General features: G+C 45.8%; 1 protein-coding gene across 1 annotated transcript; it reads right to left on the bottom strand.

The window, feature by feature from the left end:
- Positions 1-33,597: 33,597 nt before the first annotated feature.
- Positions 33,598-50,101, bottom strand: LOC149435430 (histamine H3 receptor-like). Its single transcript, XM_089662664.1, has 3 exons — positions 49,664-50,101; positions 45,608-45,774; positions 33,598-40,091 (listed from the first exon to the last, which is right to left on the bottom strand). Exons 1-3 carry the CDS (start codon positions 49,917-49,919, stop codon positions 39,201-39,203), a joined length of 1,314 nt encoding a protein of 437 aa, XP_089518790.1. The 5' UTR covers positions 49,920-50,101; the 3' UTR covers positions 33,598-39,200.
- Between the last annotated feature and the right edge of the window lie 21,988 nt (positions 50,102-72,089).

Genomic DNA, 72,089 nt, shown 5'->3' with positions numbered 1-72,089 from the left:
AGTGCCCCGTCATTGGTGTCGGTGGGAGGAATAGTGCCCCGTCATTGGTATCGGTGGGAGGGATAGTGTCCCGTCATTGGTGTCGGTGGGAGGAATAGTGCCCCGTCATTGGTGTCGGTGGGAGGAATAGTGCCCCATCATTGGTGTCGGTGGGAGGAATAGTGCCCCATCATTGGTATCGGTGGGAGGGATAGTGTCCCATCATTGGTGTCGGTGGGAGGGATAGTGCCCCATCATTGGTGTCGGTGGGAGGGATAGTGCCCCATCATTGGTGTCGGTGGGAGGGATAGTGCCCCATCATTGGTGTCAGTGGCAGGAACGATGCCTTAAGGCCAGATAAAGGCAAGCAAAGGGCCGCAGTTTGGAGACCGCTGGTTTATGCTGATTTTTCTTCTGGCGGAATGTCTTCAGGATAATATTTTAGCTTAAGAACATTCCACCAAAATGCAAACTACCAAAAAACCCCAAAAAACCATTCTGCTTGTGATTGGCCGGGATGCAGCACACCTGTACCTGAGATCCGTCTTCTCCTCCTCCACCAGCGCCTCCTCCATTCACAGAACTCTGAGGAATCTTTTGTGAAGATTACCTTATTACCAACCTGACAAATGTTCCAGCAGTTGTGATTTCCAGGCGCAGCCAATAACTCGGCGAGCATTTCTCCGCATTGTCAGATGAGATTGTATGTGTCAGTGTGAGCGCTGAGCACCCTCCATGCTATTGTTCTCTGTACTCGGCACAGCCGGTGAGATGCAAAGCCGAGGCTGATCTGTGATAAGCAATTTATACCGTACATTAGTCATGAGCTGAGAACTTGTGCGGCTCTTGTTTCATCTCCTGTTGTCATCGACATTTGGAGGACGCGGGTTCAATACGGATGTTTCACAAAAGCAGCTCAGGGAAAGCTAAAGGAGAACTTGCGGCAAATCTAAATCACACAAATGTATGGAGCTCAGGAATCAGCCAAGCCGAAGTCTGACCGCCTTCAGCTATGTACTGCAGAGGGCGGCCCGTGCAGGCCCAGCTACGTACTGGTGGATTGATGCCTATGTCAGTGCGCGAGCACTTTGCGGTTTTATTTTTTTTTTTTACCACATATGCTTTTGATCCGTTTTTGCATTTTACTTTGTGCTTTTGTCGCATTTTGCGTTTTTTTTAACGGCATTTGATTCGTTTTTGCATTTCATGTGAACGTGTCCCATAGGAAGCCATCTTCGATGGACTGCAGTGCGTTTCTGCAAAAAAGCACGAAAAATCGCAGTGGTGTGAACCAGGCCTTACACATTCCTCTGATATCCGCAAACGCCAAAATTAAAGCAAATGTGTGATGTGCGTTTCCGTGGAAACACGGCAGCCTGGAGTACGTATACGAACGACTTAATCAGGAGTTTTGTCTCTGCCGCTGAGAGGTAAACAGTAATTTGCGTTGTCGCCGGGCTCAGGATGTGAGATGCAGCGCGGAGTGGAATGTCTTTTTTTTTTTTTTTTAATATCGTGTGTCACTTTACGGGCTTCGGCTCTCTGCGGATTAGTGTGAACGGATTTATAGAGCGCTCCACCCATTACCAGTGATAGCGGCTGGATGACCTAAAGGGGTCGTTCACTTATTGATCCGTGATCGATCAAAGTACCAATTCAAATATATAACAATGTATCAAATATGAGATTGTTTGGAGATACAATGTATCACATTTGTTTATCCATTTTTACATTTCACTTCGCATTTTTACACAAGTTTTTGACGCGTTTTGCGTTTTGTTTCCCCGCATTTGTTTTTTATGCGTTTTTGCATTTCACTTCGCATTTTTACATGTGAGTTTTTGCCGCGTTTTGTGTTTTTTTTTTCCCCCCTTTGCTTATCGGTTTTTGCATTTCACTTTATGTTTTTGACACGCTTAGCGTTTTTTTTTCCCGCATTTGCTTTTTATCCATTTTTTACATTTCACTTCGCATTTTTACACAAGTTTTTGACGCGTTTTGCGTTTTGTTTCCCCGCATTTGTTTTTTATGCGTTTTTGCATTTCACTTCGCATTTTTACATGTGAGTTTTTGCCGCGTTTTGTGTTTTTTTTTTCCCCCCTTTGCTTATCGGTTTTTGCATTTCACTTTATGTTTTTGACACGCTTAGCGTTTTTTTTTCCCGCATTTGCTTTTTATCCATTTTTTACATTTCACTTCGCATTTTTACACAAGTTTTTGACGCGTTTTGCGTTTTGTTTCCCCGCATTTGTTTTTTATGCGTTTTTGCATTTCACTTCGCATTTTTACATGTGAGTTTTTGCCACGTTTTGTGTTTTTTTTTTTCCCCCCTTTGCTTATCGGTTTTTGCATTTCACTTTATGTTTTTGACACGCTTAGCGGTTTTTTTTCCCGCATTTGCTTTTTATCCATTTTTTACATTTCACTTCGCATTTTTACAAGAGTTTTTTCCGCATTTTGCGTTTTTTTTTTTTCCCCGCATTTGCTTATCCGTTTTTGCATTTCGCTTTGCGTTTTTGACACGCTTAGCGTTTTTTTCCCCCCATTTGCTTTTTATCAGTTTTTGAATTTCACTTCGCATTTTTGACACGTTTTGCTTTTTTTTTTAAACCACACATGCTTTTGATTCGTCTTTGCATTTCACAGTGTGTTATTGTTGCATTTTGCTTTGTTTTTTTTATTGCATTTGCTTTGATTTGTTTATGCATTTCACTTCGCATTTTTACACGTGCGTTTTTGCCGCATTTTGAGTTTTTTTTCCCTGAATTTGCTTTTTATCCATTTTTGCATTTCACTTTGCATTTTTACATGTGAGGTTTTTTTTTTTAATGTCGTGTGTCACTTTACGGGCTTCGGCTCTCTGCGGATTAGTGTGAACGGTTTTATAAAGCGCTCCACCCATTACCAGTGATGGCAGCTGTATGACCTAAAGGGGTCGTTCACTTATTGATCCGTGATCGATCGAAGTACCAATTCAAATATATAACAATGTATCAAATATGAGATTGCTTGGAGATGCAATGTATCACATTTGTTTTTTATCCATTTTTACATTTCACGTCGCATTTTTACACGAGTTTTTGCCGCATTTTGCGTTTTTCCCCGCATTTGCTTATCCGTTTCTGCATTTCAAGTTACTTTTTTTACAGTCTTAGAGGTTTTTTTACCCCGCATTTCTTTTTTATCCATTTTTTTTAATTTCTCATTTTTACATGAGTTTTTGCCGCGTTTTGCATTTTTTCCCCACATTTGCTTATCTGTTTTTCCATTTCACTTCGCATTTTTGACACGCTTTGCTTTTTTTTTTAACCACACATGCTTTTGATTCGTCTTTGCATTTCACAGTGTGTTATTGTCGCATTTTGCGTTATTTTTTGTATCGCATTTGCTTTTGATTTGTTTATGCATTTCACCTTGCATTTTTACACCTGCATTTTTGCCGCATTTTGAGTTTTTTCCCCGCATTTGCTTTTTATCCGTTTTTGTATTTCTCTTCGCATTTTTACATGAGTTTTGTTCTTTGTTTTTTTTGTTTTTTTTTAATATCATGTGTCACTTTACGGGCTTGGGCTGCCTGCTGATTAGTGTGAGCCAGGGGTGGACTGACAACTTATGGGGCCCCCGGGCAACAGGGGATCATGGGGCCCCTGTGTCCTTGCCTAAACTCAAAAAAGCCTATGAAAAAGGTACCAGGGGCATCTCATGGGGCCCCCTACTGACCCCAGGCCCTCGGTCAGTGCCCGAGTTTCCAAATGGTCAGTCTGCCCCTGGTGTGAACGTATTTATAGAGTGTTCCACCCATTACCAGTGATAGCAGCTGGATGACCTAAAGGGGTCGTTCACTTATTGATCCGTGATTGATCGAAGTACCAATTCAAATATATAACAATGTATCAAATATGAGATTGCTTGGAGATACAATGTATCAGAAATGACAGAAAGCAATCATTTAATTGATTTGCATTTTGATTGCATGCTAGGTTCACACTAATGCGGTGCGGTACATCGCATGCGATTCACACTGGAACCGCACCGCATTCCTGTGCCAATCGCGTGCGATTTGTGTGCGGTGTGATTACAGCCGTACATTTTGTATGACTCCAATTCCACCGCATCTGCACCAAAAACACGCAGGACCCTTTTTTGAGTCCGCACTAGAATCGGATCGCATGGGTATTCACACCTATGCGATCTGATTCTGCGCATCGCACCACGTTTTGTGGACTGATTTCGGGGTGTTGTTATCATACACACCCGCAGCGGTTCGTATGAATGGGGTGCGATTCTAATGCTGTGCAGAATTCACACAGAAAACGCTGCAAATTCTGCACCGCACCAGCATCACATTTACCTGCCTAGGAACACCCACTACGCCAGATGGTCACCCATCCATCAAGAGCCAGCCCACTGCTTGCATCAGGGCTAAGGGCTCTAGAGAACAGGAGGAGTACTGAGGAAAGATGCAGGGATGTTTTCAGGAAGCTATGTACAGCACCCTGCCTGCCCTACCCACAAGCCACGATCTGCCTGCATTGCATAGAGAAGAGCAGAGACCCAATAATGATGTCACTGAATCTAAAAGAAGGCATGTAAGGAAAAGGGAAAGGTTTTATTCAAAAATGTCATTAAACACGGTGATGAGGGGGAAAAGGTTCAACCAGGGAAAGCCGATTAAACGTCAGATGTAAGACTGGTATAGGTATTTGTTGTCGGATCCCGGTTGTCAGCGCTCCTCCGCAGGACTCCTCTCACCCTTCTCTCATTTTGTTATTTTCTGATCAGAGTTGACAATTTTGGTGCTAATTTAAGCTGCGCAATTTAGTGTCATTTCCAGGCGGCGGGTTCACGTCTTGATTTCTCTTGTGTATGAGACATTGAGCCTGAAAATAGGAGGCAGATTACACCCTGACAACGCGCTCTACGCAGCTCTGCAACCCGTGTCATGAATGGGGGAGAGATGAACATGCAACAGTTTATCATCCAGCGGGAAGCAGATCTGTGCTGCCGGAGGTCGCGGTTTGTCTGCGGATTGTCGGCTTTCCAGCTACATATCACACTATATATATATTTATACACCGCTCAAAACAAATTAAAGGAACACTTTGTAATCAGAGTCTGGCATCAAGTCAATGACACTCCTGGGTTATTGATCTGGTCAGGTAAGTAGCAGAGGGGGTTGTTCATCAGTTTCAGCTGCTTTGGTGTTAATGAAATTAACAACAGGTGCACTAGATGGGCAACAATGAGACCACCCCCAAAACAGAAATGGTTTTACAGGTGGAGGCCACTGACATTTTTTCCCTACTCATCTTTCCTGACTGTTTTTTACTAGTTTTGCATTTGGCTAGGGTCAGTGTCACTACTGGTAGCATGAGGCCATACCTGGACCCTACAGAGGTTGCACAGGCAGTCCAACTCCTCCAGGATGGCACATCAATACGTACCATTACCAGAAGGTTTGCTGTGTCTCCCAGCACAGTCGCAAGAGCATGGAGGAGATTCCAGGAGACAAGAGCATGGAGGAGATTCCAGGAGACAAGAGCATGGAGGAGATTCTAGGAGACAGGCATTTCCTCTAGAAGAGCTGGACAGGGCCGTAGAAGGTCCTTAACCCATCACCAGGACTAGTATCTGCTCCTTTGTTCAAGGAGGAACAGGATGAGCCCTACAAAATGACCTCCAACAGGCCACTGGTGTGAATGTCTCTGACCAAACAATCAGAAACAGACTTCATGAGGGTGGCCTGAGGGCCCGACGTCCTCTAGTGGGCCCTGTGCTCACTGCCCGGCACCATAGAGCTGGATTGGCATTTGCCATTGAATACCAGAAGTGTCAGGTCCACCACTTGCACCTTGTGCTTTTCACAGGTGAGAGCAGGTTCACCCTGAGCACATGTGACAGATGTGAAAGGGTCTGGAGAAGGCGTGGAGAAAGTCATGCTGAACCATGTTACAGGCAGCAGAACGATTTTGGTGGTGGGTCAGTGATGGTCTGGGGAGGCATATCCATAGGGACACACAGACCTCTACAGGCTAGACCAGCAATGGGCAAACTACGGCCCGGCAGACCTTTTAATCCGGCCCGCGGAGCGTGATACATTGGCTGTCAGGATGTGTGTAGGCGGGGCAGCGTGACGAACGTGAGGGGAGCTAGGCTCCTCTCACAGTCCGCCCTGAAGACCGGAACGGCGCGGGAACATGGCGAGAGGAATGCGCGGAGCAAAGGTAAGTGAATTGACACAGGGGGGACTTGGCTTACTACTTGGGGGGGGGAATAGTACTGTGGGGGATGAAATACTATATGAGAGATGAATTAATATGGGGGATGAATTACTATATGGGGGATTAATTACTATATGAGGGATGAATTAATATGGGGAATGAATTACTATAGGGGGGATGAATTACTATATGGGGGATTAATTACTATGCTTACTATGGGGGAATATTACTATACTTACTATGGATGACACATACACATCATTCATCTACTCTTGGTCCGGCCCCCGGGTCCAATATATGAACCCATTGCGGCCCTCAAGTCAAAATGTTTGCCCACCCCTGGGCTAGACAATGGCACCCTGACTGCCATTAGGTATCGGGATGAAATCCTTGGACCCGTTGTCAGACCCTACACTGGTGCAGTGGGTCCTGGGTTCCTCCTGGTACACGACAATGCCCGGCCTCACGTGGGGAGAGTATGCAGGCAGTGAAGGAATTGATACCATTGAATGGCCCCCACGCTCGCCTGACCTAAATCCAATAGAAAACCTCTGGGATGTCATGTTTCGGTCCATCCGACGCCGCCAGGTTGCACCTCAGACTGTCCAGGAGCTCAGTAATGCCCTGGTCCAGATCTGGGAGGAAATCCCCCAGGACACCATCCGTGGTCTCATTAGGAGCCTCCCCTGATGTTGTCAGCCATGCATACAAGCATGTGGGGGCCACACAACCTACTGAGGACCATTCTGAGTTGCTGCAATGACATTTCAACAAAATGGATTCACCTGCTACATCATTTTTTCCCTTTGATTTTCGGGTTGTCTTTGAATTCAGTCCTCTGTAGGTCGATCATTTCCATCAAACGATGGGCCATCCTTACATTCCTCACACATTATCCCGTCCATGTCAGTATAGAGATCCAGCAGGAGATTCTTCCCCATTGACATCTGATGGGTTTTCAAAGTGTTCCTTTCATTTTTTCGAGCCGTGTATATACACAAAGGGTCTTCAAAAAGATTCCGCACTTTATATATAATAGAGAGCCCTCGTGTATTTATACGTATACATAGATGTATAAATGGTGGGATATATTAGGCAGCAAGTGAATATATTGTCCCTGACTATGGTGTCTATGGTGGGGACCGACTCCTAGAAAGTCTAATATTAATCAACAATCACTCATAAGATGGCTGCCACTCCCCTTAGACAGGGTTTGGGTAGATCCTCCAGACTTTACTAAACCAAGCGGAGGGTCCAGCCATAAATTCTACACTTAGATGGTGGCGCCCTCTGCTTGGGTTTCCTGAGTCCCTGAAGTTGATCTGTTGAAAGCAGAAAAAAATGGGCATTGCAGTTTGTGGTGTATGGGGCTGGGAAGCCGCAGACTGGTCAGGGTTCCCATGCCGTCCATTGTCCACAGCCAAAAGCACCTACAAAGGGCAGGTGAGCATCAGAACTGGACCACGGAGCAATGGAAGAAGGTGGCCTGGTCTGATGAAATAGATTTTCTTTTACATTGTAAGGATGGCCGGTTGTATGTGATTTGCTTACCTGGGGAAGAGATGGTGCCAGGATGCAGTATGGGGAAAAAGGCGATCTGGCGTAGGCAGTGTGATGCTTTGGGCAATGTTCTGTTGGGACACCTTGGGTCCTGCCATTCATGTGGATGATACTTTGACACCACCTACCTAAACTTTATTGGTGACCAAGTACACCCCTTCATGGAAATGGTATTCTCTGATGGCAGTGGCCTCTTTCAGCATGATAATTCGCCCTGCCACACCGCAAAAAAAGGTTCAAGCATGGTTTAAGGAACACAACGGCGAGTTAGAGGTGTTGAATTGGCCTTCAAATTCTCCAGCTCAAATGGATCAAATTGCTGAAAAGGTTAATGCTGGTTCCGATAGAAAGGTGTTCGAACATACAGAGCAGTTTGCCACACACCGGTCAGGGTGCCCATGCTAATCCAATGTCCACAGCCAAAAGTGCTTACAATGGGCACATGAGCATCAGAACTGGACCATGGAGCAATGGAAGAAGGTGACCTGGTCTGATGAATTCAAGAATGGTTTGAGGAACGCGAGTGTTGACCTGGCCTCCAAATTCTCCAGATCTCAATTCAATCGAGCAGCTGTGGGGTGTATTGGAAAAACAAGTTTGATCCATGGAGGCCCCACCTCGCTACTTACAGGACCTGCTATTGATGGCTTGGTACCAGATACCACAGCATACCTTCAGAGGTCTAGGTCTGGTCCATGTCTGGGTGGGCCAGGGCTGTTGTGTCAGCAGAAGGGGACCTGCTCAATATTAGGAGGGTGGTCATTAAGTTATGGCTGATCGATGCAGTGCCAGGACAAGGTCAGCCAATGCCCAGGGCAAAGATGCCAAACTTCCCCCCCCTTCCCCTTCCATGATATGCAAGCTTAGGGGATCTTAGGCCCAGCAGTCACATTTACTGCCGCTGTCACTCCTGCCAGCCTTGTAACAGAAGGTGGGGATGGGGGATCCCTACAGTAAACCATTGCGCCCCTCCTGCCCACCCCTTGTGTGTGCCTGGATCGGTGTACAATTCAGTACATCTTGTATAGGCAATTCGTTTGGCTAGCGGACTGGCAACTTATGGGGCCCCCGGGCAATAAGGGATCATGGGGCCCCTGTGTCCTCGCCCACACTCAAACCACACCCAAAAAAGCCTATGAAAGGTACCAGGGGCATTTCATGGGGCCCCCTACTGACCCCGGGCCCTCAGGCAGTGCCTGAGTGCTCAAATGGTCAGTCCGCCCCTGGATTTACACCATCATCATTAGACCCCCAGCAGCACCAACATATCTCCCAGCAGCCAGCAACCTCTCCCTCAACAGTAGATCCCAAGACAACCCAGAAACAAAATATTCCCCTCCAGCAACAATAGAAAATCACACAAATACAGATCACCACCAGTGACAATAGATCCCCCAGCAGCCAGCATCAATAGATTCCCCAGCAGCCAGCGTCAATAGATTCCCCAGCAGCCAGCATCAATAGATCCCCCAGCAGCCAGCATCAATAGATCCCCCAGCAGCCAGCATCAATCGATCCTCCAGCAGCCAGCATCAATCGATCCTCCAGCACACCCATTGCCATTACATACATTCAGTGCTGGAGGTGCCGGAACTGAGTTCCCCTGCGTTCCTGCTGAAAACAATCCCTGAGAAGCGATGACGTCATTTAATCGGTCGCCCCCCTCAGAAGAAGCAATGGCTCCTCACCTCCGATGAATTTTGCGGCCATCTTTGATAACGCTCTGTCACAGGCAGCCTCCGGGAAGGATGATAATTACCGTCAGCAATTACTGAGCTCCCACTCTCTGACAGCCCAATCAACCTGCAAACATAAAGCGTTTACCTTAGTATGTTGTGCTGCATTTCAGTTCCTCCGCAATTTGTGCAAAACCGCCAAACGCCAATGACCAACGCCACGGAATTATTGTAGAAAAAAAATGTCCACATCAATTCTGAGATCTGTGCGTGTGTGGGGGGTGTTCATGTCCGCCATTGAAATCTGACCTCTGCGCTTCGCCTCCCTTGGTGTGGGAGGAATAGTGCCCCATCATTGGTGCCAGGGGGAGGAATAGTGCTCCATCATTGGTATCAGTGGGAGGAATAGTGCCCCATCATTGGTATCAGTGGGAGGAATAGTGCCCCATCATTGGTGTCAGTGGGAGGAATAATGCCCCATCATTGGTGCCAGGGGGAGGAATAATGCCCCATCATTGGTGCCAGGGGGAGGAATAGTGCCCCATCATTGGTGCCAGGGGGAGGAATAGTGCCCCATCATTGGTATCAGTGGGAGGAATAGTGCCCCATCATTGGTATCAGTGGGAGGAATAGTGCCCCATCATTGGTGTCAGTGGGAGGAATAGTGTCCCATCATTGGTGTCAATGGAAGGAATAGTGCCCCATCATTGGTGCCAGTGGGAGGAATAGTGTCCCATCACTGGTGTCAGTGGGAGGAATAGTGTCCCATCATTGGTGCCAGTGGGAGGAATAGTGCCCCATCATTGGTGTCAGTGGGAGGAATAGTGTCCCATCATTGGTGCCAGTGGGAGGAATAGTGCCCCATCATTGGTGCCAGGGGGAGGAATAGTGCCCCATCATTGGTGCCAGGGGGAGGAATAGTGCCCCATCATTGGTATCAGTGGGAGGAATAGTGCCCCATCATTGGTGTCAGTGGGAGGAATAGTGCCCCATCACTGGTGTCAGTGGGAGGAATAGTGTCCCATCATTGGTGCCAGTGGGAGGAATAGTGCCCCATCATTGGTGTCAGTGGGAGGAATAGTGTCCCATCATTGGTGCCAGAGGGAGGAGTAGTGCCCCATCATTGGTATCAGTGGGAGGAATAGTGCACCATCATTGGTGTCAGTGGGAGGACTAGTGCCCCATCATTGGTGCCAGTGGGAGGAATAGTTCCCTATCATTGGTTTCAGTGGAAGGAATAGTGCCCCATCATTGGTGTCAGTGGGAGGAATAGTGCCCCATCATCGGTGTCAGTGGGAGGAGTAGTGCCCCATCATTGGTATCAGTGTTAGGAATAGTGCCCCATCATCGGTGTCAGTGGGAGGAATAGTGTCCCATCATTGGTGTCAGTGGGAGGAATAGCGCCCCATCATTGGTGTCAGTGGGAGGAATAGTGCCCCATCATTGGTATCAGTGGGAGGAATAGTTCGCTATCATTGGTTTCAGTGGAAGGAATAGTGCCCCATCATTGGTGTCAGTGGGAGGAATAGTGCCCCATCATCGGTGTCAGTGGGAGGAGTAGTGCCCCATCATTGGTGTCAGTGGGAGGAGTAGTGTCCCATCATTGGTGTCAGTGGGAGGAATTGTGCCCCATCATTGGTGTCAGTGGGAGGAATAGTGCCCCATCATTGGTGTCAGTAGGAGGAATTGTGCCCCAGTGCTGCTGGCTTCCCTCCTCTCCTTCCCACTTCCCACTGGCTTTAAGCTGCTGCAGAGAGAGCCATACAGGGGATCGGTTCCAGTAATTGCCCCCTCCCCCGCTGCACCCATCACCCTCCCTGTGCACCATACGTTTTCTCCCTGTTGCCTAGGCCCCCCTGTGTGCCCCCACCCCTGCAGTGCTTCCGGCTTCCCTCCTCTCCTTCCCACTGGCAGCTGCCAGCACACAATAGGATCCTTCAAGATTGAGAGTCGGGGAATGGTCCGATAAATTCGCCACATTTACTAGCCCCTTCCTTTCCTGAATGAACAAAATGAGTGATCAGTACCAATCACTCGCTGTGTTCATACATGACTGAAGCATATAAAACTTGTTTTTTTTTTGGGGGGGGGGGGGATCTGTCAGGTTGGCTGTATGGGGCCCCGTGGTTTCTAACAGCAGCCCTGATAAGGCTTACCTGTAGGTACAGAGAACACCTCCTAAACTTGCACCATTTTGGAGACATTCACATGGCAGGCAGCTGGTGATGTCACTGACACATGGGCTCTGAAGGGATGGCATATCATGCCGGACCTCTAGAGTTCTGTGCCGTAGTCAAGTGACGTCATCGCGTCAGCGGCCATTCATACGACCGGAGCCCATGAACCTGGAAGGAAGACCAGGTGAAAATGGCAGCACTGGGGAGCTGTGACAGCACTGCGCTGGAGGACTCCATGTTGAAGTAAGTCTGTCATAATGTACTAGTATGCGGTGTACATTATGACCTATACCTGCAGGGGGCCCAATATTTTTTCTTTTTCTTGTGGTTTACTACTGCTTTAAGGGTTCTTGAGAGGAGTACTGGGGCGAGGTGTTGTGATGTTTTCAGTGACTATGTTTAGCATCCTGCCACCCCTCCTACCAGCTATGATCTTCCTGCATTGCACAGAGAAACACAGAGACCCAGTGATCATATCACTGAGTCTGAAAGAAGGTATGTAATGAAAAAAAAACAGGTTTTATTTCCAAACAAATAAATTATTGGCATGTTGACGAGGGGCAGGAGGAACCCAGGTAAGCAAAATACAGGCAGATTAAATTTCAGCTTTAAAGAACGACCCCTGGAACAGAAATGAGCAATGTAAAATAAGATGCTTAAATTCGATCACCCAATCACCAAAAACTCACATCAGCTTCAAAAGTCATTTCAGAAATTTTTCCTATCTGCTGCTATCATTAAAACCGCATCTGGATGTTGTTCAGGCACTTCCTGTTATAGGGTGACAACGCTCCATCCCTGTCTCCCAACTGTGCTCCCGAGTTGTCACCCTGTTACATGGACTTCCCTGGTACAAGTGGCATTTTTATCACATTACACAGGGATGGTCCATGGTTGTGGGCATCAGGAAACCCGCCCTGAGAAATACCATGCAGCCATCACTGGAGGGAATGTAGACAGGAAGAAGCTGCGGATGATCAGCAGGACGGAGATGTAACAAAGGATGAAAAAAGGTTAAAAACAATGAAGCAGAATTCAATTATTTAAGATGCACCGAGCCAGCTAAATGTCATTCAGTTATGGACTGCATCTACTTCAAGATCGCCCAACAAGTGAATGAAATTCGTTTTGAGCCATCCAGCCCTTATATAATGTAACACAATAGAACTGGAATCCAAGTTACTGTTGGCGAGTCTTGCTGCACCGCGGACACGTGTGCGGCCTGTTGCCTGTCGGGCGCAGATGTTTCCTGACCACACAATCCTCATCTTCCTGTAATTGGCGTGTTATTGTGAAGGGAGTCTGGGCTGTGCGGGCTCTCGGGGAAGGTAGATGGAAGTGAAGGACTCGGGGAGATGTACGGGGATGGGGCGATCAATATGTCATTCCAAGAAATATCTCTTCATGCCTCTGAGATCGTATCTGATGTTTCCTCTGCACTCTTCTCCAGATACGCCGTTCATCTCCTGAGCAATGCAACAATTGTGGTTTGATCATTGCTCGGCCATCCATCCATCTTTACTCATCCCATACTATCCATCTAATAATCGCTTCCATCCATCCAATGATCTCTTCCATCCATCCATCTATTCACTGATCCCTTCCATACATCCACCCCTCCGATCCATCAGTCCATCCAATGATCCCTTCCATCTGTCCATTCAGTGAAAGGCTATCCTCACCATCCACTCATTGATCCTTCCCATCCATCGATACCTTCTATCCATCCATCCCATCCAACCATTGATCCCTTCTATCCATTCATTTGTCTATCCAATTATCCCTTCCATCTATCCCATCAATCCAATAATCCCTTCCACTGATCCATCCAACAATCCCATCCATCTATTCTATCCATACGATGATCCCTTCCTTTGATCCATATGATGATCCCTTCTATCCATCCCCACCATCTATCCATTTATCCTTTCCATCCATCCCTTCCATCCACCTCATCCATCCAATGATCCCTTCCTTCCTTTCTTACTTCCATCCATCCCTTCTGTCCATACTCCCATTCATTCAGTGATCAATTCCATCTATCCATCCATCCATCCCATCCATCTATCCATTGATCCCATCCATTCAATCGTCCCATTGATCCATTCCATCCATCCAATGATCCCTTCCATCCATCCCATCCATCCAATGATCACTTCCATTGATCCATACGATGATCCCTTCCATCCATCCCCACCATCTATCCATTTATTCCTTCTATCCATCCATCTCTTCCATCCACCCCATCCATCCAATGATCCCTTTCTGCCATCCATCCCTTCTGTCCATCCTCCCATTCATCCAATGACCCCTTCCATCCATGCATTCATCCATCCAATGACCCCTTCCATCCATGCATTCATCCATCCATCCAATGATCCCTTTCATCCATCTATCCCATCCATCTATCCATTGACCCCATCCATTCCTTCATCCCATTGATCAATCCATCCATTGATCCATTCCATCCAATGATCCCTTCCATCTATCCCATCCATCCAATGATTACTTCCATTGATCCATTTGATGATCCCTTCCATCCTTCCCCACCATCTCTTCCTTCCTTCCTTCCTTCCTTCCTTCCTTCCTTCCTTCCTTCCTTCCTTCCTTCCTTCCTTCCTTCCTTCCTTCCTTCCTTCCTTCCTTCCTTCCTTCCTTCCTTCCTTCCTTCCTTCCCTTCCTTCCTTCCTTCCTTCCCTTCCTTCCCTTCCTTCCCTTCCCTCCTTCCCTCCTTCCCTCCTTCCCTTCCCTCCCTCCTTCCCTTTCCCATCCGCCCTCCTTTCCTTTCCTTCCATCCTCCCATTCATCCAATGACCCCTTCCATCCATCCAATCATCCCATTGATCCCTTCCATCCATACAATGACCATTTTTTCCACCCATCCATCCATTCAATGATGAGATAGATGATCCTTTCCATCCTTCTCATCTGTCCATCCAATGATCCCTCCCATCCATCCATCCATGATTTAATATTTATCTTGAAAAAACACTGACTCGTACAATAAACTGCATGGGCAGTTTGGCACCTTCGCCCCGGACACTAGACACCCTTGTTCCAGCAGTGTTTTCCAGGACCAGAAATGGGGTTCCAAGTATTCTCTACTTAATAATTTTCTGTCTACATTTTTTTTTGTAGAAATTCACTGGCCTTCGCTGCACGCAGTCAAATCTCTCGGAATCTCTCTTTGGCCTCACACGTCTCTTTCATTTTCTGCATCTCCCTCGGCGCTGAGCGTTGTGACCCTACAACCTCCCTCGGAGGGAGGCCGACCTCCAGCATCTTGGAGGAAATGCAATTACTTCTATAAAGAGCCCAAAGACCGAGAACTATCAACCCGAAAATGTCAGCAAACAGATTGTGGAGACGATGAAGAGCTCAGGACCCCCCAGCTCCATCTCTGTGTCGGCATGTTTATCCCTGACATTTAGGAGAGTCTGGCTGAGAGATTCAGTCCCGGCCTCCTATGACCGGTCAGCCACTCCACTGATGACTTTATTACTTACAGGGAATCCTTCGGCCAATAGTACCCTTCTCATCGCAACGCTTTACTAGAAATGGGTGTCAGAGGGCGTCTGCTATGATTATAAAGCTGAGGAATATGGGATTTTGAAGGTGCAAAAGTACAACGAAGAACATATATTAAAAATGATTACAACTTTTATTAGCCAGTATATAAAAAAATTATAAATTGACACAATACTGAGAGCTCGGCTGTATTACTACGGTTTGAAGAAGTATGACATCCCTACATGTTTCGTCCAACAAGGGCTTCCTATATAAAGTCTAATAAAAGTTGTAATTATTTTTAATATATGTTCCTTGTTGTTCTTTTGCACCTTCAGAATCCCATATTCCTCATCTTACTACTTCTAATGATAGGGATGTGGTGATATGTACGCTTTTGGTCACTCACCTGTCACGTTTTTTCAATTTGCATCTGCTACAATGTCCACCAGCCGGAACACTCCTCTCAGGCATCTCTCCAATTTAGTTTGACTTTCTAGTGACCAGAATTCGAGAGTAAGCCTTACTCAACTGCTGCCTGTCAAATAGAGAGCTCTTGTTATAGGTGGGGAGGTCAAAGCCAACCCGTCAGTTTGCTTTTTTGCATTCGGGCAAATTTGCCTTCACTTACTGGACAGGTGTAACAAAACACTTTCAAAGAAAAACGGATGTAAATGGACGGAAAACTGATGCTAATGGATGAGAAACGGACAAAAACTGATGTAAACTGATCCATTTTTGATTGGAAATTGCTGCCAATTACTGTAACCGGGGGGAGGGGGGGGGGGGGGTTGTGCAGAATAATCTGGGAAGCAGAAAGTGCAGGGTCTGGAGGATGACCAAAGGAGGGCTGGAGTCAGCTGCTGAAGTCTGCAAGGAAGGTGGAGACAACGGGGTGCTGCAGCTGCACAGAGATGTGCAGGATTTTTAGGAGGAGTTCTGTCCTCTCTGCTGCCAATTGCTGAGACCAAGGGTGGGGGGGTTGCAGAAGAATCTGGGAAGCCGAAAGTGCAGGGTCTGGAGGAGAACCAAAGGAGGGCTGGAATCAGCTTCTGAAGTCTGCAAGGAAGGTGGAGACAACGGGGTGCTACGGCTGCACAGAGATGTGCAGGATTTGTAGGAGGAGTTCTGTCCTCTCTGCTGGCAATTGCTGAGACCAAGGGTGGGGGGGTGTTGCAGAAGAATCTGGGAAGCCAAAAGTGCAGGGTCTGGAGGAGGACCAAAGGAGGGCTGGAGTCAGCTGCTGAAGTCTGTAAGGAAGGTGGAGACAAGGGAGTGCTATGGCTGCACAGAGATGTGCAGGATGTGTAGGAGGAGTTCTGTCCTCTCTGCTGCCAATTGCTGAAACCAAGGTTGGGGGGGTTGCAGAAATGAACCTCTCTGTGTCTGCATGGAGAAGAGCAGGATCTGGCAGAGGAGATCTGTCCTACTCTCTTCTGTTGACTGCTGAGACAAGGTGGGGATGAGGGAGTGCCACAGCTGCAGGAGAGGTCTGAGGGCCACATGAAATGGCTTGGAGGGCCGGATTTGTCTCTTGGACCTTGTGTTTGCTTTAAGCACTCCATCAATTCCAGATTTGGTATTTGAACATTCTGAGCAGCCAGTCCTCGGAGTCGCCCCTTTCATGCCAATTAGAAGATGAATTAGAAGTATTCACTACAATTCCCATCCTTATGATCGCAGATGAAAAGCAGACCAGTCTTTCACGACCGGTTTAGTAAGCGTCAGGCGTACGGGAGGACGTCCTTCATATCTCTTTGTTCTACCGAGCTGTTAATTATGAGATATTTCTGCTCGAGCGGGTTTCATAATTAACACCGATTCTCTATAAGTCAGGTCTACGGAGAATGTATTCAGTCATCGGCATGGAGGGATCTGGACTGACATTTCAAGATGATTCCATTCATGTGACAATTCCCAGGCAAGCCTGCTCTCCGAGGAGGAGGGACGGCAGGAGGAAAAGATTAGATATCGGCAGATCAGGAAGACGAAGGCTCATGTAGGCTTCTGAATATCAGGAAGACAAAAAAAGGAACAAACTGTTCTTATAATGATGAATAAAGGACACCTCGCTCAAATGCGACCAGTGCAAGTGCATGGGGGAGGTGAAAATCAAAACTCCAGGAGAACCAAAAAATATCTAAATCCATCCATCATATCTATTCCTCTAGAATCTCGGTGAGCTTTCTGTATTTCTTTCTGATCTGTGTAGGACTTCCTGTAATAAAGACCACTCACTTTTGCTCCCTCTCTTTGTGCAGAGTCACTGGTCTGGTCTCCGCCCCTCCTGTATTTCTGCAGTGGGTGGAGCCTGATGGGTCCCTCCCACAGCTCTATTCTCTGCACAGGCTATGTACAGCACAGTGATTATATCACAGCAACTTTTACAAGATAATATCTGGGTTTGTAAAGGCATTTGGTCCACACAAAGTAGATTTTATATCCTTCGTGGCTACTGAGGTGCTGAAACGGATAAAAATGATCTCTCTGCAACTTTGATATAAATGTAACATACGCCTCCTAACGTAGGCAGGAAAAGGGAAGGCATTACACCTTGCTCTTGCACCCCTAGACTAAAGCAGCATGTACTGTGAGTCCAGGTTCATACCCAGGGGCTGACTGACCATTTGGAAACTCGGGCACAGCCCGAGGACTCAGGATCAGTAGGGGGCCCCATGAGATGCCCCTGGTACCTTTTTCATAGGCTTTTTTGAGTTTGGGCAAGGACACAGGGGCCCCATGATCCCCTATTGCCCGGGGGTCTCATGAGTTGTCAGTCCGCCCCTGATCACACCTAAGCATTTTCCGCCGCGTTTTGCAGAAACCACAGCAGTCCATTTAACATGATTTCCTATAGGACACGTTCACATCTGCACATTTTCACCCGCTGCGGTTTTTGGAAAGGGTCAGTGACTTTTTTAAATGCAAAAAAGTTGCGTTTTTGGTTCTATAGACTTCAATGGAGACACTGCAGAAAAGCATTCCCAGTATCTATCCCGCCATTTGTAAACGCTATAACTTTCACGTAAACCGGTTGTCGGCAACCCGCGGCTCCGGAGCCGCATGCCGCTCTTTTTCACCTTTCCTGCGGCTCCGGAGCACACTGCCCACCAGGTGACAGGCAATAGGGTCGGCAAGCCGCGGCTCTTTTAATGCAGATCTTCTGTGTGCCGGGCGCCCGCTGGCAAATATTGGCTGTCAGGATGTAGGTGGGGCAGCCCGGATGTAGGCGGGGCAGCATGACGAACTCCTCTCCTCTCACAGTCCGCCCTGAAGACCAGAACGGCGCGGGAACACAGCTAGAGGAACGCGCGGAGCAAAGGTAAGTGAATTCACACAATATGGGGAATGAATTACTATGGGGGATGAATTACTATAGGGGGGATGAATTACTATAGGGGGGATGAATTACTACGGGGGATGAATTACTATAGGGGGGATGAATTACTATAGGGGGGATGAATTACTATAGGGGGGATGAATTACTACGGGGGATGAATTACTATAGGGGGGATGAATTACTATAGGGGATGAATTACTATAGGGGGGATGAATTACTATAGGGGGGATGAATTACTATAGGGGATGAATTACTATATGGGGGATGAATTACTATAGGGGGGATGAATTACTATATGGGGGATGTATTTTCAGTTTTAAAAATGTTTCTCTCAAAATAAATTTCAATCGTGGTTTTGGCGAGATTTGGCTCAGTCGAAAAAAAAGGTTGCCCACCACTGACCTAAGGCTATGATTGTGATTATGACGATACACTGTGGCCCTGATTAACCCTTTGCTTACTGGGCCCTTAAACCCCCTTCATGACCAGAGCGTTTTTTGCAATATATGCAGTGTCGGATTTGTTTTAAATGTTGCAATGGTTTTGCGGCTCCCAGTCTTTTTTTCCCTCTCGGAAACGGGTCCAAGTGGCTCTTTATGTCTTAAAGGTTGCAGACCCCTGACGTAAACCAATTAATTTACATGTATTGGGATTTTTTTTTTAGCAAAGACACAGAGCAGAATACATTTTGCCCTAAATTTATGACGAAATTACATTTTTTTAATATTTATACTAGACATGTTTAATAGGAAAAAGTCAAAAATATTTATTTTTTTCTCCAAATTATCGGTCTTTTTTTGTTTATTGCGCAAAAAATAAAAACTGCGCAGGTGATCAAATACCACCAAAAGAAAGCTCCATTTGTGGGAAAAAAAGGACGTAAATTTAATTTGGGTGCAGCGTTGCATGACTGTGCAATTGTCAGTTAAATTAACGCAGAGGTGTATCGCAAAAAAAGGCCTGGTCAGGAAGTGGGGGAAATCCTCTGGAGGGCAAGTGGTTAAAAAAATATTAATTTCAATTCAATCAATGCAAATCAAATTGCAGCGACGGTTCCTGCATTACTTTCGTGTGACTTGAATGCTGTAGACTCCTCAAGTCGCACTGAAAATGATACGACAATGGGGTTGCAATAGTGTGAATTGAGCCTTACTGGCTGGATCACCAGGTGGAAATAAAGGAAAGAAAGCCTAATAAAGAAAACTAATGCAGCCATCACAACTAAGAATTGGTAAGCTGCAATATAGTAAATGTTTTCCTTTGAGTTTAATACCGCCTTAATGATCAAGCTTTTGTGTGCTGCAGATCCGATGGGAATCGATGATCTGTGAGTACAGGAGATAAACCCTTCATGCATTTTCTATGAATAAGCCAGCTTCAGCCCGGGTTCACACTTCTGCGGTGAGGCACATCCTATGTGATTCCCATTCCTGTGCAAATCACATGCAAATTCTATGCGGTTAAATGGTTAGCACTTCCACCTGGTAGTATCAGGGTCGTTTGTTCAAATCCCAACCACGGCACCACCTGCCTGGAGTTTGCATGGTCTCCCTGTACCTGTGTGGGTTTCCTCTGGGTACTCCGGTTTCCTCCCACACTCCAAAGACATGCTGGTAGGTTAATTGGCTCCTGTCTAATTTGGCCTTAGTATGTGTATGTATGAATGTAAGTTAGGGACCTTAGATTGTACACCCCTTGAGGGTTAGGGACTGATGTGAATGTACAATATATATGTAAAATGCTGTGTAAATTGAGGGGCTATATAAGTACCTGAAATAAATAATAAATAAATACCTGAGTTTGCCAACGCCTTTAACGTAATTTTCGGTTTACAAATGAAAATCGATTGAAAAGAATGCCTCGGTGTACAATTTGTTTTTCACAAATTTTTTTCCCAATACGAAGTGTATGTCTGTGCCAATTTTTAAATGCAATACCCGGCTTTTTTTTTCTTCACTAGAGCTCACAGAATTAGCTGTTGCTTTCCCTGGAGCTAAAGGATACTTTGTTTCTTTTATCTCGGGAAACAAACTAAAAGGATACTTTGTTTCTTTTATCTCAGGAAATAAACTAAAAGGAAACATTGTTTCTTTTAGCTGGGGGGGGGGGGGAAGTGACAGCTGATTCTCTGAGCTATAGTGAAGAAGGGAAAAAAAAAAGCCGGTAATTGCATCTAAAAACCGGCACTAACCTAGAGTGACAGCAATGATGTTTTTTTTACTATTTATTGACCTCCGGAACGGATTAATTGGTTTTCAATGCATTCCTCTGGGAAACCGCGTCTCGGTTTACAAATTTTTCTCAATACGAAATGTCCCGGAGAACGCATTAAATTTGTAAACCGAGGTACGCCTGTATATAACAATGTATCAAATATGAGATTGATTGGAAATACAATGTATCAGAAATGACTGAAAGCAATAATTTAATTGACTTGTATTTCAATTGAATGTCTCACGCTGATATGTGTTTGATTGATCAGAAACGATCAATAAAATCCAGCTGCAGCCATTTGACTTCCCAGCATCAAAATCTATAAAGTGGAAGATCTACGATTTATGAGTATGACCAGGGGCGGACTGTCAACTCATGGGGCCCCGGGCAATAGGGGATCATGGGGCCCCTGTGTCCTTGCCCAAACTCAAAAAAGCCTATGAAAAAGGTACCCGGGGCATCTCATGGGGCCCCCTACTGACCCCAGGCACTCGGGCAGTGCCGAGTTTCCAAATGGTCAGTCTGCCCCTGTTTATGACAGTTCAATAATGAAGGATTATATTAATACATTTGTGGCCACATTTAGCTCGGGTTCACACTTATGCTGTGCGGCATATCGCAAGTTATTCGTACAGGAACCGCACCGCATTCCTGTGCAATCACATGCAAATTCTGTGCGGTGCGATTGGAATCATAAATTCTGTATGGCTCAAATTGCATGGGCACCAGAAAGGTGCAGGACCCTTTTTTTGTCCGCATTAGAATCGGATCGCATGGGTATGCACACCCATGAGATCTGATTCTGCACATCGCACCGTGTTTTGTGAACCGATTTTGGGGGGTTGTTAACCCCCCTGGCGGTATTCCCGAGTGTAGCTCGGGGTAAAGTTTCAGCACCACAAGCGGTAACCCCGAGCTACACTCGGGAATACACTGCAGCGTTGCTCCGGGATCCCTTCAGCACTTTCCTTGTCCTGCGCTCCCGCGATGTCCCCCCTGCAGTGTCCCCGGCAATGTCCTCCAGCCGATGGATGCCGGCATCTGTCTTCCGGGTTCCACTCCCTGTGACGTCGGGACGTACGGGGGACAGAACTGGCGGGAAATTCAAAAATGTGAAACAGTGACATTCACTAAATCCACTAAAATCACATAGTATAACATTCCTGTATCAAACCATTTCACATACATTTTGTCCCGACTGCTTTGTCCGGCGCCCTGCCTGCATTTTTACTGTTCTTTCTGCCTGGAAACTGAGAAACGTCCATGGCGTCCAAAAAGCGTCCCTTTAGGTCAAAAGCGGGTTTAGACCGGCTAGAGAACAGCGATAGTAAATCAGAACCACTTGCAGAATTGAGTGATAATGATTCGTGGGGGAAATTCCTCATCAGACACTGAAAACGATTTTGCAACTTTGCTCAGCGATGTGTGAACTTGGCGCTATATTTCACATTTCAGTGTTTTTGGTTTGATTATATTATTGAATTAAATGTATTATTATTATATTATTATTTTTTATGGCTATATATTATATTATAATTTATGATTTCAAATTTTATCATACCCGGGATGTTTACTAGACTCTTGTTCGGACAGTCAGTTATTCCTAAAAATTACGGGCCTACAATAAAAAAATACATATTTCCATGCAAAAAAATGTACCGCTTTGAGCACAGAAATATGGACATAATCAGACCGCTAGGGAGGTTAACATACACTCCTGCAGCGGTTCGCATGAACGGGGTGTGATTGTGATGCGATGCAGAATTCCGCACCGCATCAGTGTGAACCCGGGCTTAATGCCGTATGGGTCAGATGGGACATAATTTAGAATATCATACAGTCATGGCCGAAATTGTTGGCACCCTTGATATTTTTCCTGAAAATCAAGTATTTCACACAAAAAAGGTATTGCATTAACACATGTTTTGCTATACACATGTTTATTCCCTTTGTATGTATTGGAACAAATATAAAACAGAGGCAGAAAAGCAAATATGACATAATGTCACACAAAACCCCAAAAATGGGCTGGACAAAAGTATTGGCACCCTTAACTTAATATTTGGTTGCACACCCTTTGGAAAACATAACTGAAATCAGTCGCTTCCTATAACCATCAATAAGCTTCTGACACCTCTCACCCGGAATTTTGGACCACTCTTCCTTTGCAAACAGCTCCAGGTCTCTCTTATTGGAAGGACACCTTTTCCCAACAGCAATTTTAAGATCTCTCCACAGGTGTTCAATGGGATTTAGATCTGGGCTCATTGCTGGCCACTTCAGAACTCTCCAGCGCTTCTTTGCCATCCATTTCTGAGTGCTTTTTGACGTATGTTTGGGGTCATTGTCCTGCTGGAAGACCCAGGATCTTGGACGCAAACCCAGCTTTCTGACACTGGGCCCTACAGTGCGACCCAAAATCCTTTGGTAATCCTCAGATTTCATGATGCCTTGCACACAGTCAAGGCACCCAGTGCCAGAGGCAGCAAAACAACCCCAAAACATCATTGAACCTCCACCATATTTTACCGTAGGTACTGTGTTTTGTTCTTTGTAGGCCTCATTCCGTTTTCGGTAAACAGTAGAATGATGTGCTTTACCGAAAAGCTCTATCTTGGTCTCATCTGTCCACAAGACGTTTTCCCAGAAGGCTTTTGGCTTACTCAAGTACATTTTGGCAAACTGTAGTCTTGCTTTTTTATGTCTCTGTGTCAGCAGTGGGGTCCTCCTGGGTCTCCTGCCATAGCGTTTCATTTCATTTAAATGTCGACGGATAGTTCGCGCTGACACTGATGCTCCCTGAGCCTGCAGGACAGCTTGAATGTCTTTGGAACATGTTTGGGGCTGCTTATCCACCATCCGGACTATTCTGCGTTGCAATCTTTCATCAATTTTCCTCATCCGTCCACGACCAGGGAGATTAGCTACAGTGCCATGGGTTGCAAACTTCTTGATAATGTTGCGCACTGTGGACAAAGGCAAATCTAGTTCTCTGGAGATGGACTTGTAACCTTGAGATTGTTGATATTTTGCCACAATTTTGGTTCTCAGGTCCTCAGACAGTTCTCGTCTCCTCTTTCTGTTGTCCATGCTTAGTGTGGCACAGACAGACACACAATGCAAAGGTTAAGTGAACGTCTCTCCTTTTTATCTGCTTTCAGGTGTGATTTCTATATTGCCCACACCTGTTACTTGCCCCAGGTGAGTTTACAGGAGCATCACATGCTTGTAACATTCTTATTTATCCGCAGTTGTGAAAGGGTGCCAATACTTTTGTCCAGCCCATTTTTGGAGGTTTGTGTGACATTATGTCGAATTTGCTTTCTTTCCTCCCTTTTTTTGTTTTGTCCCAATACACACAAAGGGAATAAACATGTGTATAGCAAAACATGTGTTAATGCAATACGTTTCGTGAGAAATACATGATTTCCTGGAGAAATATCAAGGGTGCCAACAATTTCGGCCATGACTGTACGTCCATCACTGGTTAGAGATACACTGGAGCAGAATCAGAGATTGGAGACCAATCATGAGATACATTTAAAGTGGAGGAAAGGACGAGCGTCTCCCGGCCAATCAGTCATGTCGCGGCTCTTGTCTACAAATTGATTCCATCTCAGAGCTTGCTTTGAAATATATGCATTATCCTCCAGCTATGCCGGGCTCCCTGATGGTACAGAAGAGCCCAGACAATGCATTCAGGACTAGACAATCTCCCCTGCAGAAGAGCCGGCACTATAAACCCCTCCGCACAGGTTAATGTAGTCATTACACAGCGTGTGCCCTACTCTGTGTTATTAATATCACAATATTCCATTTACAGTGAAGGATTTCTGTTAAAGCTGAACTCCGGCCTCCTCTTCAGTCTTCCACAGTTGTACCGGCTCCTCTCCGGGATGGAAACGGCTGCCTCTGATTTCACTGCACACTGTGAGCTTCTCACAATGTGCATTAAAAGCTGCAGCAAGTCAGATAGAGCCCACATCATTATTGGCTGCAGGAAATCCAGCATCATCTAGCTCTTTCTTCCACCACCTGACTATCCCTGGCCCGCCCCTTCCATTCATTGGATTTCAGTTCTTTTAAGCATGGAGGCTCAGCATCACATTACTCAGGCCTTTTTTTCTAAAAAAGAAATTGGTGCAGGTACTCCCCTCTTCACTTGTCTCCACCCCCCCACCCACCTCCGAGCATCATCCCTTGGTTCCTTCCCCTGCCCATCTCTGATCACCGTCACTTGGTTCCTTCCGCTACCCACCTCCAAGCACCGTCCCTTGGTTCCTTCCTCTATCCACCTCCGAGCACAGTCCCTTGGTTCCTTCCCCTACCGACCTCCAAGCACCGTCCCTTCCCCTACCGACCTCCAAGCACATTCCCTTGGTTCCTTCCCCTCCCCACCTCCGAGCACCATCCCTTGGTTGCTTTCCTTACCCACCTCCAAGCACCGTCCCTTGGTCCCTTCCCCTACCCACCTCTGAGTACCGTCCCTTGGTTCCTTTCTCTACCCACCTCCGAGCACCATCCCTCGATTCCTTCCCCTACCCACCTCCAAGCACCATCCCTTGGTTCCTTTCCCTATCCACCTCTGAACACCGTCCCTTGGTTCCTTTCCACTACCCACCTCTGAGCACTGTCCCTTGGTCCCTTCCCCTACCCACCTCTGATCACCGTCCCTTGGTTCCTCCCCCTACCCACCTCCAAGCACTGTCCCTTGGTTCATTCCCCTACCCACCTCCGAGCACCATCCCCTGGTTCCTTTCCCTACCCACCTCCGAGCACCATCCCTCGGTTCCTTTCCCTACCCACCTCCAAGCATCCACCCTTGGTCCCTTCCCCTACCCACCTCTAAGCACCGTCCCTTGGTATCTTTCTCTACCCACCTCCAAGCACCAACCCTTGGTTCCTTCCCCTACCCACCTCCAAGCACCATCCCTTGGTTCCTTCCCCTACCCACCTCCAAGCACCATCCCTTGGTTCCTTTCCCTATCCACCTCTGAGTACCGTCCCTTGGTTCCTTTCTCTACCCACCTCCAAGCACCATCCCTTGGTTCCTTCCCCTACACACCTCTGAGCACCATTCCTTGGTTCCTTCCCCTACCCACCTCCAAGCACCATCCCTTGGTTCCTTCCCCTACCCACCTCCAAGCACCATCCCTTGGTTCCTTTCCCTATCCACTTCTGAAAACCGTCCCTTGGTTCCTTCCCCTACCCACCTCTGGGCACCGTCCCTTGGTCCCTTCCCCTACCCACCTCCGATCACCATCCCTTGGTTCCTTCCCCTACTCCTACCCACCTCCAAGCACTGCCCCTTGGTTCCTTCCCCTACCCACCTCCGAGCACCGTCCCTTGGTTCCTTCCCCCACCCACCTCCAAGCATCATCCCTTGGTCCCTTCCCCTACCCACCTCTAAGCACTGTCCCTTGGTTCCTTCCCCTACCCACCTCCAAGCACTGTCCCTTGGTTCCTTCCCCTACCCATCTGCCAGTAACTCTACTATTAGGCTAGGTTGACATCTCCTTGTTCCTGCGGGGCCACGTTTTGTGCTGGCACAAGAACCCATTCATTTGAATGGACTCCCGTGCCATGGGACATGCAGGGAAGAAGTCCCTGCACTACTTTGGAAAACGCAGCCTGCATGGGAACCTCGGTTCCCAGTTTGGTTGCAATTTCCGGTGCAGGCGACGTGCTATTAGAATTAATGGCACCCACCCGTGGGTCCGCATTCCTCTGTGCAGTTGGTGCGGCTGCACAGATTTTTTATAGAATTAAATAATGATGACATGAAAAGTAGTAAAATAGATCCCCTGCAGCCAGCAGCAATAGAGTTCCCCAACAACAATGGACCCACGTAACAAAATATCACCCCAGCAACAAAGACCCCAGCAGAAACAACAGATCTCCCAGCAGCCAGCAACAATAGATCCCTTCAGAAACAACAGATCTCCAAACAGGCTAGCAACAACAGATCTCCCAGCAGCCAGCAACAATAGACCCCAGCAGAAACAACAGATCTCCCAGCAGCCAGCAACAACAGATCTCCCAGCAGCCAGCAACGATACCCCAGCAGAAACAAGAGATCTCCCAGCAGCCAGCAACAACAGATTCCTCCCTCAACAGTAGATCCCTACCAGCAACGATTGACCCCCCCCCCCCAACAATAGATCCCCTGACAGCAACAGTAGACCTTCCAGCATACTCGATCACCTCTTGCCACTACATACATTCAGTGCTGGAGGTGCCGGAACTGTGTTCCCCCTGAAACAAATTACTGGCATTACTTACCCCCCCCCCCGTTCACATCAAGCCTGACTTTAAAATCATGAGAATACAGTGAAGTCGCACGATCTGAAAGGTGGGGGACCTTCCGATTTCAGGTGCGATTTGCAGGACATCTGATACAATCGAATGTAAACCCCAGAGATGGTTGTGGGTGAAAATCCCAGTAGATCAGCAGTTTGTGAAATACTCAGACCAGCCTGTCTGGCACCAACAACCATGCCACGTTCAAAGTCACTTAAATCCCCTTTCTTCCCCATGTTGATGCTCGGTTTGAACTTCAGCAAGTCGTCTGCACCACGTCTAGATGCCTAAATGCATTGAGTTGCTGCCATGTGATTGGCTGATTAACAATTTGTGTTACCAAGCAACTACCAAGCGTGCGCACAAAACGCGTAAGGAGGAGCCAATTATGCCGTGACGTCATGCCGCCAGAGCCTCGTGGAGGTCCGGCGGCCATCTTTTATCCTGGACGGTTAGTCCTACATGTATTTACTCTGATGCATCATTTTAACTCAGTTTGTTACTGATTTATGGGGAATCATACCCTTTAATAAATTCATCATATTTCACCTACTACACTATGGGCACTTTCTTGTCTGACTCCCTTGCGGAGTGATTACATTTCAGAACCCATCATACCACTAAGATGCATCCTAGTATCCAGAGAGGGGATTCCCTGCCAGGGGCGGACTGACAACTCATGGGGCTCCCGGGCAATAGGGGATCATGGGGCCCCTATGTCCTTGCCCAAACTCAAAAAAGCCTATGAAAAAGGTACCAGGGGCATCTCATGGGGCCCCCTACTGACCCCGGGCCCTCGGGCAGTGCCCAACTATCCAAATGGTCAGTACGCCCCTGTTCTCTGCCAAGTCAGGCTGCAACACCCATCCATCCCTTTAAAGTGAACCTCTGGTGGTTTGGATTGAAGTAGTGCCCTTGGAGTTCTCTTGTTCTTCTCTGCTGTGCTGCTCGCCATTCAGAGGGAGGATAATCCAGCATCTGGCTTACCCTGTTTACCTTAAGAGGACCCCTGATTATACTTATATGATCTTCCTTATTGCGCATCTGGTGAGTGCGCAATCTTACTACACTCATTCACACTAGCACTGAAGTAACGTTGGAGTTGGCACCTTAAGAGCACACGCTGTCACCTTATGAACTCTTATTATTTATTTTATTTATGAACTTCTTATAACATTTGAGATATTTATATCGAAATATTAATACGTTGATAATTTTTAGCGCTGCACTGTGATTTTGTAAGCAATTGAACAGGTGTACCTAATAATGTGGCCGTTGAGTGTATATTGGTATGAAGTAGCGGGACTACTGATCTTATTTATTCCAATGAAGTCCATGTTTGGCTTACAGGTGGAGGAAATTGCAGAACTGCTGAAGCCAAAGTGGTGATTCAGATCAGACGGGATCCATCACTGATAATACTCCTTATCTGCCAGTCCTGTCCATTCTGTTCATTCCTGTTACCATGCCAACACCGGGAGGGTAAGTTATCGGAACCTACACTGTCTAGTCTACTGACTACTGCTATCATTCTGTAGAAAGAGTCGGAGCTCACCAATGAGCATTATTTTTTAATAAAAATGAACAGACACGGGGAAAGATGGGAATGGGGTGTGAAATGATATCTAAAGGACAAAAATGTAATATGTTGCAGATTACCAGCACTTAGATGTGGTGGCTGCTTTAGTTTTTTCAGGCTAAGATCATTTTCTTCAAGTACAGAGAAACATCTGTTGATCCTGCCAGAAATACTGTAAGTGACTTTGTTGAGCTGCAATGTTAACCTCTTGGCGCCGGCCGCACGCAAATGTGCCTCCCGGCACCTGGGCCTTGACGCCGAGCGTCCGCACATTTGCATGCAATTAAGAAAAACATATGTGCTGAGAGCGCGCCCTGCGCACATGTCCGTTACTCACGGAAAGGTCCCAATCTCCTCTTTCGATCGGGACTTTTCCCAATCATGTGACTGCTGTGATGGTGAATCGCGGCGGTCACATGACCCTAAAACCCCCACCCCGCCTCCTGGCTTCTGAAACCCTTAAAGGGCCAGGAGGCGCTGGTGCCAAGGGGTTAAAGCTGAAATCCAGGCACTTCTAATGAAAAATATTCCTCAATAGCCACAAAAGATTGAACCCACTTTCTGTGCACCAAAATGCCTTTACAAACCCAGATTTTGCCTTGTAAAAGCAGCAGTGACATCATCACTGTGCTGTACGTAACCTGTGCAGAGAGCAGAACTGTGGGAGGGGCCCAACAGGGTCCACCCATTACAGGCTGCCTGCAGAAAACTACAGGAGTGGGTGGAGACAAGACCAGTCCCCCTGCACAAGGAGAGAGAGAGCAGTGGTGAGTGGTCTTTATTACAGGAAGGGGCGGAGACAAGACCAGTCCCCCTGCACAAGGAGAGAGAGCAGCGGTGAGCGGTCTTTATTACAGGAAGTCTCACACTGGATTACTGCACAGATTGGGAAGAAATACACTAAGACCAATACAGCTCCCTGACTCAGCTCCTCCTGAAATGATCAGCTTCTGTGTTTGCAATGCTGTTACAGATTGCTCCATAGGTGCACACTGTAGAAGGGAATGTAAACACAATACTTCCTCAATGTATTTACATCGGGAGTGTATTTCAGCCTGTAGAATGTCTCAAGCAGTGCTGTTGCAGACACTTGCTGCAGCAATAGATCACTGCTATAGTGATCTATTGCTGGCACTGCTACATTGATCTATTGCTGGCACTGTTACAGTGATCTATTGCTGGCACTGCTACAGCGATCTATTGCTGGCACTGTTACAGTGATCTATTGCTGGCACTGCTACAGCGATCTATTGCTGGCACTGCTACAGCGATCTATTGCTGGCACTGTTACAGCGATCTATTGCTGGCACTGCTACAGCGATCTATTGCTGGCACTGTTACAGCGATCTATTGCTGGCACTGCTACAGCGATCTATTGCTGGCACTGCTACAGTGATCTATTGCTGGCACTGCTACAGTGATCTATTGCTGGCACTGCTACAGTGATCTATTGCTGGCACTGCTACAGTGATCTATTGCTGGCACTGCTACAGTGATCTATTGCTGGCACTGCTACAGTGATCTATTGCGGGCACTGCTACACTTATCTATTGCTGGCACTGCTACAGGAATCTATTGTTGACAGACTGCAGCCAGAAATGAATCACAATTGGAAGTAATTTCATCCTGTAGAGTTGCATTGGTGTGTGTGTGTGTGGGGGGGGGGGGGGACTGGGATCCCTTGCACTCTGTAAATTACATACAGATCATTTTCTACTCCCAATTGCCACAATCCGTCCCTCTAAAAGTTCGAAGGACAGTAAACTTCCCCTTTTTTAGAAAGTTTGAAGTCCCCTGCTGTGGACCCGTGAATATGTCTTCTGGGATTATTGTATCATAAAAATGAACTGCAGGCGTGAACGACTACACCAAGGAAGAGCGCAGGATACATCATCCTGGCCTAGATGTGGGTAGAGTCCTGGTCATCTACTTCACATGCTAAGGACATCATTTAGATGTGGTGATGAGAGAATTCCAGGTCAATGTAGCCCTAGACCCATAAATGTCTTCTGGGATTATTGGATCAGAGAATTTATCCTCATGCCTGAACAACTACACCAATGGGAAAGGCTGGATACATTGTCCTGCCCTAGGTGTGAACAGAGTCCTGGTGATCTACTTTACATGTTATTTAGATACTGGAGGGAGGTGTTGGATACAGTGATGACAGCTTCCCATGTGAATGTGGCCCTGAACCCACAGATATGCCCTCTGACAATACTGGATCAGAAAACTGATCCCCCACATCTGAAAAACTGTACCAATGGGAAAGCAGGATATCATGCTGCCCTACGTGTGGACAGAGTCCTGCTGATCTACTTATGCTATGGAGATACCCTAAGTTATTTAGATATTGAAGGCAGTTGTTGGATGTGGTGATGAGAGATTTCTAGGTGGATGTGGCACTAGACCAGTGGCCAGGGTGTCAAATGTGGCCCTTTGCTTGCCTTTATCCAGCCCTTGTGGCACTATTCCTTCTATTGACACCAACAATGGAGGCATGATTCTTGCCACTGACACCAACAATGTGGCACTATTCGTGCTACTGACACCAACAACAGGGGCATAATTCTTGCCACCGACACCAATAATTGGGCACTATTCCTCCTACTGTCACCAACAACAGGGGCATAATTCTTGCTACCGACACAAATTGGGCACTATGCCTCCTACTGACTCCAACAACAGGGGCATAATTCTTGCTACGACACAAATTGGGCACTATTCCTCCCACTGACACCACTGATGTGTCACTGATCATTCCACTGGCACTAATGATGGGCAATTATTCCCTATACTAAAGATAGGGCATTGTTTACTGTCACTGACACCAGGACATTTTCTGCTCCCACTGGCCACAGTCTGGCCCCCCTAAAGTCTGAAGGAGAGAAAACTGGCCCCTTGGGTAGAAAGTTGGGAGACCCCTGCCGTAGACCAATGACTATGGCAGGCCATACATAATGCCACTTTCTTTTGCGGTTGCAGAAAAGAGAATCACTCGATTGACTGTGTTGATGGGGGAATCGGACATCAGGACATTTTCTACTCCCATTGGCCACAGTCCGGCCCCCTTAAAGTCTGAAGGAGAGAAAACTGGCCCCTTGGGTAGAAAGTTTGGAGACCCCTGCCCTAGACCAATGACTATGGCATAATGACATAATACCACTTTCTTTTGCGGTTGCAGAAAAGAGAATCACTCGATTGACTGTGTTGATGGGGGAATCCCTTCTGCGGAGCTATTGGGTTTTCCCGGGGCAGGGGGGCCCATCCCCTTCGGAAAAACACAGTGATTACTGCTAGCAGCTATAATAGCTACTAACAATAATCACATGAAAAAAATCAAACATACTGGTTGTACCAAAGTCACACAACAATAGACTTGGGTACAATCAGACTGCCCATAGATGGTTCGAATATCGTCCCTGTTGAACCAGCCAAGATTCAAACCATCTATTGCCCGTATACCACACATCTGAACAGGGGCGGACTGACAACTCATGGGGCCCCCGGGCAATAGGGGATCATGGGGCCCCTGTGTCTTTGCCCAAACTCAAACAAGCCTATGAAAAAGGTACCAGGGGCATCTCATGGGGCCCCCTACTGACCCCAAGCCCTCGGGCAGTGCCCGAGTTTCCAAATGGTCAGTCCACCCCTGCATCTGAACAACTACCCCAATGGGCAAAACAGGATATATCATCCTGCCTTAGCTGTGGGTAGAGTCCTGGTCATCTACTTCACCTGCTAAGGAGATGTCCTAAGTAATTTAGATATTGGAGGTGTTGGATGCAGTGGTGAGCAACCTACAAATATGTCTTCTGGGAATACTGGACCAAAAAAATTGTCCTTCCAATTCTCACATTCCCGAAACTAGCTCTTTTTTAAGTCAATTGTATAGCATAGAAATGGCCTATCCCCCAACCCACCTACTTTCTTACTTTGAATGTCAATAAAACTCTAATTAGAGAAAAAGTGACCTGCCATAAAATGGAACACCATAAGACCGGGGTAATGAATTAATATTCAAGGAGGTCCGGTTGCTGAGGTCCAAATCTCTCTTTTCAAGTAAAAGAAAAAAAGAGCCACCTTACATAAGGAGCCCCCATCAGAGTACCTCCTTAACCCCTTGATGCCGAGTGCACGCAAATATGCGGCCTCTCTGTGTCTGGGCCTTGAAGCCGAGCGGCCGCATACTTGCGTGCTATTAGAAAATACATATGTGCTGAGAGCGCACGCCCTGCGCACTCCCAGCACATGTTTCCGTGACTCACGGAAAGGTCCCGATCAGGGGCGGACTGACAACTCATGGGGCCCCCGGGCAATAGGCGATCATGGGACCCCTGTGTCCTTGCCCAAACACAAAAAAGCCTATGAAAAAGGTACCAGGGGCATCTCATGGGGCCCCCTACTGACCCCCGGACCTCGGGCAGTGCCCGAGTTTGCAAATGGTCAGTCCGCCCCCAGTCCCGATCTCCCCTTGCGATTGGGACCTTTTCTGATCATGTGACAGCGAATCACGGCGGTTACATGACCCTAAAACCCCGCCCACCTCCTGGCTTCTGAATCTCTTAAAGGGTCAGGAGGCGACAGTGCGAAGTGGTTAAATCAGGTGTCCCCATCCATCAGATTTTACCCTACATGAAGTCCCCCTATCTGTGTGCCCTCATATCAGGTGATCCCAGCAAGGTGCTTCCCCCCATCAGAGTCTCACTATAGATTAATAAATTCCACCAGAGCCAGGTGGGGAGCCGGGAGCTGGGAGAAGAAGCGTGCTGCAGGGGGTGGGGCACACATGCGAAGTCATGGGTTGCTATGATGCTAGCAATCCTAACAACCAATGACTGCAGCTTAGTACGGATGCAGCAGAGCAGAATGGTGGGCTGTTGGTCTGGACTGGACTTTCAGTAGGTCCAGATCCAGACTATGGTCCGCCATTTGGTGAAGGCTTGGTTCCACCAGCACCCCTGTTGCATCGCCTACTACAATGAAACACCCCCTTCACCCATTTTTTTTGTGAATTAGTAAAAAAAATCTGGAAACACACAAAATAGGTTAATTGTTTATTTGAACAATTCTTAAACTGATTTTCCAGTATTATAATGCACATCAATATATGATATCACCATTCCCATATTGTGGCAACACGTACCATCACTCCCTTATCTCTCTTCATCTCAATGTATTTTTTATATTCATCTCCTAAATGAATCAAACAATGTTTGTGCTTTGTAAGGACCTGAACCTCATTGTTCTATATTTGGAACCAGAGAAATTTGATTGTCAGCACTATGCTATTAGGTTTTGCAAGGAACATGGTGGGTGGGAAGCCATGGGGAATGCTTTTGTATGCTTGCCTTGAAAAGCTTTAAAGTGTTCCTAAACCCTGGACCCTGCATTCACTATATCCGGTCTCCCCGGACCCTGCATTCACTATATCCGGTCTCCCCGGACCCCGCATTCACTATATCCGGTCTCCCCGGACCCTGCATTCACTATATCCGCTCTCCACTGACCCTGCTTTCACTATATCTGTTCTCCCAGGACTCTGCATTCACTATATCCGGTCTCAACTAACCCTCCATTCATAATAACTGGTCTCCCCGGACCCTGCATTCAATATATCCGGTCTCCCCGAACCCTGCATTCACTATATCCGGTCTCCCCGAACCCTGCATTCATAATAACTGGTCTCCCCGGACCCTGCATTCACTATATCCGCTCTCCCCGGACCCTGCATTCACTATATCCGCTCTCCCCGGACCCTGCATTCACTATATCCGCTCTCCCCGGACCCTGCATTCACTATATCCGCTCTCCACGGACCCTGCATTCACTATATCCGCTCTCCCCGGACCCCGCATTCACTATATCCGCTCTCCCAGGACTCTGCATTCACTATATCTTGTCTCCCCGAACCCTGCATTCACTATATCCGCTCTCCCCGGACCCTGCATTCACTATATCCGCTCTCCCCGGACCCTGCATTCACTATATCTGGTCTCCCCGGACCCTGCATTCACTATATCTGCTCTCCCAGGACTCTGCATTCACTATATCCGGTCTCCCCGAACCTTGCATTCACTATATCCGGTCTCCCCAGAGCCTGCATTCACTATATCCGGTCTCCCCAGATCCTGCATTCACTATATCCGCTCTCCTCGGACCCTGCATTCCCTATATCCGGTCTCCCCGGAACCTGCATTCCCTATATCTTGTCTCCCTGAACCCTGCATTCACTATATCTGGTCTCCCCAGACCCTGCATTCACTATATCTGGTCTCCCCAGACCCTGCATTCACTATATCTGGTCTCCCCAGACCCCGCATTCACTTTATCCTATCTCCCCGGACCCTGTATTCATTATATCTGGTCTCCACCAGAGATAATCAGGAGATAAGAGGGGGACACTGAAAGAAGGAGAAGATCAGAGAAGACAGGATCAAACAGCATTTTTACATAATGCAGAGGATTAACCCCTTAGGTTCCACAGTGAGTATAACAAGCATGCTTTACTGTATATACAGACTGATTGTACTGCTGTGGGTTTAGTAACACTTTAATAAAAAATTATCTGGAAAAAAAAGATATGTGTGAAGCCCTTAATTATAATACCATCTGCAAAGTCCTACAAAAAACCTGTTGCCAATGAAGTCCACCCCGTGCAAATCACCTTGATGCTGTGACACAGCTTGCACAGCTTCTGAATTCAAAGCAGAGTTGTCACTAAGCCTGCCCATACTATGGTGGAATGAAAAAAAAAAAGGTTGTAGGGGGCATGGCTAATGTGACGTTGTCACTGCCTATTCCCAAACCTGTAGCTTGTCAGTCATCATCTGGCCACACCTAGTCCTGCCCACTGCTTTCTGGATTGATGCAACTGCCTCTGCTGCTGAAACCCTCCCGCTGTGAGCTGCAGTGTCTGGGAGGGGGAGCGCATGAGATACAAACAAAGAGGATTTGGCTCACTCAGGGAAGGCAACTAAATATTTTTGTTTGCTTTAGAAGGCTTGTGCCTCAGATTGTAACTGGATTTGATACTTTTCTAGATCGTCACACAGGGGCCCTTAGATGAAATGCAAATCCTGATGCTAAAACTTTTAAAGGAGCTTCCCTAATCCTCAGAAACAAATTAAAACTTATCTAAACCCAAGATGAAAAATCAATAGTATTGCAGCTTACAGGCCCTTAGGTGGCTGCATTAGTTTTCTTTTACTTAATTTTAAACTGGTTATTCTGCCATTACCACACTTCCTATCCTGGGGTGACAACCGTACTGCATAGTATTGTAGCGTTGTCACCTTAGGACAGGGAGTGTGTTAGGACTACATAATACTGAGTTAGAACTACAAAGCAACTCCCTCTGGTCTCCATAACAGGGTGAGGTATTTTGTAGTCCACAGAGATAACTGGGAACAATGTTAACTGATAATCATCCAGAGGCAAAGAGTACGGGAATCTATCAGCTTACAAGATTTCTGGCTGGATGAACAGTATATATATATATATATATATATATATTATTTTTTTTTTTCCAACTTGTTAAACAGATAGACAGTATGTGGTAGTATGCTGCCATGGATTGGTGGCAGAAAGGTAAAAAAGGGTAAGTATTTGATATAATGTTCCTGGCACCAACATGGCAGCATGCCACTACATGTACTCTGCCATTGATTGGCGGCAAAAAGGGAAAAAAGGGTAAGTACTTGATATAATTTTCCTGGCAACAACATGTCGGCATACCACCACATGTACTCTGCCATGGATTGGTGGCAGAAAGGGAAAAAAGGGTATTTGATATAACGTTCCTGCCACCAACATGGCGGCATACCACCACATGTACTCTGCCATGGATTGGCAGCAGAAAGGGAAAAAATGGTAAGTATTTGATATGATTGTCTTGGCACCCACATGGCGGCATACCACCACATGTGCTCTGCCATGGATTGGTGGCAGAAAGGGAAAAAAGGGTAAGTATCTGATATAACATTCATGGCGCCAACATGGCGGCATACCACCACATGTACTCTGCCATGGATTGGCACCAGGAAAAGAAAATTACAGTATTTGATACAATTTTCCATTTTCATTTGTATATTTAAAGGGAGCAAAGAAGAGAAATTTATTGTTAGAGTTTAAATACACTTTAATGTCCATTGCACCTTTAAAAAAAACACTTGAAACCAGAAGAATTTCGCCCTTCCCACTGAAACCAATGCATTTAGCCAACATGCCTTGTCTTTTCAGCAAAATATTCGGCGAAGCAAAAATTCAGACTTTTTCTCACTCATAGCCACAACACAATTTAACCAAAAATAAAAGGCACGTGCTTTTTTCCCCTTATATATTTATAGGCATTTTTTACTTAAATCTTAATAAACTGTGAAAAAATAAATTGCAGACAGTCAGTAAAGTATATATTTGTTACTTTTTTTTTTTTTTTTACACATAAAGCCCTTTATAAGTACACAGTATTGAGACATTTTCTCTGCATGAGGTCCATAAAATCAACTGCTAATAAAATATGAAAAGAAAGTGCTGGATGTTCAGAAAAGTCAACAGAAGAAGGTACCAAGGTTTTTATGTCTTTTAAGGGGGTTTTGAAAGGAAATGTCCAGTGAAAAGCTGAATACGCTGCTAAAAAAGTATAGGCGCTGTATAGGAGATTCCTTTCATGCCTGCTGCGGTATGTGCTTCATGCAGGGGCGGACTGACCATTCAAGCACTCGGGCACTGCCCGAGGGCCCGGGGTCAGTAGGGGACCCCTTGAAATGCCCCTGGTACCTTTTATAGGCTTTTTTGGGTTTGATTTGAGTGTGGGCAAAGACACAGGGGCCCCATGATTACCTATTGCCCGGGGGCCCCATGAGTTGTCAGTCGGCCCCTGGCTTCATGGTCTATGTGGGTTGACAACACATTTTAGAGCTTGCAGTTCTGAAAATTCTGTGCCACTGCCCCTCCCATAGTTTGCTCTTTAGACCACTAGTGCTCATCATTGATTGGTGAAGCCCCCACTTCGCTTGGCTTCCTGAAAGCATGCGTAAAGCAGATCCTCACCCAAAATGGAAAGATGGCGCCATCCTCTTTCTCCTCCCAGGCTCTAACCTATTTGCTGTGGTTTTTCTTTTTGGTTAAGTGGGTGCTGTTTTTTAACAGATACCTACTGCCACTTCCACCATTCTCACCTAGGTGAATGACATGTGCTTGGCCCACCACCCTCTATCCCCACAGCCTCCTGGACGATGTCACATGGTCCAGGAGGCTTCAAAACCCATCTCATCACACCGCTGTGCCTTGAATGTGTGCAATGAGAAGCCGGCTATGAGTCACATCCAGCTCCCAAATCCAAGATGGCAGCACCAGAGAGCCGTGGGAAGGACAACGCTGGACTCCATGGACTGTTAAGTATCTGTTTCTTGAAAGTCACCACCTATAGTATTTGCGGTTGCTGACTTTTATTTTAAAGTGTTTTGTAAGGTTTTTGCACATATATGCAAGCTCCTGGAGAGAGGAGGAGAGCAGTGGCCCAGACACACTTGTTTACATGCCCTTCTTTAAAGTTTATGGGGCCAACAATGCACCACACAGTTCCACCAAAAGCTTCACCTTTTCGAGGTTTTGGAGTCAAGCTTTAATAGACTAAGCGCAGAAAAGTGACCAGCCTTAAAAAGAATGGGACTCCACATTCCTATTGCTGAACATTGCTGTGCGTAGGCTTAGGTGCACAAATATTTAGGTGTGATTGGGGACTCATGGTAAGATCACCAAATAATATTGGTGTGCCGGCACTCCAGCACTGTTGTTATCTTGAAAATATTAAAAGCAGAACTAAACTCCTCTTCTCCACAAGCAGAATTGTAGGGAATCTATGTATTTATTTATTTATTTTAAAGCCTCGCTCCCCACCACTATTCTGGCCGAGGCTAGACTGATGTGTCCCTGGTCCTGCAGCCTCCTGGCATACTTACATCGCATCCTGCAGGAGGCTGTAGGATCGGCACACTGAGCGGACAGGGGGTGGTCCAGACGGCAGTAAGAGAGGTGGGTCCGGCTCGTCATCATGGCTGGCTGCCTGCACTCAGAAGAGGTAGCCAGCTAAAGAGGACCAAGATGGTGGTGTGGGACCCACTGTGTAGCACCTGAATAGCAGAACGCAGAGGGACAATACTGGACGTAAAAGTATGTGCTTTGGAGGGTACTACAGCTCTGCAGGAAAGTTGGAAAAACATCAGGGATGGGGGGATTTGAGCACCATTTTAGGTCAGGCCCCAGTTGAGCTTGAATGCACTATAAGAGTGTTTCTCAAATTGTGGACCATTGCAGATGGGACAGTGAAGGGCTCAAGGTGAACCCCGTTGCCTTTCAACATATCACTTCAGCATGCTAGGCTCATGATCATTATATAATCCACTTGTACTGTTGGCTCACCAAAAGGTCAGATACTCTTAGAGTTGACAGGACACATTAATCTCAAGTCTTCAGCTTGTGACATTTCAACCAAATGTCTTATATATATGTTCCAATTATCTCATTAGTCAATCAGCTTCACTAAAACGATTGAAACCTGAATAACAGAGGTCATTCAGGTGAGCCAAGACATAAAAGGAAATCTCTGTATTCCATTGTATTGGAATTTTAGTACCAAGATCACAGCTACATAAAAATATGGGGATGTATTTTCACTTTTCCCGGACACAGTAGTTTCATGAAGGCTTTTCGGAAACTCATGTGGCAGAGAGGGTACAGTACAGGATTGATGGCAGAATTTACCCACAGTAGCCAAAATGAGATCTCATAAAGATAATGTTGGACACAGCGCCCATGGCAAGCGGCCCTGATAATCATCAGGAGGGTGTAGGGTGCCCAGCAAAGGCCAAACACGCACACAATGATGGCCAACGACTTGGCTACCCTCTTGTCTCTTGAAAGCCTAAAACGGTTGGCAATGCTACTAGCCACGTCCGTTCTGACGTTAGTGCAAGCGTTCTCCACCGCTTTGTAAAAGCAATCTTGGTGTTTTCTAGTTTGGACATCAACCTGCAGCGGTGGAAGGTCCTGACTTATGTTGAGGTCCAATGTGTGGCCTTTGATCCTCTGAGGTCTAGGTTCTTCAGGGCAAACCTCCGTGGGTGTCAAGCAAGAGGCCTGTTTTCTGCATTCCGTGTGAGGCCTCTCAGCTGGCTTGACAAAAAATATTAAGTGTTCCTTCCTCTTCCTCTGGAAACTCATCTCACAGTGCTCATGGCCTTGGGCCAGCTCCTCATTCCTCATCCTGGTCCTCTTCTTGATGTTAATGTAGATGCTGAGGTTGAAGTAGGTGACGCTGATAAAGGGTGTGAAAAATTCCACAGTGGAGGCGATCATGAGAAAGTACCAGTTGTAATAAAACTCCACGTAACATTCACCCTCCGGTAAGATGGTGGCACGTGCGATGTATTCCCAGCTGATAATGGCAGGACCATAGAGGAGAAAGGCTGCCACCCACACGAACAGCATTTTAAGGACGGCATTTCTGGTCATACCTTTCTGAGCTCTGTATGATACCTAAGAAAATACAAAAATTATAATTTGAGTGAAAAGTACAATTAATAATGTATTGTGTATTATTGGTTATAAATACATTAGAATCCACTTCAAAGATAAAAATGGAGTGAACGTCCTAACTTTAGCATGCTTGCGATGTGTGAATAACCCAGATTCCTGAAGCATTTCAGTGCACAACATCAAGATTCCTATTATGTCAATTGTGTCTGTTCACACCTTAGTGTCACATCACTTGATTGAAGTAATTGTTTCATTCTGCTTCTTTAAAATTCTACATACATTATATCCCCATAAATGTCTTACAATAATTCCAGAGATCCCCATCTGCATTAATTTATATAATTAATTCTGCTCTCTCTGTATCTCACTTTATAACTGAGTGCAGAGATTGGAAGTGATGATGAGTGATGAGCCCATGTAAAAGAACAAATCTCTAGCATCCATTTAGATGAGCATATTTCTCACTTCTGACCTCTGGATGGTGCAGACATTGCTGAGCTCTGCTGGTCAGTTGCTTGATTACTGTTTCAGAAGAAGATCTAATAGAATGTAGTTTGGCAGTCTAGGAGTAGACTGCATAGCTAAAGTCTACACCATTCAGTGGCCAGCTCCCACCCTGGAACATGCACATGTAAAGGGTGCCCAAGGATGTGTTCCTTCAAACTGGCTCAGAGGGAATAATAGAAGAGTGATTATGAACACTACTAGGAACCATGGCAGATGTAGTTTTGCAATTACAGTATCAACAAGATGAAGTATCACCACCCTGCTGGCTGTTATGTAGAACTGGACATACTACAAAACAGCAGCTGCAGCTACAGGGATGGAATGAGGACATGAATACATTTTCAAAGTCAGAAAAATATTTCAGCAATAATAATACAGTATTTTAAGTCAGTGATTAATGCAGTGAATATGATGTTAGCACTCCTTTAATGTGAACAATATATTGCATCTGGCTTCCAATTCTTGTCTGGGGCCCTCCTTCCTGTATGTTTGATACCATTCATGCAATGGGAGAGATCACATAACTTTTTTTGATGCAAAGCATTTTGGGATAGTCGTTTCCTACCTTCAGCTGCTGGAAACACAGCCACTCATGTGACTTTCCCAAGGACAGCATAGAGCACAGGTGTCAAACACAAGTCCCGTGGGCCAAATCTGGCCCTCCAAGCCATTTCATGTGGCCCTCGGACCTCTCCTGCAACAGTCAACACCTTGTCTCAGCAGTCAACAGAAGAGAGGAGGACAGATCTCCTCTGCCAGACCCTGCTCTTCTCCATGCAGCCACAGAGAGGCTCATTTCTGCAACCTCCCCCCCCCCACCCTTTGTCTCAGCAACTGGCAGCAGAGAGGACAGAACTCCTCCAACAAACTCTGCACATCTCTGTGCAGCTGCAGCACCCCCTTGTCTCCACCTCCCCTGCAGACTTCAGCAGCTGACTATCGGCCCTCCTTTGGTCCTCCTCCAGACCCTGTACTTTCTGCTTCCCAGCTCCGCCTCCAGCTTCTTCCTAGCGACAGCACAAGATATAAGGGGGTGCACTGTGATGTAAGGGAGGGTGGGGGACTCTTGACTTCTGATATGGGGGGGGTGTTCTAGACATCTAGTCTTACAGATACAACCGGCCCTTTGAGGGCAAACATAATGCTGGTGAAATTGAGTTTGACACCTCTGGCATAGAGGGTAATGACAAAGATGGTGGGATGTAGTCAACCACCAGTAGAGGGATAATAGCCCAACTTTATAGTGTAACTTCTTTTGAGAATAAAATTTTGGTAAGCACTATTTCTTTTTGCGATGTGGCCAGGGCTGTGCTGGCAAACAGTGGGTGATCTCCCCATGACAGATCTCAGGACAGGTCCCCTTTAAACATCTGGGAGGTTTTTAAATGCCTGCTGCAGCAATGTTACTAAGAAAAGCATTGGGCTTGCCAGCCAGTTTGTAACATCTCTCTTAATGCTATAATTGACTGGAATACAGGCCCCTCCACCACCTTTGGCAGCGGTAAAACATGTTTAATTATAGAGCGTGTTAAGCCAAGGTCTTTCTTTGCAATGCTACTTGTAAGAGTGGCTGATATGTGCCTTGTACTGAAAGGGTGCAATCGGCTCCATGAAGAGGTCCTCCGGAGGCTCCGTGGTAATGGAGGACTCAGATCTATTTGTCATGAAGCACAGGCAGGAAAGCCGCTAATGATTCATGGAAATGGAGTTTTTTTTTTCCCCAGATTTAGATCTGCTCAGCTATTAGCGACTGAAGTAGCCACACTTGAGACCTAATTCTTTGAATTATACAATATGTCAGTTATTTAATATTATATAATATGTGTCTGTTAAGAGATAATTTCTCCTAACATTGGTTTTTTGTTTTCCAAAGGGACATGTGTTCATTGAGTGAAACCTGCTTGGCATAACTAATTTATTGATACAGGTCAGATAGCAAAACATTGTTCCCATATTAGGATTTGAAATAGAATTTGTAAACTGGGGCCAGACACAGTAATTGAAGTCTATGAGTTGGCCAACGCCATAAAAAGACCCAATGCACTCCTTTAGTGGCTGATATATTCCACTAAGAGCTCCCCCTTGTTGCTACATTTTTTTTTATATTACAATATTGAATTTTACCTTGACCTTTACAGTAATGACTTAAAGATGAGGTCTTGGCAGATACACTATATTGCCAAAAGTATTGGGTCAGCCCTCCAAATCATGTGATTCAGGTGTTCCTATCCCCTCCATGGTCACAGGTGTATACAATCAAGCCCCTAGGCATGCAGACTGCTTCTACAAACATTGGTGAAAGAATGGGTCGCTCTCAGGAGCTCAGTGACTCCAAGCGTGGTCCCGTGATAGGTGGCCACCTGTGCAATAAGTCCATCCGGGACATTTCCTGGCTACTAAATATTCCACACTCAACTGTTAGTGGGATTATAACAAAGTGGAAGCAACTGGGAACAACAGCAACTCGGCCACCAAGTGGTAGGCCACGTCACATGACAGAGCAGGGTCAGTGCATACTGAAGTGCAGATGTTCAAGAGGCAATGCTCAACCACCTGTTTGTACCATGCAACACCCCCCCCCCCTCAAGCACCCACCCCCCTTCCTCCCCAGGACATGTGATAGAGCACACTATACACTATATTGCCAAAAGTATTGGTCGGCCGGCCGGCCTTTCCACACACATGAGCTTTAATGGCCCCCCAGTTTTAGTCCGTAGGGTTCAATATTAAGTTGGCCCCGCCCTTTGCAGCTATAACAGCTTCAACTCTTCTGGGAAGGCCGTCCACAAGGTTTAGGAGGGTGTCTATGGGAAGGTTGGACCATTCTTCCAGAAGCACATTTGTCAGGTCAGGGACTGATGTCGGGGGAGGAGGCCTGGCTCGCAGTCTCCGCTCTAATTCATCCCAAAGGTGTTCTATGGGGTTGAGGTCAGGACTCTGTGCAGGCCAGTCAAGTTCCTCCACCCCAAACTCGCTCCTCCATGTCTTTATGGACCTTGCTTTGTGCACTGGTGTGCAGTCATGTTGGAACAGGAAGGGGCCATCCCCAAACTCTTCCCACAAAGTTGGGAGCATGAAATTGTCCAAAATGTCTTGGTATGCTGACGCCTTAAGAGTTCCCATCACTGAAACTAAGGGGCCAAGCCCAACCTCTGAAGAACAACCCCACACAATAATCCCCCTCCACCAAACTTTACACTTGGCACAATGCAGTCAGGCAATCTTCTGGCAACCACCAAACCCAGACACGTCTGTTGGATTTCCAGATAGAGAAGTGTGATTGGTCACTCCAGAGAACACGTCCACTGCTCTAGAGTCCAGTGGCGGCGTGCTTTACGCCACGGCATCCGACACTTTGCATTGCACTTGGTGATGTAAGGCTTGGATGCAGCTGCTTGACCATGGAAACCCATTCCATGAAGCTCTCTATGCACTGTTGTTGGGCTCATCTGAAGGCCACACCAAGTTTGGAGGTCTTTAGCTATTGACTCTGCAGACAGTTGGCAACTTCTGCGCACTGTGCGCTTCAGCATGTGCTGACCCCGCTCTGTCATGTGACGTGGCCTACCACTTGGTGGCTGAGTGGCTTTTGTTCCCAGTTGCTTCCACTTTGTTATAATCCCACTAACAGTTGAGCGTGGAATATTTAGTAGCCAGGAAATGTCACGGATGGACTTATTGCACAGGTGGCCACCTATCATGGGACCACGCTTGGAGTCACTGAGCTCCTGAGAGCGACCCATTCTTTCACCAATGTTTGTAGAAGCAGTCTGCATGCCTAGGGGCTTGATTGTATACACCTGTGTCCATGGAGGTGACTGGAACACCTGAATCACATGATTTGGAGGGCGGGGCCTATACTTTTGGCAATATAGTGTATCTGCCAAGACCTCATCTTTAAGTCATTACTGAAAAGGTCAAGGTAAAATTCAATATTGTAATATAAAAAAAATGTAGCAACAAGGGGGAGCTCTTAGTGGAATATATCAGCCACTAAAGGAGTGCATTGGGTCTTTTTATGGCGTTGGCCAACTCATAGACTTCAATTACTGTGTCTGGCCCCAGTTTACAAATTCTATTTCAAATCCTAATATGGGAACAATGTTTTGCTATCTGACCTGTATCAATAAATTAGTTATGCCAAGCAGGTTTCACTCAATGAACACGTCCCTTTGGAAAACAAAAAACCAATGTTAGGAGAAATTATCTCTTAACAGACACATATTATATAATATTAAATAACTGACATATTGTATAATTCAAAGAATTAAGTCTCAAGTGTGGCTACTTCAGTCGCTAATAGCTGAGCAGATCTGAATCGGGCCCAATACTTTTGGCAATATAGTGTATATATACTGTATATGGTAATCTCAAATCTATCCAAAACAACGACAACAAAATGTTTTGGCTCTGCAGACACCTGAACCCCTTCCTATCCAGCACTTGTGTCCCTTTAGCTGGGCTATTACATCAGGGGGGCGGGAAGGTCTGCCTGATCACGTGACCACTGTGACTTGCTGTCACATTTGTCACATGAGCAGAAGCTGATCCCTCCAGCTCCCGATCATTACTAGAGGTGACAGAGACCAGGAGCTATCTCTGACAGCTCGGTCACCGAGGTGGGAGTGTGCAGTAAGCGCTTTCTCAGCACGGAAACCTCTCCAGCCCTTGGAAAGCATTTGTGCACTGCACGGGCAATTAATCCCATACTCTTTGCCGCCGCACATATGCATTACACGGGCAACAAGAGGTTAAAATACGCCCTCCTTAAAAAAGTACACTTATTTTACAACTGTTTGAGATCAGAAAAAAAATTTTTTTTAAATGTTGGCAATGCTTTTGCACACACGGGGTGATTTACTAAGACTGGAGAGTGCAAAATCTGGTGCAGCTCTGCCCAGAAACCAATCGGCTTCCAGGTTTTATTGTCAAAGCTTAATTAAACAAACTGAAGTTAGAAGCTGATTGGTTGCCATGCGCAGCTTCAGCTGCAGGGACTAATGACTTACCGCTTTGGTGACAGAGATGAACCTGTCGTAGCTGATGAGGACAATGTTGAAAACGGACGCCGTGCACAGCAGATAGTCCATGACCAGCCACAGCTTGCACAAGCCTTTGCCGAACTTCCATTGGCCGGTCAGGACATACGGGATGTAGAGAGGGATGCAAAACCCGCCTGCAGGGAAGGAAAGCAGTGAAATCCAATTCTTATGTGCATTTTTGTATTCATTTATATGCTGCTGACCAGTTCCCCAATGCTTCATATAGTTCATTGAGCTGTTCACACCAGCCTAAGCACAGGAGCTTACAGTCTAATATCCCTAGTGCAAAATAGGACCCATCTGGTAAAAAAAAAACCCTGAAATTCTTAAAATGCTAACTGCCCAACATTCACTGGTTTTGTGATTTTCTGACCTTGAAAAAACATGCACCTGGGGTCGGGAAGGTCTGCATGACCACCATGATTGGTTGTCACAGTGGTCGCATGATCGGGAGGTGGTCCCAGTGTTCTAAATTGCCATCTGTCCCCCAGTGGGTGGGATTTGAGTGTGGAAAGTGTTACTGATTAGCTGCACTGGCGGCTTTAAGTCGGAGCTTCTGACCTGCACACTGGTGCACATTGACTCTGAGAGTACTGAAGCCAATGGATCATCATGACAGCCAAGGATCTGTTATTTTCAGAAGCTCGTCAGCATTGGAAGCCCACTGTCTTTAGAGGTTTCTTGTAACCTTCTGGTGTGTTTTTGGGTTGTGGGAGGAATGTGGACACTCACACAACAAAACAAACTCCAGGTTGATGCAGACTTGCTGGGCATTAAAACCAGAACCCCTGCACTGCAAGACCACAGTGTTAACTGCTAACATATGTCTATGATTACAATTGCCTGTAGCTTCAATAGGATGCTCTAGGATGCCTCACCAGTTGCTCGTGAGTCTTAAGTGGCCAACCAGTTGCTCATAAGTCTCACTTGTGTGCCTCTCATTACTCTTTTTTTGTATTATGCAATGAAGTTTCCAGATACCTGAATAAATGGGGCATTACACTTACCTCAAGCATAAGGACAACCAACGTCTGACAATTATACTATCTAAGCGTCAGCAATTATATTAAATGTGCTATTGTGTTCGTTTTTAAAGAATTGGTTGAGTCATCGCTGAAATCTGTTATGAGCAGATTCTGGTGGGTTACTCCCCCTTCCATTTCCCACACACACCTTTCTTGAACCTTTTGTAAAGATTTTCCCACCCGTGTTTTCAGCTCAGATATGGCCACAGTAGTGTACAATTACTTCTGCACCTCCAGTAGTCTTGCTCCTCTAGCTGCAATCCCCCCCCCCAAAACAAAATAAGTGAACCATTCAGCAATAAATGTGAGACTCCCACCTTTCACCACTACAGCACGGGGACGAATACCTGCTATTTTAAGCAATGGCCTCTTATTTGGAGGCTAGTGGACAGTTCTAATCATCTTCCACTCACTACAACTAGAATATATGTTTTCAGTCCCTAGACATCTGGCTGGTGGTAGAATGGTGATGGCTGGGATAGTGGCAGTGAAGAACTTGATGGGTATTCTATAAGGCTTCACAATGGTTGGTGGGTCTTTGTGAGGAATGCATGGACATTGAGAGTTCCTGTAAGGCTTCACACAGCCTAATGGGTCTCTAAGAAGAATGCATGAATATTTTGGGGTACCGTACTGTAAAGCTTCACACTGGCTGGTGGGTCTTTATGAAGAATACATGTACTTGGGAGACTCCTGTAAGACTTATGGGTCTTTATGGTTAATTTAGGAACATTGTTTTTCCCTTAAGGGCTTTAGAATGTTGGATCTTTGTGAAAAAAGTATGGACAGTGGAAATGTATGTAAGGCTGGTGGGTCATTATAAGGAATGCATGGACATGGGGGATTCCACCAAAGGCTGATGGCTCTTTATGAAGGCTTAGGGTTCCTGTAATGGCTTCATATTGTCTGGTGGGCTGTTTCTTTTTCACACATTTATGGACATTGGGAATACATGTATGACTTCACACTGGCTGGTGGGTTTTTATGAAGAATGCATGTACATTGGGGATTCCTGTAAGGCTGATGTATCTTTATGGAAAATATTTGAGCACTGGGGTTCCTTCAAGTACTTCACATTGTAGAGTTTTTATAAAAACTATATGAACATTGGGGGTTCCTGCAAGGTTTCACATTGTCTGGTGGGTCTTTGTGAAAAAGGGATGGGCATTGGGGATTCCTCTAAAGCTGGTGAGTCTTTATGGAGAATTTATGAACTTTGATGTTTCTGTAAAGGATTCAAATTGTATAGTGGATCTTTTTGAAGATGGTGTGGATATTGGGAGTCCTTATAAGGCTTTACAATGTCTGGTGGGTCTTTATGGCAAACCTAAGGACATTGGGGTTCATTTAAGAGCTTTACAATGTCTGGTGGGTCCTACTGAGGAATGTATGATAATTGAGAGGGTCCCATTAAGCTGGTGGGTCTTTCTGGAGAATTTACAGCTAGAGGCTCTGAGATCAGTAGCATATTAAGAACAAGTGCATGATATATGTATAGGAGCACCCCATGGTGAGTCATTGTGAAGAATGTATGGACACTAGGCGTATTTGTAAAGCTTCACATTGTCTGGTGAGTCTTTATGAATTTTACATGGATATTGGGGTTCCTGTAAGGCCTCACGTTGTCTGGTAGGTCTTTATGGAGAACTTAAGGACATTGGGGTTCCTGTAAGACTTCACATTGTCTGGTGAGTCTTTATGGAGAATTGAAGGACATCGGGGTTCCTGTAAGAGCTTTACAATGTCTGTTGGGTCTTTATGGAGAATGTAAGGATATTGGGGTTCCTTTAAGAGCACTGCAATGTCTGGTAGGTCTTTATGAGGAATGTATGCTCATTGATAGGGTCCTATTAAGCTGGTGGGTCCTTCTGGAGAATTTATGGCTAGAGGCTCTGAGGTCAGCAACATGTTAAGAACAAGTGCATGATATATATATTGGAGCACCCCATGGTGAGTCTTTGTGAAGAGTATATGGACACTAGGTGCATCTGTAAACCTTCACATTTTCTGGAGAGTTCTTATGAATTTTGCATGGACAATAGGGTTTTTGTAAGGCTTCACATTGTCTGGAGGGTCTTTATTAGGAATGCATGCTTATTGAGAGGGTCCTCTAAAGCTGGTGAAAACCCACCAGTTTTAGAGGACCCTTTCAGTAAGCATGCATTCCTAATAAAGAGGAGAATTTAGATCTAGAAGCCATAAGGGTCAGCAGTATGTTAAGAACAAGTGCCTGATATATTATTGGAGCACCCCATGGTGAGTCTTTGTGAAGAATATATGGACACTAGGTGTATCTATAAACCTTCACATTTTCTGGAGAGTCTTTATGAATTTTGCATGGACAATAGGGTTTCGGTAAGACTTCACATGGTCTGGAGGGTTTTTATTAGGAATGCATGCTTATTGAGGGGGTCCTTATAGGCTGGTGGGTCTTTATGGAGAATTTAAGTCTAGAAGCCATAAGGTCAGCAGTAAGTTAGGAACAAGTGCATGATATATGTATTGGAGCACCCCATGGTGAGTCTTTGTAAAGAATATATGGACACTAGGTGTATCTATAAACCTTCACATTTTCTGGAGAGTCTTTATGAATTTTGCATGGACAATAGGGTTTCTGTAAGACTTCAAATTGTCTGGAGGGTATTTATTAGGAATGCATGCTTATTTAGGGGGTCCTATAAGGCTGGTGGGTCTTTATGGAGAATTTAAGTCTAGAAGCCATAAGGTCAGCAGTATTTTAGGAACAAGTGCATGATATATGTATTGGAGCACCCCATGGTGAGTCTTTGTGAAGAATATATGGACACTAGGTGTATGTGTTAACCTTCACATTTTCTGGAGAGTCTTTATTAGAAATGCATGCTTATTGAGGGGGTCCTATAAGGTTGGTGGGTCTTTATGGAGAATTTAAGTCTAGAAGCCATAAGGTCAGCAGTATGTTAAGAACAAGTGTATGATATATGAATAGGAGCACCCCATGGGGGGTGCAGACACTCACCCACCAGGAAGTCAGCAATGGCCAAGTTGAGAAAGAAGAAATTGCCTTGTGTCCGGAGCCCTCTGTCCACCACAAAAGCCAGGATGACCAGAGCATTGCCCAGCACCGTGGCCAGCACCATCAGAATCATCAGCACAGCCAGCAGGATGGAGACGCTGGGAGTGAACTGTCCATAGTGCTGAAACTGCTCCTCATTGCCTGCCAGGCACCTGTTCCCTGCCAAGCTGTCCACTGAGGAGCTGTTCCCCCCAGACATCTCTACTCTCAGTCTCAGGCGGCTGCAAAGTGCCTTCAGATGACAGAACTCCTCCAGAGCTTCACATCATCCAAGTGGAGGTCCTGCTGGCCACACAGGCTCTGAGCTGACCAGGGCAGTCTGCTTCCTCTGCTGCCACAGCAAACTCCGAGCCCCTGAGCTTCATGAGCTGCAATGTGTCCAATCCAGATCCTAGAGATGAGAAGAATAGTCACAGCGCTGCTGCTGAATGAGGGGCTGCTGAGTGGCTCTGCTGCGCCATCAAGAGGAAGAAAGGAGAATAGCACCAATGGAAATTCTCAGATTCTCCTACATCCAAAGGGGTATTAAAAAAATCAAAGCTGAACTCTGGGCAAACAGCTAAATACACAAATACAGCCATTTTATTTATTACAAGAATGTATATAGCGCCATCAATTTACGCAGCGCTTTACATATATATTGTACATTCACATCAGTCCCTAACCCTCAAGGGGTGTACAATCTAAGGTCCCTAACTCACATTCACACATACACATACTAGGGACAATTTAGACAGGAGCCAATTAACCTGCCAGCTATTACAATATGACCACTGACAGTGTGAAATATTAAGCACCTGAAAGTGGGTGGGATAAATTAGGCAGAAAGTGAACATGTTGTCCCTGAAGTTGATGTGTTCAAAGAAGAAAAAAATGAGCAAGTGTAGGGATTTGAGCAACTTTGACAATAACGGCTAGGCAGCTTGGTCAGAAAAACTCCCAAACTGTAGCTCATGTAGGATGTTCCTGGTCTGCAGTGGTCAGGACTGACCAAAAGTGGTCCAAGGAAGGGGAACCAGTGAACCAGAAAAAGGGTCATGGGCAGCAAAGGCTCACTGATGTACATGGGGAGCAAAGGATGGCCCATGTAGTCCGATCCAATGGAAGAGCCACTATAGGTCAAAGTGCTGGAAAAGTGAATGATGGTTCTGATAGAAAGGTGTCAGAACACACGGTGTGATTTACTAAAACTGAAGAGTGCAAACTGTGGTGGAGCTGTGCCCAGAAACCAATCAGCTTCCAGGACTTTTTGTCAAAGCCTAGTTGCACAAGCTGAAGTTAGAAGCTGATTGGCTACCGTGCACACCTGCACCAGATTTTGCACTCTCCAGTTTTAGTAAATCAACCCCAGTGTGTGTTGTAGTTTGTTGTGTATGGGGCTACATAGTCACAAACTGGTCATGGCGACTGTCTGCGGCCAAATGTACCTACAATGGGCTCGTCAGCATCAGAACTGGAGCACGGAGCAATGGAAGAAGATGGCTTGGTCTGATGCATTCAAGAATGGTTTGAGAAACACAACAAGTTTGAATTGTTGACTTGGCCACCAAATTCCCTAGATATCAATTCAACTGAGCATCTGTGGGATGTGCTGGAAAACAAGTCCAATCCATGGAGGTCCCTCCTCTCAACTTTTTTTTTTTTTCTTGCCTATTCAGACTGAATCACTGACACAATTCGTTAAACAAACAGAATCTGCTCAGCGTTCTTTGCATCATCTCAGGCACAAACGTATCAAAAAGTCACATAAAAACATTTTCCTCCTCTCAACTTACAGGACTTAAAGGATCTGCTACCAGCGGCTTGGTGCCAGATAGCACAGCATACCTTTGGAGGTGTATTTGGAGTCCATGCCTCAACCCCTTATGGTGGGTGGCCACAATGTTATAACTGTTTGGAGTATTTTTTGGCTGTTTTACATGCCAAAGTTTTTGTATTTCTGTCCATCCTGTCTTGAGATTTACACAGCTCTGCCACACAACATAGTCCTGTCTAGGAAGAGAGGAAACCCAGTTTTCTTTACCTGCTGCAGGTAAGTAACACAGGTTTTGTCCCAGCAAAAAAGGAGGGTATTAAAAGAACCTGCCACTCTGCCCAGATTGGCCTTGCTAGGTTATCACAAAGTGCACCCCGGTGATCTCTAATCTCTGTCTGAACCCAGGAACAAAAATATAAAGCATTGTAACTTTCCAGTCTGAAGATGTTGTGTGCTGATTTGTTTTCTTTTTTTCAGGGCTTTTCTCCTTTTTTTTACCTGGTGATCCTGCCAGTAACACATTTCCTGTCCTAAGGTAACAACATTCTCTCACTGTTCTGAATGAATAGAGGAAATGTTGTCACCCTAGGGTAAGAATACAGAACCCCTTCCTACATAACACATGGGGAGGTGCTCTGTAGTCCACAGAACAGATTTAAGCAGACTTCATAACCAGGGCTGCTGTTAGAAACCACGGGGCCCCATACAGCCAACCTGACAGCCCCCCCCCCCCCAAAAAAAGTGCACCGTTTACTCTGCAGCAGTTATGAGTGAACACACTGAGTGATAGGTACCAATCATTAACTGTGTTCATTCAGGGAAGGAAGGGGCTGATAAATGTGACATATTTCCCCCACTCTCCATCCTGAAGGATCCTATTGTATGCTTGCAGCTGCCGGTGAGGAGAGGAGGGAAGCCGGCAGAACTGCAGGGATGGGGGCACACAGGGGGAAATGTATGGTGCACAGGGAGGGTGATCGGTGTGGTGATGGTGGGGCTCAGTTACTGGAACTGATCCCCTGTTTGGCTCTTCTATGCAGCAGCTGAAAGCCAGCAGGAGGGAGAGGAGAAGAAGCCGAGTTTCAGCTGCTGCAGAAGAGCCATACAGGGGATCGGTTCCAGTAATTGCCCCCAGTCATGCCGATCACCCTCCCTGCCCACATCTGATTCATCCAGCTGCATGGGCCCTCCTGCTAGCCTGGGCCCCATACAGGAGGACTGGTGGTACCCTCTTATCCATGGCCCTGCTCATAACACCTTGAAATTTAAGGAAATATTTAACAGACCAAAAGTGAGCAAATAAGAGAAATCATTTGCTAGAGTTCACATACACCGTGACAGGGATTTACTAAAACTGGAGCACTCACAATCTGGTACGGCTATGCATGGCAGCCAATCAGCTTCTAACTTCAGCTTGTTCAATTAAGTTTTGACAATAAAACCTGGAAGCTGATTGGTTTCTATGCAGAGCTGCATCAGATTTTGCACTCTCCAGTTTTAGAAGTAAATTAAGCAGAATTTCATATATTAAAAAAAACACATAGTAAATAAATGATCCAATACATCCGTTGTGTATTCTAGATGTTTTCAATTGTGCAAAAATAACCCCACAGAGGTAAACCTGTTATAGAGGATCAATATCCATACTGTAATGATGGTCACAATAAGTGGACGCTAAGGACCTGCAATAGTCTCACTTATGTATTGATTTGGTGACATGTTCAGTCTGAGGTGTTTAACTATTTTACTGTCTGCTAGAGATGAGAAGATAGATGTGTGGTGTCTGACATGATTAATGACGCTCCCACATGCTGGGAATATCCGCACACTCACAACTATGTTTTCATAAGAAGATGTAGAATGGAGGAAAATAGAACATGAGTTGGCAAACAGAAAAAAAAGGGAGAGACAGAAGGAGGGAAGAGAAAGGAGAGAAAATGAGGGGGAGAGGAGAAAAAAAAACAGGGTGAGCGAAAAAGAGGAGATAGAAGAGAGCGAGCATGAGGAGTTGAGACAGTGTGAGAAGGAGAGGGAACACAAGAGAGAGAGAGAAGGAGGAGGGGAGAGAGAGAGAAAGAAGAGAGAAGGAAGAGAGAGAGAGGGGAAAGAAAGAAAGAAAGAAAGAAAGAGAAAGAAAGAAAGAAAGAAAGAAAGAAAGAAAGAGAGAACATGAGAAGGAGAGAGAAGGTGAGGAGTTGAGTCAGTGTGTGTGGGAAGGAAGGAAGGAAGGAAGAAAGAAAGAAAGAAAGAAAGAAAGAAAGAGGAGAGAGGAGGTGTGGAGTTTAGTCAGAGTGTGTGAGAAGAAGGAAGAGAAAAAGGCATGAGCAGGACAGGAGGAGAGGAGAAAGAAAGTGTGTGAAAAGGAGAGAGAGAGAGAGAAAGAGAGAGAGAGAGAGAGGGGGGGGGGTGCAATACAGAGAGTGAGAAGAAGGGATAGAATAAAAGAGAGAGGGAGCATGAGAAGGAGGAGAGGAGAGAGGGAGACTGAAAATAAGGAGGGAGAACAGAGAAAGAGAGAGAGAGAGAGAGATAGGGATAGAAGAGAGAGATAAGAGAGGGAGAGAGAGAAGGAGGAGAGAGAAGAGAGGGAGAGAGGGGAGGAGAGATGAAGGGGTGTGAGACGGAAGTGAGAGAAAGCATGAGGAGTTGAGACAGTGTGTGAGAAGGATGGAGAGAATCAGAGAGAAGAGCATTAGAAGATGGGCAAAAATGGAAAGCATGAGAAGGAGGAGAGAAGAAGGAAGGAAGGAAGGAAGGAAGGAAGGAAGGAAGGAAGGAAGGAAGGAAGGAAGGAAGGAAGGAAGGAAAGAAAGAAAGAAAGAAAGAAAGAAAGAAAGAAAGAAAGAAAGAAAGAAAGAAAGAAAGAAAGAAAGAAAGAAAGAAAGAAAGAAAGAAAGAAAGAAAGAAAGAACACGAGAAGGAGAGAGAAGGTGAGGAGTTGAGTCAGTGTGTGTGAGAAGAAGGAAGAGAAAAGGGCATGAGCAGGAGGAGAGGAGAAAGAACGAGAGAGAGAGGGGGGGTAGCATGAGAAGGAGGAGAGAGAGATAGGGATAGAAGAGAGAAAAAAAATAAGAAGAGTGAGAAAGAGGAGAGAGAAGACAGAGAGAGGGGAGGAGAGATGAAGGGGTGTGAGACGGAAGTGAGAGAAAGCATGAGGAGTTGAGACAGTGTGTGAGAAGGAGGGAGAGAATCCGAGAGAAGAGCATTAGAAGAGGGGCAAAAATGGAAAGCATGAGATGGAGGAGAGAAGAAAGAAAGAAAGAAAGAAAGAAAGAAAGAAAGAAAGAAAGAAAGAAAGAAAGAAAGAAAGAAAGAAAGAAAGAAAGAAAGAAAGAAAGAAAGAAAGAAAGAAAGAAAGGAGAAGGAGGAGCGAGAACATGATGGGTTCAGACAGAATGTGTGAGAAGGAGGAGGAAGGGGGAGAAGGAGCATGAGAAGGAGGAGAGGAGAGAGCGAGATAACACATATGGAGTCGAGACAGGGTTTGAGAAGAAGGGGAGAGAAGAAAAGAGAGAGGGAGCATGAGAAGGAGGAGAGGAGAGAGGGAAAGTGTGAGGAGGAGAGGAGAGGGAGAGGGAGGAGGGGGGGAGGGGGGAGAGAGAGAGAGGGGGGGAGAGGGAGAAAGATAGAAGAAAGAAAGAAAGAAAGAAAGAAAGAAAGAGGAAGATACAGTGGAGAGAGAAGAGGTGTGTGTGTGTGTGTGGGGGGGGGCTATCAGATTTGTAATTTCAGACTGGAGGGGGGGTGTAGCCATGGAAGGACACTATCAGTTGGGTGGAGGGCTGCTTTAATTAAGGAACGGAGATTTCAGATGTAGGGCCGCAGAGCTCAGCAGGATTCCCTCTCCATCATCCAGATCAGTGGGAGGTGGGTCAGTGGTTAAATACACCAAATGAATTATAATGGAAGTCTTGATCTCTGGGCATCAAACAGCGGCATACTTCTGCTGCCTTACAAACTGAGAGATGAATGGAGAAAATGAGTGCCGATCAGATCAGGCCTGAATGATGTGTGATGGTGATGGCTGTATGGACAATCAGGACAATCACAATCGGTGGCAGTGAATATTATGCATGCCTCCTGCCTCACCTGTCATCCTCCTCCTCAGATTAGACATGATGGAATTGTGGGATGAAGAAGGAAATTTAATTTAGCATGTTGAGCTAGTCTTATATATTCTCTTAAATACAACTTAAAGCTGGAATTTATGTACATAGCTGTATAAAATACTTAGGAATTTTGGTTTACATAGCAAAATATTTCCAGATCTGCTCAGCCAGTTTTGTAATGCAGTCACCCCTGCCAGGCAATGTAGTCAGTTTGGTGACCCTTCTTTTCTCCATTGCAGTCCAGCAATAAATGCTTGGTCACTGGCTGGTGCCTTGGTAGTGAAGGAGCATCACTAGTCACCAGTCTGCTTATCTTGCTGGTATTTATGCGGAGTGGTTCCTAATGTTTCAAAATTCTTCTAATGTGATTTTTTTATATTGGAAACTGTATTCTTTGTATTGTTTTTGTGACACAGCCTTACAGATGTGTTATAGAGAAAGTTAGGATTCAAGTCATGCCTAGTAAAATTCTAATTTTAATCTGTTTGTCCAGCTTAATCAACTTTTAGTTAAAGTGGCTCTAAAGGTGAACTGTTTTTTTACATGAATGCAGGGGTCTCCAAACTTTACAAACAAAGGGCCACTTCACTGTCCTTCAGACTTCAGGGGGGGGGGGCAGATTGTGGCCAGTGCGGGTAAACAATGTCCTGGGCCAAACATCAGTGAGAATAAACATTGCCAGTAGGTGGAGGAATAGTGCCCCATCATTGGTGTCAGTGGAGGAATAGTGTCCCATCATTGGTGTCAGTGGGAGGAATAGTGCCACATCATTGGTATCAGTGGGAGGAATAGTGCCCCATCATTGGTGTCAGTGGGAGGAATAGTGCCCCATCATTGATATCAGTGGGAGGAATAGTGCCCCATCATTGGTATCAGTGGGAGGAATAGTGTCCCATCATCGGTGTCAGTGGGAGGAATAGTGCCCCATCATTGGTGTCAGTGGGAGGAATAGTGCCCCATCATTGGTGTCAGTGGGAGGAATAGTGCCCCATCATTGGTGTCAGTGGGAGGAATAGTGCTCCATCATTGGTATCAGTGAGAGGAATAGTGCCCGATCATTGGTGTCAGTGGGAGGAATAGTGCCCCATCATTGGGGTCAGAGGGAGGAATAGTGTCCCATCATTGGTGTCAGTGGGAGGAATAGTGTCCCATCATTGAAGTCAGTGGGAGGAATAGTGCCCCATCATTGATGTCAGTGGGAGGAATAGTGCCCCATCATTGGTGACAGTGGGAGGAATAGTGCCCCATCATTGGTGACAGTGGTTGGAATAGTGCCCCATCATTGGTGTCAGTGGGAGGAATAGTGCCCCATCATTGGTGTCAGTAGGAGGAATAGTGTCCCATCATTGGTGTCAGTGGGAGGAATAGTGCCCCATCATTGGTGTCAGTGGGAGGAATAGTGCCCCATCATTGGTGTCAGTGGGAGGAATAGTGCCCCATCATTGGTATCAGTGGGAGGAATAGTGCCCCATCATTGATATCAGTGGGAGGAATAGTGTCCCATCATTTATATCAGTGGGAGGAATAGTGCCCCATCATTGGTGTCAGTGGGAGGAATAGTGCCCCATCATTGATATCAGTGGGAGGAATAGTGCCCCATCATTGGTGTCAGTGGGAGGAATAGTGCCCCATCATTGATATCAGTGGGAGGAATAGTGCTCCATCATTGGTGTCAGTGGGAGGAATAGTGCCCCATCATTGATATCAGTGGGAGGAATAGTGCCCCATCATTGGTGTCAGTGGGAGGAATAGTGCCCCATCATTGATATCAGTGGGAGGAATAGTGCCCCATCATTGGTGTCAGTGGGAGGAATAGTGCCCCATCATTGGTATCAGTGGGAGGAATAGTGTCCCATCATTGGTATCAGTAAGAAGAATAGTGCCCCATCATTGGTATCAGTGGGAGGAATAGTGTCCCATCATTGGTATCAGTGGGGGAATAGTGCCCCATCATTGGTGTCAGTGGGAGGAATAGTGCCCCATCATTGATATCAGTGGGAGGAATAGTGCCCCATCATTGGTGTCAGTGGGAGGAATAGTGTCCCATCATTGATATCAGTAAGAAGAATAGTGCCCCATCATTGGTATCAGTGGGAGGAATAGTGTCCCATCATTGGTATCAGTGGGGGAATAGTGCCCCATCATTGGTGTCAGTGGGAGGAATAGTGCCCCATCATTGGTGTCAGTGGGAGGAATAGTGTCCCATCATTGGTGTCAGTGGGAGGAATAGTGTCCCATCATTGGTGTCAGTGGGAGGAATAGTGCCCCATCATTGGTGTCAGTGGGAGGTATAGTGCCCCATCATTGATATCAGTGGGAGGAATAGTGCCCCATCATTGGTGTCAGTGGGAGGAATAGTGCCCCATCATTGATATCAGTGGGAGGAATAGTGTCCCATCATTGGTATCAGTGGGGGAATAGTGCCCCATCATTGGTGTCAGTGGGAGGAATAGTGCCCCATCATTGGTGTCAGTGGGAGGAATAGTGTCCCATCATTGGTGTCAGTGGGAGGAATAGTGTCCCATCATTGGTATCAGTGGGAGGAATAGTGCCCAATCATTGGTATCAGTGGGAGGAATAGTGCCCAATCCTTGGTGTCAGTGGGAGGAATAGTGCCCCATCATTGGTGTCAGTGGGAGGAATAGTGCCCCATCGTTGGTATCAGTGGGAGGAATAGTGTCCCATCATTGGTATCAGTGGGAGGAATAGTGCCCAATCATTGGTATCAGTGGGAGGAATATTCCCCATCGTTGGTGTCAGTGGGAGGAATAGTGCCCCATCATTGGTATCAGTGGGAGGAATATTGCCCCATCATTGGTGTCAGTGGTAGGAATATTGCCCCATCGTTGGTGTCAGTGGTAGGAATATTGCCCCATCGTTGGTGACAGTGGGAGGAATAGTGCCCATCATTGGTGTCAGTGGGAGGAATAGTGCCCCATCGTTGGTGTCAGTGGGAGGAAAAGTGCCCCATCGTTGGTGTCAGTGGGAGGAATAGTGCCCCATCATTAGTATCAGTGGGAGGAATAGTGCTCCACTATTAGTGTCAGGAATTATGCCGCACTGTTGGTGTCGGTGGAAGGAATAGTGCCTCATATCAGTGGGATGACTATTACCTGAAGGGCCGGATAAAGTCTAGCAAATGGCCGCAGTTTGGAGACCATTGCATTAATGCATTCCCTCCATTAGGGTAAAACACACCCCACTAACTGCCCCCATCCATCCCCCATCCCTAAACTCTTACCTGAGTCCTCTCACAATCCAGTGCTGCTCCCCCTTCTTGGCCTCACAGGGGTCTCTGAGAACAGCGGGAGCCATAGGCTCCTACTGCTGTCAGTCAAATCCTGGCAAGAGGAGGAGGGTTGTGACCAAGCCACTGTGTGTGTCTATGGAGGCACACAGCCCGACTCAGGAGTGCGCCTGCACAGTTCCCCCCTCAGCACCCAGAAAGGAGGAGCGCACAGAAGAGGAGGTAAATAACCGCTTTGTAATATCATTGCACAGAACAGGTAAGTATAACCTCTTATTTTATTTTAGCCAAACAAACTTTAATATCACTTCTCAGCTTTTGAGAGACTAACAACCTAATTTCATCTAAAATAGTGAATCTATAAACAGACTTTGGTAATAATGTTTTTGTAGCATGTAGACTGGGCCTGGTTTCTTTCTTTATATAGATTGGGTCTGGATATTTTTCATATTTATATAGATATTTTTTATATAAGATTTGGTCTGGAAATTTGTGATTTTTTAATGATTTAAATCTGGATATTTATAATATCTTTATGAATGGGTCAGGATATTTGTGATATTTTTATGCTTTTTTTTTATAGATTGGGTCTGAATAATTGTGATATTTTTATGAATGGATCTGGATATCTGTGATATTTTTTATGATATTTTTTATATAGATTAGGTCTGGATATTTGTGATATTTTTATGATTTATTATATAGATTGGATCTGGATATTTATAATATTTTTATGAATGGATCTGGATATTTGTGATATGTTCATGATATTTTTATATAGATTGGGTCTGGATATTTGTGATATTTTTATGATTTTTTATATATAGATTGGGTCTTGATATTTGTGATATTTTTAATGATATTTTATATATAGATTGGGTCTAGATATTTGTGATATTTTTATGATTTTTTTTATATAGATTGTTTCTGGATATTTATGATTGAACCCAATCCTATGTATCTGCAATTGGCAAATCTTAATATCTTAGGACAGAGGGGGCCTATTTTAAGTATGTCTTCCAGTAACGTTTAAATAAGCAAGTAGATGACTGACATGTCACAAAATATGGTAGCAGTACTATTGTTAAAAAAATCCACCTTTTACTAATAAAAGCCATCCTTGAGCTCCAGTCCAGTGATTTTGCCTAAGCTGAGATAATGCCATCAGTCTGCTGCAGGCAGGAGGAAGCATTTCCTCAGTCTCCCTTCTCCCAGTGATCAGACTGTACACTGTATTCTTGTAACAAGTCACGGGGTGAGAAAGACTTCAGCAGGGGCTGATCTGTGTCAGACATTTGTGAACACAGTCAAAAACTGCACAGACAGCAGGGTTGATATGGATGTGTCATCGCTCAGTCCAGAAAGTAGATGGTGACCCTGGATGATGTTGGAACAAAGATGGTGCCACCCTCCTGGAGAAAGAAGCAGATGAAGGCAGTGTCAGGGGAGCACTGTGGTAATAAATACCTGGAAGCGTGACACTTACTTAGCATGCCTTACATGAGATCATACATCTGATGCTCGGTCCATTTCAGTACACATGCAGTCAATGTAAAACTCTTATACAGTGCACTACGAAGGGAATTGATCAGGATAGATTCTGGGAGGAACAAACTCTTTATATCAAGGCATACAAATAGCACGATCAGGGACCACCATGGTGTAGACGTTCCCGATGATTGTTGGTGGAATTGGTCCGTCAATGGAATATCTGATTGGGAAGACGTACCCCCTGTGACCGGTTGCCTCATTATTACATTGAGTTGCCGTGTTGGGCAATGTGCGGAGAATATTAATCTCTTCCCACGTGTTCCCAGACACTTAGAACTGGACGAATCTGATGCAGTAGAGACCTCACAGGACACACAAAGCAATGCCTATGGGAGCAGATCAATGGATGTACACTGATCAATGGATGTACACTGATCAACAGATGTACGCTGATCAACGGATGTACACTGATCAATGGATGTACACTGATCAACAGATGTACGCTGATCAACGGATGTACACTGATCAATGGATGTACACTGATCAATGAAGTGAGCGATCAATGAAGACAAGAAATACAACATCAGCAACAACACTTGTCAGGGCTCATGAATACATCTCAGGAGTTCAGCTGAGTGAAGCCTTCCCTGTATCAGTCCAGCTGACTGTTCCCATTAAACTCACAGTTCCATGAAAAGAATAACAGAGCAAGGCTAGGTTCACTCCTATGCAGTTTCTGCATTGCGTTTTACGTTGCACCTGTGTTTTATAAATTTTTTTTTTTCTTGTTGCTAGGCACTGATAGACTGCACTGATGGGCACTGATAGGCGGCATTGATGGGGCTGCACTGAGCTCTGAGGAAGAAGGCATAGCCTTCGAAACGCGTCAGCTATACTGAGTGTCTACCCCCATGATGGGATTCGCGCTGGCTTCTTATCTTTGAAGTCCCTTTGAGGACTACATGCCTGATTTTATTCGCTGTTTGTGAGTATCTTTTATTAATAAATTCTGTTACTGAGGTAATGCGCAAGGTTGGTGCGCTTCTTGTTTTTTGTTTCACTTTGTGAATAGCCCTGTACCGTGTGACCTCTGTGATCCTTCACAGATTTCACAAGTAGTAAGCAATGATATCAGAAGTGACATCTTGCTTACTACTATTCATGTGATCACTGATTGGCCAATCAGTGATCACATGATCGGGACCTCACACAGATGTACAGCTATCGGTGCCGCGTGCTCCCAGGAAGCGCGCACAGGCTGTAAATGTGGGAGCCGTTTATGAATGGCAACCTGCTCCTGCACTGCTCCCGTTTATGTATGGCCGGATGGGAAGTGGTTAAAAACAGATATTTTTAGGTAGGCCAGTGACCGTGAGAATGAAATGTATAGTGTATAGATACAAGCTACATTTTAAAAAAAAGAAAGAAAGAAATATATATACAGTGAAGGAAATAAGTATTTGATCGCCTGCTGATTTTGAATGTTTGAGTCGTAGCGCACTGCAGCACGCAGTACAGCGTCGCGATGCATGGCGTTAGAGAAAAAGAGTAATGAGCGTTTTTCTATATTGTGAACAGACTATGGTAAAAACCCATTATAATACAGAAAATAATATTTATAGATTCTATTTGTGTTCACTTAAAAAAAAAACCCAGAATGATTGGCTTAACAAACAGCAATGTGGTGGATGAAATCCTTTACTGGAACCTTTTACATGCAATATAAGAACATGACAGCTCCAAGACAGGACAGAGGAGCAGAAGACGCGTTTCACACGAATACATGCTTAGTCATTAGTCGCCATGCACACGGGATGTTTTGATAACGCTGGTAATGCTGTGTAAAGTCACATTAAAAATGTGAGTTTTTTTGGCTTTTTTAGCGTTTTTGCATTAGCGTTTAGCGGCGTTTAGCAGCATTTTTCCGCATTTTTCTGCGTTTTTCCGCGTTTGCAGTTTTTAGCATTTCTTTACCCAAAAAAATAATTTTTTTGGTCAAAAAAAGTCCAAAAATGCCAGCGTTTTACCGCATTTTTCAGCATTAGAACGTTTTTACAGCTAAAAATCTTCTCTAGAAATCTATTAGTCCTGGGTTTTTTTTCCAGCCAAAAAACACCCCTGCCAAAAAACGTTGATCACAGTCTATGTGTGCATGGACACATAGGATAACATGCTGGGGATGGACACATAGGATAACATGCTGGGGATGGACACATAGGATAACATGCTGGGGATGGACACATAGGATAACATGCCAGGGTAGGACACATAGGATAACATGCTGGGGATAGACACATAGGATAACATGCTGGGGATGGACACACATAGGATAACACGCCGGGGATGGACACATAGGATAACATGCTGGGGATGGACACATAGGATAACATGCCGGGGATGGACACATAGGATACCATGCTGGGGATGGACACATAGGATAACATGCTGGGGATGGACACACAGGATAACATGCCGGGGATGGACACATAGGATAACACGCCGGGGATGGACACGTAGGATAACATGCTGGGGATGGACATATAGGATAACATGCCGGGGATGGACACATAGGATAACACGCCGGGGATGGACACGTAGGATAACATGCCGGGGATGGACACATAGGATAACATGCTGGGGATGGACACATAGGATAACATGCTGGGGATGGACACACATAGGATAACATGCTGGGGATGGACACATAGGATAACATGCTGGGGATGGACACGTAGGATAACATGCTGGGGATGGACACATAGGATAACATGCCGGGGATGGACACGTAGGATAACATGCCGGGGATGGACACACAGGATAACATGCCGGGGATGGACACATAGGATAACATGCTGGGGGGTTTACTGGCTGTAGAAAAAAACGTCAAAAGCCAAAAACAGCCGCTGTAAAAACGTCCCGTGTGCAGGAGGACTTACACATATAGCATTGCAGTGCCATTCATTTTGAGTACCCTCCCCCCATGCAGCTGAGTTGTAGCGCACTGTAGCACGCAGTAGAGCGTTGCGACGCATGGCGTTAGAGGAAAAGGGTAATGAGTGGTTTTCTATATTTGTGAACACACAATGGTAAAATCCCATTATAATACAGAAAATAATATTTACAGATTCTGTTTGCTTTCACTTAAAAAAATACGTTATTTAACTTTTTTTATTTTTTTTTGATGTCACGTGACTGCACAGCCGTATTCACGTTCCTCTTCATCGTAGCGGGAGGCATGTGTATTTACACGCCATGAGCAGCTTCAGTTGGACAGTGAGGATCCTGCTGGGAGTAACTGTCAATCAACACAGCAGGACTGGGGGGAATATGGCAGCTGAACTGACTACGGGAGATCCAGGCACAGCGTGCATTGACATGCATCCTGTAACTTCAATAGGGAAGCCTAATATGGAAACTGACCACACCAGCATGGTTCTGCTACTGTATCTGGTGTGGTAGGATTGCAATAGGAAAGAAGGGGGTCTGGCAGGATCACCAGGTATTTTTACAGCAAACTAAGACATAGAAATTGAACGAGCTACATATAGACACAACTATATGGAAACACATGGAAACTACATGGATCCTTGTGATCAAGCCAGTAGTGGTGAAACGCGTTGATAAGAACGGCACCGCCTGCCTGGAGTTTGCATGTTCTCCCTGTGCCTGCGTGGGTTTCCTCCGGGTATTCCGGTTTCCTCCCACACTCCAAAGACGTGTTGGTAGGTTAATTGGATCCTGTCTAAATTGTCCCTAGTATGTGTATGTGTGAATGTGAGTTAGGGACCTTAGATTGTACGCCCCTTGAGGGTTAGGGACTGATGTGAATGTACAATATATATGTAAAGTGCTGTGTAAATTGACGGCGCTATATAAAAACCTGAAATAAATAAATAAGAGGTGGTCCCTGAGCGGGGACAACATGCATGCAGCTATATCATTTGCGGCCGAATAAAAAGTTTTAGGAAGAGCAGACTCCCATTGATTCGTGTCCTACATGGAAAAACAGACATAAGTATGAATGATTACATTTGGGGGTAACAAACGCTTTCAGCCCGGGGTCACACTGATGAGGTCCGGAGTTCACAGTGTCTTCAGTGCGAATTCTGCACCACATCAAAATCGCACACCCCGAAAGCGGTCTGCAAAATGTGGTGCGATGTGCAGAATCGGATCTCATAAGTGTGAATACCCCTGTGATCCGATTCTAGTGCGGACCCAAAAAAGGGTCCTGTGTGTTTTTGTTGCGGTGCAAATAGATCCATACATAATGTACGGCTCCGATCGCACCGCACACAAATTGCATGTGATTTGCACAGGAATGCGGTGCGGTTCCTGTGCGAATCACATGCGATATACCGCACCGCATGTATGTGAACACAGGATTAGTGCATTAGGACGCGTTGGCAGCCGTCCATTTTAATGCACGTTAATACGCGATATAACATGCGTTGACATGCAAGCGTTAATGCACCACAGGGATATAAATGAGCCCTTACAGAGGGGTCCCCCCCACTTTGCAGAGATTTCCTCTCAGTCCCTGTTGTGCCTCTAGGATAGGGGTGCGTAGATATAACATTTGCATATTTCTTAATTCAGCTGCTGATGCAAAATCAAATGCACTCTCTTCTATTTCCTCTACAGGTCGAAAGTTATTCATAGGAAGTAGGATGGTTTGGGATAATGCCGCATAGATGGAGCAGAGAATTACAGAAAATAAGTATGATCCTCAGCTCCATCTAGTGACCATAAATAGGTATTTTCCTGAACCACCCTATTTTTTATTAAAGAAAAGCCTAACTATAATTATTCTTAAAAATGTTTCCTTCCCCTCCTCCCACCTATCCTGCCTAAGTTCTGTGGCCTTACCTTGACAATGTCTATGAATTCCATGAGCCATGATGTCACCCATAGGTTTCCATGGCCCAGCCACTGTTATTATTATTATACAGGATTTATATGGCGCCAACAGATTGCTCAGCGCCAGGGGCGGACTGACAACTCATGGGGCCCCCGGGCAATAGGGGATCATGGGGCCCCTGTGTCCTTGCCCAAACTCAAAAAAGCCTATGAAAAAGGTACCAGGGGCATCTCGCGGGGCCCCCTACTGACCCCGGGCCCTAGGGCAGTGCCCGAGTTTCCAAATGGTCAGTCCGCCCCTGCTCAGCGCTTTACAATATAACGGGAGACAATACAGCAACAATACAGTTCAATACAAGAGGGATAGGAGGGCCCTGATCCTTGGAGCTTACAATCTAGGAGGTGCTCCCTCCTCTCCCCTGCAGCAGCCACTCACTGACAAACCAGAGATGTAGGATTATGGGACTGAATTGGAGAGGATTGAAAGTAATTTTCTACACTGGTTAGGCAGGATAGGTAGAAGGGGGGAGGATTTTTTTTTAATAGTTAGATTTCTCTTCTACTTTAATGACTAACATTTGACCTGTAAAGGAAATAAAAGAGCGAACATTCGATTTTTCGATTCGAGGTTTTGCTGGATGAATAGCTATGACATTTTTAGATAAACACACTCTTACGTAAAGGGAAATTTCTCCAGTGGGGCATAAAAACTGTCAATGGATTTACCCTTCCCTACGATTCAAAAACCACGCAGCTATGAGACCAAGACGCAGCTATGGGACTTAAGGAGATGAGGGCAGTGGAGGGGGTGTGCGTACAAAGGTGAGGGCTGTGGGGGGGTGCAGAGGTCAGAGTTGAGGAGGGGATGCAGAGGTAAGGGGCTATGGAAGAGAGCTAAAGTTTGGGGTGGGGTTGGGGGGTGTAGCGATAAGGTGTGGAAGAAGGGTGCAAAGCTTAGCTGTGGACAGAGGTTAGCTATGGTGTGGGGTTGGTCAGGGGGTGCAGAGGTGAGTTGTGGAAGGAGGAAGTGTGCAGAGGTGAGCTGCAGTTGGGGGGTGCAGAGGTGAGCTGCGGACAGGGGGTGTAAAAGTGAGTTGTGGAAGCGGGTGCAGAGGTGGATTCCAGAAAGGGGGTGCATAGGTGGATTCCAGACAGAGGGTCAAGAGGTGGATTTTGGACAGAGGGTGCAAAGGTGGATTCTGGACAGAGGGTCAAGAGGTGGATTCTGGACGGAGGGTCAAGAGGTGGATTCTGGACAGAGGGGCAAAAGGTGGATTCTGGACGAAAGATGCAGAGGTGGATTCTGGACGGAGCGTGCAGAGGTGGATTCCGGAAGGGGGGGGTGCAGAGGTGGATTCCGGAAGGGGGGGTCCAGAGGTTGATTCTGGACTGAGGGTGCAGAGGTGGATTCCAGATGGAGGCGTAGAGGTGGGTTCTGGACGAAGAGTGCAGAGGTGGATTCTGGACGAGAGATGCAGATGTGGTTTCCAGATGGGTGGTGCAGAGGTGAATTCTGGACAGGGGGTACAGAGGTGGATTTCAAATGGGGGTGCAGAGGTGGATTCTGGACCGGGGGTACAGAGCTGGATTCCAGATGGGGGTGCAGAGGTGGATTCTGGACGGAGGGGCTCAGAGGTTGCTTCCTGATGGAGGGGTGCAGAGGTTGCTTCCGGAAAGGGGGGTGCAGAGGTGGATTCCAGATGGGGGGGTGCAGTGGTGGATTCCAGACGGGGGGGGGGGTGTAGAGGTGGATTCTGGACAGGGGGTGCAGAGGTTGACTCTGGATGGGGTATGCAGAGGTGGATTTCGCACAGGGGGTGCAGAGGTGAGTTGTGGATGGGGAGTGCAGAAAGGTAGTTGTAAAGGTGAGATGTGGACAGTTGGGGGATGGGGGAGTTTCTGCACCTGTTCTTTGACTTAAAACCAAGCAACAACAAAATAAAAGTTTGGTCTTTGATAGATCTAACTGGGAATCCTGCATCCTAACGGCAGCCCTAAACCAGAACTTAAATAAGTGCCTACCAACAAAAAGAATATTCTCCCAATGGAAAGCACATAAATACCAGAACAGGGTTTTTATGTTTGCCTGAAGTTCCCTATATTTTGAAAGGAAATCAGAATTTCATTTTCAGAGTTTGTACTTCTTCGCTCGTCCTCTGGAGCTCTCATCACAAAAGACTTTTTTTATGCGCCAACTAATTATCCACCTTGTGTTCCTCGCAGGACCCTCTTCTTCCTCTCCAGCAGACCGAACTGAGAGTCCTCCGGACTTCACAGAATCTTCAGGCAAGAAAAGTGGCGTGCGGTGAGAATTATTTTCCCATAACCCGTTCCAATTACGCTCCCCCTAACTGTAAGAGAACATTGTGCACAGGCAGGGGAGATAATATAAACATCCATTGTAATCAGCAACAATGCGCTGACTCACCAGCGCCGCTACCTTGAAGACTTCCATAGGAATGAAGAACGGCTGAGATTGTGGCTGCGGGGAATTTCTTTAATGAGGCAAGCCCGGGTTTATGGTTTCGATATTATAGCGGGATACGAGCGCACCCACGAGATAGGAGCTGAAAACGATTTCGAAAAGCCGTAGACGCGTCTTGTTATATTGTCTATTGTATTTAAACAGTGACAGTGAAACTTTACCATGTGGGGAGGTGACGGGGATGCCGATCCTAAGGGGTTCCTTCACAAAGGACTCATCATTCGCAATAAATAGCAAATAATACCCATTTAGTGCACAATATAAGTTTCAATTTATTACCTGTATGTATATAACATTCCCTAACATTCGATCCTATGGCCCCTTTCACATGGGCGTTCCGTAGGTCAGTTTTTCATCTGTCCGTTTATGAGTGAAAAACGAGCACCGATGTATTTCTATGGACTGGCGGATGTAAACGGATGATCATCTGTTTACATCTGTTAATGTCCGCATCCGTTAACATCTGGTTTCTTTAATGGAAGAAAGCCCTGTTTTTCTTTTGTAAAAATCCTGGAACGGACAGAAAACGGATGTAAACAGACAAAAATGGATGAAAACCGGATGTAAACGGACAAAAAGAGATGTAAACAGATGAAAAATGGATGTAAATGGACAAAAAAAGATGTAAATGGATGAAAACCGGATGTAAACAGATAAAAAACTGATGTAAATGGACAAAATAGAAATTCAAACAGATGAAAAATGGATATAAATGGCCCGAAAAGAGATGTAAACGAATTAAAAATGGATGTAAATGGGCAAAATGGATGTAAATGGACAAAAAAACAGATGTAAACAGACAAAAGCGGATGTAAATGGACAAAAATGTATGTAAACAGATGTAAGCATACAAAAAATGTTTGAAAATGACAAAAACGGATGTAAACGGATAAAAAATAGATGAAAAACGTAAACTGATGTAAAAAGAGGGAAAAAACGGATGTAAACGGATAAAAAATGGATGAAAAACAGATGAAAACTGATGTAAACTGATGAAAAACGGATGTAAACAGACAAAAGTGGATGTAAACAGATGTAAACGGGCATGAAATGGATGTAAACGGACAAAAACGGATGTAAACAGACAAAAATGGAGTAAAAGGATGAAAACGGATGTAAACAGATGAAAAACAGATGTAAATGGACAACAACCAGATGTACACGGATGAAAACCGGATGCAAACGAATAGAAAACTAATGTAAATGAACAAAAACAAATGTAAACGAATGAAAAATGGATGTAAATGGACAAAACGGATGTAAACAGATGAAAAGCGGATGTAAATGGCCAAAAACGGATGTAAACAGAAGTAAATAGACAAAAACCGGGTGTAAACTGACAAAAACGGATGTAACACATGTAAACTGATGTAAACAGGGAAAAAACGGATGCAAACGGATGAAAAATGGATAAAAAACAGATGAAAACTGATGTAAACTGATGAAAAACGGATGTGAACAGACAAAAACGGATGTAAACAGATGAAAACTGATGTAAACAGATGAAAAACGGATGTGAACAGACAAAACGGATGTAAACAGAAGTAAACGGACAAAAAAGGATATAAACAGACAAAAATGGATGTAGAAGGATGAAAAACAGATGTAAATGGACAAAAACAGATGTAAACGGATGTAAAAAACTGATGTAAATGGACAAAAACAGATGTAAACGGATGTAAAAAACTGATGTAAATGGACAAAAACAAATGTAAACGAATGAAAAATGGATGTAAACGGATCAAAAATGGATGTAAATGGACAAAAACGGATGTAAATAGACAAAAAACGGATGTAATTGGACACAAATGTATGTAAATGGGTGAAAAATGGATGAAAAACAGGTGTAAACTGATGTAACTGATGAAAAACGGATGTAAACAGACACAAACGGATGTAAACTGATGAAAAACGGATGTAAACAGACACAAACGGATGTAAACTGATGAAAAACGGATGTAAACAGACACAAAGGGATGTAAACTGATGAAAAACTGATGTAAACGGACACAAACAGATGTAAACAGACAAAAACGTATGTAAATGGACAAAAACGGATATAAACAGATATAAACGGACAAAAACAGATGTAAATGGACAAAAACGGATGAAAAACGGATGTGAAAAGATCTGTTTTTTCTTGGAAAAAATGTGACTGAACTGATGAAAAAACTGGAACACCCGTGTGAAAGGGGCCTAAGAGAGAAATATCCGTGAGAAGATTTGGCCATAATGCTCCACTCACACTTGGTGATTCGGAATCACCGGCAGAATCTCTGTAATTTAGCCCACAATTCCAAATTGTGGTAAAATTGCAGTAAAATGCGCAGTGCACGTTTGGGTGCCAATCTCAGTGTGATTTTGCGGCGATTGCCATGCATCCAAATCACATGAAAATTGCAGAAAAACATTCCTTTAAAAATCGTTCACAGCTCGTCACCCAGAAAGCAGCAGGAGCGTCGTTTGGGTGACAAACGCACGTAGGGCAACCCATGGATGTGAATCGGCTGCCTTATGTGTGACACCTGGAAATGCATGTAAATTGTGCTTATAAAAATTGTGAACGGGAATTCTCATTCCTGCCACGTGAGATCTGAATGGGTCTAAGTGTCACAGAACATTCACCAGCAGAGAAAGTGGCCTTACACTATAGATGAAGAACATTCACCGGCAGAGAAAGTGGCCTAAAGAAAGTGTCCCTGTGCTGTCCACAGTCTCTGGTCATCTCCTGTACTGTCCGCAGTCTCTGGTCATCTCCTGTACTATGTCCGCAGTCTCTGGTCATCTCCTGTACTGTCCGCAGTCTCTGGTCATCTCCTGTACTGTCCGCAGTCTCTGGTCATCTCCTGTACTGTCCGCAGTCTCCGGTCATCCCTGTACTGTGTCCGCAGTCTGGTCATCCCTGTACTGTCCGCAGTCTCTGGTCATCCCTGTACTGTCCGCAGTCTCTGGTCATCCCTGTACTGTGTTCGCAGTCTTTGGTCATCTCCTGTACTGTCTGCAGTCTCTGGTCATCTCCTGTACTGTGTCCGCAGTCTCTGGTCATCTCCTGTACTATGTCTGCAGTCTCTGGTCATCTCCTGTACTATGTCAGCAGTCTCTGGTCATCTCCTGTACTATGTCCGCAGTCTCTGGTCATCTCCTGTACTGTGTCCGCAGTCTCTGGTCATCCCTGTACTGTCCGCAGTCTCTGGTCATCTCCTGTACTGTGTCCGCAGTCTCTGGTCATCCCTGTACTGTCCGCAGTCTCTGGTCATCCCTGTGCTGTCCGCAGTCTCTGGTCATCCCTGTGCTGTCCGCAGTCTCTGGTCATCCCTGTACTGTCCGCAGTCTCTGTTCATCCCTGTACTGTGTTCGCAGTCTTTGGTCATCTCCTGTACTGTCTGCAGTCTCTGGTCATCTCCTGTACTGTGTCCGCAGTCTCTGGTCATCTCCTGTACTATGTCTGCAGTCTCTGGTCATCTCCTGTACTATGTCCGCAGTCTCTGGTCATCTCCTGTACTGTGTCCGCAGTCTCTGGTCATCTCCTGTACTGTGTCCGCAGTCTCTGGTCATCTCCTGTACTATGTCCGCAGTCTCTGGTCATCTCCTGTACTGTGTCCGCAGTCTCTGGTCATCCCTGTACTGTCCGCAGTCTCTGGTCATCCCTGTGCTGTCCGCAGTCTCTGGTCATCCCTGTGCTGTCCGCAGTCTCTGGTCATCCCTGTGCTGTCCGCAGTCTCTGTTCATCCCTGTACTGTGTTCGCAGTCTTTGGTCATCTCCTGTACTGTCTGCAGTCTCTGGTCATCTCCTGTACTGTGTCCGCAGTCTCTGGTCATCTCCTGTACTATGTCTGCAGTCTCTGGTCATCTCCTGTACTATGTCCGCAGTCTCTGGTCATCTCCTGTACTGTGTCCGCAGTCTCTGGTCATCTCCTGTACTGTGTCCGCAGTCTCTGGTCATCTCCTGTACTATGTCCGCAGTCTCTGGTCATCTCCTGTACTGTGTCCGCAGTCTCTGGTCATCCCTGTACTGTCCGCAGTCTCTGGTCATCCCTGTGCTGTCCGCAGTCTCTGGTCATCCCTGTGCTGTCCGCAGTCTCTGGTCATCCCTGTGCTGTCCGCAGTCTCTGGTCATCCCTGTACTGTGCACAGTCTCTGGTCATCCCTGTACTGTCCGCAGTCTCTGGTCATCCCTGTGCTGTCCGTAGTCTCTGGTCATCCCTGTGCTGTCCGCAGTCTCTGGTCATCCCTGTACTGTCCGCTGTCTCTGGTCATCCCTGTGCTGTCCGTAGTCTCTGGTCATCCCTGTGCTGTCCGCAGTCTCTGGTCATCCCTGTGCTGTCTGCAGTCTCTGGTCATCCCTGTGCTGTCTGCAGTCTCTGGTCATCCCTGTGCTGTCCGCAGTCTCTGGTCATCCCTGTGCTGTCCGCAGTCTCTGG

This window comes from Staurois parvus, unplaced genomic scaffold (genome assembly GCF_062004578.1).
Source record: "Staurois parvus isolate SC_StPar_1 unplaced genomic scaffold, SC_StPar_1.0 ptg001515l, whole genome shotgun sequence".
Classification (NCBI taxonomy): Eukaryota; Metazoa; Chordata; class Amphibia; order Anura; family Ranidae; genus Staurois; species Staurois parvus.
This window is presented reverse-complemented; position numbering and strand designations above follow the sequence as displayed.

Coding starts and splice junctions, on each gene's coding strand:
- LOC149435430 (XM_089662664.1), bottom strand. CDS start 49,919: ATGTCTGGGGGGAACAGCTCCTCAGTGGACAGCTTGGCAGGGAACAGG. Junction 45,775..49,663: donor CATTGCTGACTTCCTGGTGG/GTGAGTGTCTGC, acceptor CCTTCCCTGCAG/GCGGGTTTTGCATCCCTCTC. Junction 40,092..45,607: donor TCATCTCTGTCACCAAAGCG/GTAAGTCATTAG, acceptor GTATTTTCTTAG/GTATCATACAGAGCTCAGAA.